The sequence below is a fragment of the Lytechinus variegatus genome, chromosome 2, assembly GCF_018143015.1.
Source record: "Lytechinus variegatus isolate NC3 chromosome 2, Lvar_3.0, whole genome shotgun sequence".
Classification (NCBI taxonomy): domain Eukaryota; kingdom Metazoa; phylum Echinodermata; class Echinoidea; order Temnopleuroida; family Toxopneustidae; genus Lytechinus; species Lytechinus variegatus.
In genome coordinates, this window is record NC_054741.1 from 29,967,802 (window position 1) to 30,036,423 (window position 68,622).

At 36.4% G+C, this 68,622-nt stretch overlaps 1 protein-coding gene across 2 annotated transcripts; it reads left to right on the top strand.

Moving 5' to 3' along the window:
• The first annotated feature begins 3,173 nt into the window (after positions 1-3,173).
• LOC121407800 (granule associated Rac and RHOG effector protein 1-like) lies at positions 3,174-43,180 on the top strand. Of its 2 annotated transcripts, none has more exons than XM_041599007.1 (14): positions 3,174-3,290; positions 11,872-12,926; positions 23,385-23,558; positions 25,545-25,679; positions 29,810-29,981; positions 32,046-32,206; positions 32,859-33,017; positions 35,720-36,003; positions 36,603-37,062; positions 37,491-37,635; positions 39,679-40,291; positions 40,969-41,124; positions 41,578-41,668; positions 42,211-43,180. In XM_041599007.1, exons 2-14 carry the CDS (start codon positions 12,591-12,593, stop codon positions 42,598-42,600), a joined length of 3,276 nt encoding a protein of 1,091 aa, XP_041454941.1. In that variant the 5' UTR covers positions 3,174-3,290; positions 11,872-12,590; the 3' UTR covers positions 42,601-43,180. The 2 variants fall into 2 exon arrangements, with proteins under 2 accessions (XP_041454941.1, XP_041454942.1); XM_041599008.1 differs by having other exon boundaries at positions 41,581-41,668.
• The last annotated feature ends 25,442 nt before the right edge of the window (positions 43,181-68,622 follow it).

Below are 68,622 nucleotides of genomic sequence, written 5' to 3' on the forward strand. Positions count from 1 at the left end.
TGCCACCCTGGCCACCGACCCCTAGTTATTACGCCGCTGCTGGTAGAACGTCAGGATCACCAGGGTGGTGCTGTGCAAACCCTTCACTCGAGTTAATGGTCTGAATGTGCAGCCTACTCATCCCTTGTGTACTGAAGGCCTTCTCGCTCAAACAGCAAGTTTTGTATGTGCTTGTCTTTGCGTGGAGACATGCACATGCACTTGCTGATCAAAATTTCAATCAGGGTCTGTGCCTGCACACTAGGTGGTGATCGGCCCAAAAATGAGGCTTAAAAAGGCCTAGATCTTTAGGCCTTTAATAGTATCTTGATCTTTCTTTGTTGACAGATCGGGGGAATTAGAAGAAATTAACGTTGAATAATACATGCCCCATATACACCCCCTTCCAATCCCAGATTCACATTGCACAGGAATAACAGAAAAAAAAAATCCCAATGCAAATATTAACTATGCCAAGTCAAAGTTCCGCTTTGTCCAGTGTAGGTCTACTTAATTTCGATAGGCCAAAAATGTAAGTGAAAAAAATAGTGTTGTTAGCCACTGATCTATTTTATGACCAGCACTAAATAGGCCTTTTTTCCATAAATTTTTTCCTTCTTCTCCCTGCAATGAACTGTTTTATGCACCGTTTAACATAGAGGAAATTTGTGAAGAGGATCGAGACATTCTAATGTAATCATTGACAAGAGTACCTCACTAAACAATGAATAATAATACCGGTAATAATAATAATATGCAACATTTATATAGCGCTCAATACAAATGTTTCTAAGCACTGCACACTATTACCCCGGCTTTACTGCTTTAGCACGGCGGGCACATCGAGCATTCAAAGAATTCGTTCCTACCAGGTACCCATTTACTGCACCTGGGTAGAGGGTGGCAAATGTACACTCTTAAAACAGATCAGTCAAATTGACTAGACCAGTAGTCAGCTGGGAGCAACTGATATGGCAATCACTAATCACATTTCTGACATAATTATATTCTAGTCAGAAATAACTGTTCTAGTAGAAAATAATCAAATATCACTAGAATAACAGTTGCACCCAGCTGACCCTATTTACTAGTCATTTTTTAATTTTTTTTATAGAGTGTATATAGATAAACGCTTTGCCAAAGGACTCTAGTGCTGCGGTGGGATTTGAACCCTGGACCTTGTGGTTCAAAGTCCAAACACAATCCACTAAGCCACAACATCTCCGAATGCAAAAGCTCGAGCTAGATAATTATATATGACCTGAAAAGTGGACATTTCAATGACTATTTAAATTCCTGAAAAGGATAAGTATTTCACTAATCAAGTAGTGCGCATGTACTGGGAAGGGGGGGGCATAGCGGGGGGGGGGGCGTGTCCCCCCTAAATTTGAGTTGGGGGGACGATCCCCCTAAATTTGTAGCTGAAGACCTTTTTTTTTTTTTTTTTTTGCTTGTCAATTTTTTTGCCTGTGTCCCCCCTCAATTTTTTTTTGGCTTGTCCAAAAATTGTGGTGGTGCTTGGGGGGGGGGCGTGTATTATTCTCCACATTATAGGCAGCACCCACTGGAATTCTGGTTGTTTGGTGTTTAAATAGAGAAATGTAACGAAAGTGGCCTACATTTTGTAGTGAAACATTTTTCAAATATTATTTATTTATTTTTTGCTTGTCAAATTTACATGAACACCCCCATGCAGTAAAAAAAGAATCATTACCAGGGCCCTGGTAGTGCGAGCGAGAAGAGCGATTTTTTTTACCTCTGAATGATTTAAAGTTAAATGCTCATGTAACCGAAATGATGAAAAAGAGCAATAAAAAGTTATACATGCTCAGAAGATTGAAAGCTTACAATACCAGAATGTGATTTGTTAACAGTATATATAGGGTATGTAAGACCAGTCCTAGAGTATTGTGTACCTCTTTTCGCGGCTTCTATTCTCTTACTTTGAAACAGATAAAAGTTATTGAAACTGTCCAGAAAAGAGCATGCAAGATAATATTGGGAACCTGCATGTATGTATTATGACATGGCTCTAAATACCTTAAATTTGACGTCACTTGAAAGTGGAAGAGTAAAACTGGGTTTCGCTTTAAAATTAGAAATTAATGTACAGAAACTGGTTACCTCCACTGAAAACGCCACCAATTTACGACATAAATTTATGGAGATTCCATGAAAAACAAAAAGATTTCAGAACAGTGCTCTTCCAAGTCTGACAAGATTATTAAATAAGTATCACGGTAAATAAGTTTGTAATTTGTGTATATATTGAATGTGCAATATTGTGTTATTTATTTTTTTAAATCCATTTTAACTCCATTTTTAACTGCACATATGTTGTTAATCTTAATAATTTTGATTATTTTTTTTTATATATTGGCATTGTGTAAACATATACAATTAAAGGTTTGTAACTGCCAATCATGTTTTTTGCAACAAACCTGAACTTGAATTGAAATTGAATTAGCACTGTGTTGTAATCATATACTTATCGTATCTCGCTAAAACAAAACTGAAAACTCGCATCACGAGTATAGAGTAATTTGTGCATATTGACTTGAAAACAGAACATTGCCTAATGCTATCCTTTTGAGATTTTTCTATTTTTCAATCATTCCCATTCCTTGTTTCATTCACCCTTCTTCCTCCTCTCTTTCTTCTTTTTCTTTCTTTCAATTTCTTTTTTTTTTTAATTCAGATCAGTGGTGTAATGAGCCAAAAATTTAGGAGGGCAGATTTAAAAAAAAAAAATTGTAAGCGAGCGACCAAAAATTTCAACATTTTTTTATTACAAAATCAAATTTTGTGATAGATTTTGATATCATATTCAAAATATATACTGTCATGATTCACTCTTCTCTCTTTTCTTTCTCTCTTTCCTTATTCTCTTTCCCCCCCCCTGGTCGAAATTGATTTTTTTTTTTTTTTTGGGGGGGGGGCGAAACTAACCCATCTGTATGCCACTGATTCAGATCTTCAATAGGCCTACTGGTACTATTAAATATTATATTTCGTAAAATAGGCCCTATATCTTGTCTTAAATTTCTTTTGAATATTTTTGAAAAGAGAAGTAAATCAAATGATCATATTTTATATAAAAAAAAACACGTGAAAAGAAATTGTATCAAATTTTCTTATGTAGTCTTCGAAGGTTTTGCATTAGCGCCATCTTGTGGACTAAAAAAGACAACTGTGTAATTTGATCAAGTGCTGCTTGGAAAATATATTCTCCGAAAGTCACGAGAGCCCGAGTCGAACTGAAAAATGCCGTCTTTCTCAGCTGGTTTCTGAGAAAAGTCCGTGTCTTAAAGGTAAATAGTGGATCATATTTTCCTCCTATTATTGAATAATAAACTTTTGATCAATTAGGCTGTTATAAAATTATTCATGCCAATGCAATGTCGTGTCTCGAGCGGGTCATCATGTCTGTGATTGTGTGAATCTGACTGAGTTGTGGCCGGTGGACGTGGGCGTCTTTTTTCCCCCACAACCCAGCCGGCTGTACGTACGTGTACCTAGCCAGGAGGCTCGTAGAGTCCTACCTAGAGAGTAAAAGTCATTCACTATCGTGTGTTTACTATCCATGGAACCAGGGATTGCGTCCCATTCATGTACGTGTACCGCGAAAAAACTGAAATTTTCGCCCCCAAGATTTAGTTAGACTAGATAAATCAGATTCTGGTAGGATCTGTGACTGTGTATGATCAGAAGAGGCGCACGGCAAATATGGGAGACTCTCTCCAATAAGGGAGACAATCTCCCATATTGGAGACTTGCTTTGCAAAAGAACAAAAGAAACAACACCAACAAAAGTATGATTTTTTCCATCCAAACTTTTGTCCCACCGAGGTCAGAAGCCCATTTGTTTTGTGTGTGGATGACAACAAATATCCTTATAAAAACAAAAATAGACGGTGAAAAGGGGTATAGTGAGTGATTGTATTACCGACCAGCCTTGTATTACCGAACGCGCGCATCATATGCGTCAGAAAATAATCAAATACGCTCAAACCTTTGCAACTTCCTTCCAAAGGGAACTTAAATAGAAAAATGATGAAAAATTATCAAAAACACAATTTCGAAGTCTTTATATCCTCAAAACAATAAAAAATTGTCAAAATAGCTCATAAGTGACTCTGTTGTTTTCCCAACTTTTCCCATAGAAAACACACGTTCGGTAATACGATACCCTTTCAAGTGACCAAAATTTTTCACTTGCGAAGAGGGGTCCGATTGGAAGCTGATGTCGTAAAAATGAAAAACAATTTCGGCAAAATTTCTGCATATTTATCATGTTTATATTTTGTAGGTATTTGTGTATTTATGGTGAATTTTATTGGAATAATGTGTTTGATATGATCAAATTCATGAAAAGTGTTCGGTAATACGATCCACTACCATAATATTTCATGAGGAATCTGCTTATCACATTTTTATTTGCCGCCAAGGTAATCCGTTTTTAAGCAAATGTAAACAAAGAAAATTGGTCTCCAAAACTGGAGACTGTCTCTGAAATTGGATACCAAAATTCTTTATGAAAGTCTCTGATATTGGAGATAATCTCTCTCAAGGGAGACAGTCTCCAATATTGGCCGTGTGCCTCTCCTGATGATAGGGTGTCCAAACTGTCTTCACAGACTTTCCAAAAATATTCACCAGGCTTCAATAAGTTCAATTTGTTCACAAAATATTCATAATTTATACAAAACCAATTCAAGAAATAGTTACCACATTGACGGCAAGATCCTAAACTAAAATCATGGACGAAAATGTATAGGGGTTTCGCGATTTCAAAATTCTATTCCGATCGGCGAATGCGTGCCACGCTGGAAAACCGTTTTGAAAAAGTGTGACCTAAGTTTTTGTGGAGATTTATACAAAGACTCAAGCTCAAAAAGTGACATAATTTATATATCAGATTGATTCAAAATGCTATAGAATCGGTTAGTATCACATTTAACTCACATTTTTGATGATTTCTGCTTGTAAAATGGTGATATCGTAATGCTTGTTGAGAATATCAGATTTCTTCAAAACGGGCGCTAACGGTGACAAATTTGCTGATCTTTTGTCAATATTTTCATGAATACTTAACTCATCCTAAAGAAACTAGTTACACCAAAGGGTAATTTTAGGTCGCTTTTCATGTTGATGTCGAATTTTAAAGATATCGGCTAGTTTTTGAGAACTGTCCGCGAAGTATGGACACGCGCGAAGTTTGGACTCACTGCCATACTGGTACCCGCTAGAATTCGTACGGTACTCCTTTTCAGTAAAGGTCGCATAAAATATATTTATGGTGTTTCTGGCTTACATTGTTGGGGCTTGCGATGTAGCAGAAATTCTAAGCTTTCCGTAGGTGCCGTTCGATTTGGATTTTCTGGGGAAATTTTTGGGTAGGCCTAGTGCGACGATTATTGAAGGCTTCAAGCCTGCTAGAATTCGTACATAAACTGTATGCCAGAATTCTAACACTAGATGGCACAGTCAATACAATTTGCCTGTTGATGACTGTGATAAGTGAATGATTAGTTCGTTGGTAATTTGTTAATTGACTTAATTCATCTCTATCTATTTTCATGTAGGTATTGATTGTAGGGTGAGTGGACACAGAGCAACATTTTTTGCCCTTTTTACCGCATTCACACAGCCAAAAACGCTCATGGTTTTGAGGGGATAATCAAAGTTCCAGGCATTTCTGACATATGATCCTGTTATTCAAATTTAATGATTTTGGTATCAAATTAAAGAGAATGAAATAAATATACCATATTTTTGTAAGCCAGCGGGTTTTTGTAGTATTGATAATGGCAAATCCAATGGAAATACATATTTTTCTCCTTTTCTCAAGTTATGATTAAGTGTCAGAATTTCTTTTATACCCTAGTCACACTAGAGGTGGAGTGAGCCGGAATGCCGTCGGAATGAAAATTCTTGGCACATTCCTGGATATTCGAAGTGCATTCTAAAAATTCTGACTGCATTCTGAGTGCATTTCAAATATTCGAGTCCATTCTTGTGTCCGGCCCAAATGTTTTGCTCATGTTCAAAACTTTCGAGGTGCATTCGAACTGGAAAAATATCGAACGGCATTCAAAGTGCAGTCCAACAGCACTCGGACTGCATTTAGCCAGGAGGCTTCTAGAGAGTAAAAATCATTTACTAACGTAACTTACTCATACGAAGCCAGGACTTCAATTCTATACATGTGTGTGTACCACCAAAAAACCTGAAACTTTCGCCCCTGAGATTTCTTTTAATGAATTCTTGTCTAAAAATAAAATCCATAGCATAGAAATGTCGGAAATGAAGTTGTATCCCATGTACATGATTTAGGGCTAGATCTTTTAGAGAGAAAGTAGAAATCTCGGGGACGAAAGTTTCAGGTTTTTGGGTGGTACACACACATGTATAGAAAAGAAGCCCTGGCTTCGTATAAGAGTAAGTTACGTTAGTAAATGATTTTTTCTCTCTAGAAGCCTCCTGGCTAACTGCATTCAAAATATTCTGACGACATTTCAACAATATTCGAAGTATTCCAATCGCATTCGTGGGAGAATGGAATCGCATGAAGCACGGCTAGCTGTTGCTGCAACGTCAGTCAGCACCGAGGAGTCACTGACTGCATTCCAAATATTCTGACGACATTTCAACAATATTCAAAATATTCTTGCATTTTTGAGAGAATCGCCCTCCCTAAAAATTTAGTAAATGAATATATTATAACACAAGAAAAAGCTATTGGTCAAAAAATAAAAGAAAAACAAATTGATATCAAAAGAAAACAGATCATAATTAATGCTTGATAAAGACTAGTCTATCAATAATTAATTACAAAGTGTTGAAATGCAAATAAATCAGGGTGTTCGAGTTCTAGCATGAAAAAATTGTCATGTTGGTGTCATTTTTTCCCCCTTCTGAAACCAAAATTATCCGTAATTACGAGATGTCCTGATGAACACCGAGCTGACGTAAGAAGCACTTTCAGAATATTGTATACTTTTTGGTCAACTTCTTCCAATTTAATTTAAAAAGGTGAAATTTCCATATAAATAGTGATTACGGGTACTCCGTAAAAAAGATTGCTAATAAGATCAACCGCTACTCAAATTGTGAAGTAAAATGACTAGTTTTATCAAGTTTAATTGTCGTTTTTTATGCTTATCACACATGTTTGCGAAGGCACGACTGGCCAACCCGGTAGTAGCCCCGTTGTGTATTGACATTCTCCGATCCACGTTTGCGCTGGCAATGCAAGGCGCACTGATGCAGTTCAGCCAGGTGTACGAGTTCTAGCGGGTATGTGGTAAATCATATGGGATAGCAGAAATAGCAGAAAAGTCATTGTTAGCGCTCTACCTACTGCATTTCTTCTCTGATCATCTTTAAATATGGCATGGAGGTCCATTATGTTAAAGCCTAACTGCCTAATGATTTTGGTGTGGTCGGAGACATTGATGCCATGGTAACAAGAGTTTTTGTGGAATAGCAGAGATGTCATTGTGAGCGCTCTACCATCTGCATTTCTTCTCTGATCATCTTCAAATGTGGCTTGGAGGTCCATTACTGTAAAAGTGTAATTCGCGGTGTGGAAATTTTCGCGGATTTCGCAGCAAGATCAGCGAGCGCGAATTCAAAAACAAACACGAGCATATATTTTAATGCAAGTTTTGAACTGTGGTTCAATTGCCTGTATTGTTTTGGCAAAGAGACTGCATAATTTGACCTACAGAGGGTGACATTTAATGCCCCCATCTCACTAGGACGGCGATCATGGCTACCATGGCGATCTGTCTAAATCCCGCAAAGCGTAGCAGAATCGTCCTCGAATTCTATTTTTAGCCTGTGAGGCGATTGCCTACTACTTCACTGCGACGGACCTGCGCTCAAGGCGATGGTAATACGCTGAAAGTACGACACTGCCACTCTCTTGCCACGATTTGAGGCAGATGGGATGCGCTATTTCTGCGATCAAAGCGACCGTACAACGAGGTTCATACGCTAATTAGGACCTCGGTACGGTGGTGCTACGAATGGAGCGATTGTGTTACGTTCATGATGGGCTCTTGAAACAATTTCAAGCAATCGGCATATTAATCACGGCACATGAGAATTTTTCAGTCGATTGCCAGCCTCCGACCAAGATGGATGTCCAGAATTTGGTTGGACTTATACATCTTAGCATTATACAACAACATCAGTTAGAAGTTGAATACGAGGACCTGATATGAGGACAGGAGGAGGAGGCCAAAAAGATACTGGGTCCAATCCTAGCTGTCACTTAAGTCATAATATACAACATATATTAAAATTTAATTCAAAAGATGTCGATGAGCCCAATGTTTAATATAAGGGATGCATCCAGAATTTCATAAAACATCATAGAAATCTTTGATATTCTGTTTATTTTTTTCCACAAAAGTTTGTCACTCAAAATTGTTAGGTAAATTCCTTTCAAATTTGCTTACAAGAAGTAGTCTACAGATGTGAGAGGACTGAGAGCACTCATAAGGGGGGGGGGGGCACAATGCCAAAATCCCCATAAAGTGTACTTTCCCAACCAATACATCAGTGATCGAATCATTAACAAAATTTCAATATTGTCTACTGTCACTGTAGTAAGAATTCATTCTATTTTTAAAACAAAGTCAATTTATATATTTTTGCGGAGGTAATCCATTTCGTCATCAAGACGTGAGTGTCTTTTTTTCTCTCTTTCAAGCTGGCTCAGCAGTTAGATTTTCATCCTCCTCCTGTACCCCCTTCTCCTCCTCTACCACCACCATAACCTCTTGTTCTTCCTCTTGGACCGCCGGCATAAGCTTGGGCAGCCTCCCCTTTTTGGTCCTTTTTCTGGGAGGTATATTTAAAAACGTCGTGGTGTCGCCTCGTAATCTGTTGAAAATGTGATAATCCGCCACCATCGGCATGGTGTTTTATAGCAGCGCGGACGGTCGCTGCTCAATCGCTGCCCAGTCATCAGCGGCACAGCAAAAGTGCAACGCGAATGCCTGCAGCGGGCTGAGAACGTGTGCCACATGCCACCCAAAGGGAAAGCGTCGCGGTGGAAACGGTGTGAAGCGTGTCGAGCGCAAGGCAGTCGCTTTGTAAACGGAAGCAGCGTAGCAGAATTGTCTTGGGAACGGGCCTGAAAACCACCGGCAATCAATGCCGCTTTTAATGTGCTTCTACTACGCTTTATGCGTTGGAGCTCCGTTACAGCTACGAATACGTCGTTTGTAATACGTTCTTGACTCGATTATAATGCGCTTTAGCACCTCCGCGATCTCGCTACGTAAGTTTTGAACATGTTCAAAATTTTGTGGCAACCAGGAAGATGGTGGCGATCCTTGCCGCTTCAGAAAAGATCAAGGTACGACGGAGAAGATTGAAAAGATCAAGCCACGTTCAAGCTACGATATAACACGCTTTGTTGATTTTTCACGATCGCAGCGGAATCGCCATCTAGTGAGATGGGGGTATAAGCAAGCAAGCTTCAGCTTCCAAATCATATGCATTGCGAGAATTTGTTCCAATGCGATCATTTTTCTTTACAGACGCAGATCAGTATATAGTTTTAAATTATGATTTTGCTTGAAAATGAAATATAAGTTGCTTCTGCTGTTTGATCGGTGAGTGTTTAGATCTGTTTAGTTTTTAAGAAGGCGTATTGTCAATCGAACTTAATCAGTTCACAAATAAAAGATTAAACCTTTATGCTCATGAATAGGTATCTGTTTAGGCATTTTGATGTTCATCAATATTCATTTTGATGTTCGGCATTATATATCATATATATTCATGGTAGTAAAGTATTCACTTTTATCATCAAAATATATATTGCTGAATCATAAAATGCCTAAACAGATACCTATTCATGAGCATAAAGGTTTAATCTTTTATTTGTAAACTGATTAAGCTCAATTTCTTTTCATGTGTTTGCATGCTGTAACTTAAGATTGGAAGAAATCATGGTAAACTGGTAAACACTTTACTAACATGAATATCAGTGTGTGGGACTAGAGTGAAATTTCATGGTATCTTTGGAAGAGTTTTTAAAGGTGAAGAAATGAAATATCATTGATTTTAACATATTTTGTCAATATCATACCAATAATTAACATACACGAAAATCAAGTTAAAAAATTATTTGTCCGGGGGTCAAACTCAAGGTCAAATTTAAGGTCAAAGGTCATGACCTTATAAATTGCTCCAATACATTATTTGATGCATGTTTTGGATTCCTCTCTGAATTTCCTATAAAATGGTACCAGTTTCATGAAAATTGGTCAACACGTAACGACGCAGTGGCCATTGAAAGTTGAAGGTCATGTCCATTTTTTGTCAAAACAAGGAGAAAAGGGCGTGCCGTAGCGCGAGAACCGACGGACCAATTGGACTAATTTTTTTGTTTTGTGCTTGGGCCATGGTGAATTTCATGTATACCAAATTACAACGAATTCTGAGACGGTCGGGTGCAAAATTGCACATTCATTGGGTGAATTGGCATGGAATGACCCTAAGGACTTGCACCTGTTGTAACTTTGCCAATATGGCAACTACCATGGAAACGGGGCTCAGCAGCCAATCAAAATCAAGGTTGCCATGGTAGTTGCCATAATGACAAAGTTGCAACAGTTGTAACTCTTTATGAAATGGGCCCCTGTTCAGTTCAGTTCAATTTATTCATTTTTTCAGCATAAAACAACGAAATGTGTATAGGAACATTTGACGAATAATATCAGAAAAAATGGAAACTACAAAATTTGTACTACAGGAAATTATTTTGCTTACCAAATTCATTCTGCATTTTTTTGTCAGAAGAGAAAAGATCTCAAATGTTCTGCACAGTTTTTTGCAAAAATATGCTATGCAAAAGTCTTTTGGGTGCAGCAGTCTATAAATGTTTAGCAAATTGCAATGCAATACAGAGAAATTTATTCCATTTACTTCATTTTGAATAGATGTAAATAACAATTTCATAGACATTAGATAATAATAAATACTACATTTATAAAATGTAATGTAGGGTGCTACATACATGTAAGCACTTGCCCGATTGCCTGGGACAAGTAACAGTTGGAGTCGGGCAAGTGTTTTGAAGTAAGACCAAAACTACTTGCCTGAATTTGGCAAGCGAAATTCTCACAGTAGAATGACCAAAATTAGGGTCGATATGATATCATGTTGACCCTAATTTTGGTCATGGCAGGCAAGATAAAATCACTTTGGAAAAGCAATGCAATAACAAGGTAGATCACTTCATGTCAAAAGAGAGAAAAGGTCAATGGTTAATAAAAAAAACGTGAAACTTTCTTTTGAAGAGGTGAAAAAAATTTTCAAGGATTTTTGGGGCAAGTGAAATAGATTTTTGGGCAAGTATATTTCAACTATTTGAAAATTTACTTGCCCGACTGGGCAAGTGCTTCTTAAAAGTTATATTGATATTGATTTCTGTCTATTGTGTTTGATGAAATAATTTGTATTGCCGAGTCTCTATAAAAATGATCTTGTCCAAAAACTTGTTATTTCAAATTAGATTTCACAGACTTATGCGATACACACTACATTTCTGAAGATTTTTTGTGGGTCCATTGAAGAATTAAAAATACAAAAATTATAACGTTCCTAAGGAACTGATTTAAATGAATGATTTTTTGCAAAAGAAAAATCATAGTGATTTAAATGTGATTTTATTAACAATTTAAATATTAAATGTGATTTAACGTTTACTTTGAAAATCATCAGAAGTGGGCAGTACCTTTAAGGGTTGTCCTTCTGGATTTTGAGTATTACCATCTAAGTTGGGGTTTTTCCCCCATGTGTAATTCACACCCCCACGTTTGCATTTGAATTGCATTTTTCCCTTTACCTTTTTTTTTTTTACCACAGATCAGCATTGGCGCATCTCTGAAAACCACCTAGTATCGGCCGTGAGAAGAGCTTAGATTTCTGATACTTCAAGAGGAATGCTTCAAGAGAAGTTGATTGCAGACTGTAATCATTATCTTCTTCAACGACTGCAAGTAGTATATACCATGCATCTCAGCATCATAGATTGCTGCTTGATTTGAAAGACTTCCGATCAAGGGAGAATGTAACGGTTTGATATTGTACTTCTTATACCCTATCAGACGTTGAGTCTGGTTTTTTATCCAATATATCTTTGATTTAATGAGGAGAGGAAATGCGAAGCAAAAACGGAGGTTTAAGAAAAAAAAATCCTTTATGTACTTCCATCACTGTATTAAAATAGCCTTTGCCTTTGTGAGTGACAGTGAATGGCAAAGACCGCTCTGAATGTGTGCAGTTTTCATGAAGGAGTGAATTGAAGTCGGGTCAGGATGTATACCGTGGCTTTCTATTCATCTACCGCAGAGTGACAGCCCACCTCAATCCTGAAAAAAACTGAGAGCTTGAGTTTGCGACTGTCAAATATGTATCATGCAGCAAAGAGATACATGTATTAGAAGTCGAGGACTTGGTGGTGGAGGTGTGCCAAATCAGATCATATCCAAGTTGTAAGGAAAACATTTTCCAAGGAAGTTACAACTTGGTGATTTGTCCGAGCTTTTACTTTGTCTCCGCCCTTGGATCAAAGCACAGTGACTATGTCTTCGGGGGACCGGAGCAAGAGCCGCTCACAGTTCCACAGAAGCCTTCCCAACACCTTTGCGGCCAATCTTGAAGACTTGCAGACCTACAGCAAACAATGTATAACTGCGATGAACTCCATGTGTCAGGCCAGCGGGCACCTGGCCGAGACATTTGCTGCCCTCTTCCATGACACCTCTCTGGCAGAGGCGGCTCTTAGGATGCAGGAGGTGACTCACGACCTTGGTTCACGGACGCAGGACGCCAGCACCCAGGTTGAAGAAGATGTAACGGGTATGATGAATAGGGTCATCAACAAGGGGAGCAGTGAGAAGTCGGAAGAAGCTGTCCAGGTAAGGTTTATTTTGATACTATTGACTACTATTCTGTTATTTTTAAATTTTTAGTTTTTTTTGTCTTGAATGATTCTCCGCTTTTTATGGCATAGGCCTACATGTAAAACTACGTTAAGAGCATTCAGAAGTGCAGTCTAGCACTACTGGTAATTGATAGCGCTGTCAATTGTTAATGGTGGTCACGTCTGAAAGTGGGGCTTGTCATCTTATTCTCCTTGATTTCATCATGTGAACAGGGTCTAAGAAAGGTTTGGCAGTTCTTAAATTGTGCATGATAATTTCAGTGTCTAGTAACTTTAGTAAGCATACATGTAGGCCTTCAGTCTCTTGAAACAAACTTTTAAATGTGGTCTGAATTTTAAGCCTACTGGGGGCTGAGGTATAAAATGTTTGCTTTGTACATCTTCACAAAATTTGTAACTTGTGCTAGGATTTTTTCAAGACTCGCTTGTAGATTAAAAAGTGCCGGTCAGAGTTTGTGCCTGCATGCTACACAACAATCTCTGCCTACATGTAGGCCTATTACAGTATCTCCTAGACAAGGATCCTTTTTGCATAAAAGTTCCTGTTATCAAGGAGCTTCATAATGCCAGTGAAATCCTTGATTTTAAATGGCTGTTGAACATTGTTACCCTATAATACCCCTTTCATAAACCTATCCTCCAATTAGCCGCCTAATAGTAATGCCGATAATTCAATAAAAAATTGCATTCGCAAACTCCGAAAATAAGCCGCATTATTTTTACGAGCGCCCGTCCTGAAAAAGGTGGATAATCGTCATGACAGCTGGACACGCCCCCTCCGATGCGGTTGTGTTGGAAAAGGGTGACCTTGTGACCGCACCATGGCAATTATCGGCATTATTTGGAAATGCGTTCATAAACTCAAAATCTTGTCCCGATGCTGCTATTATGCGGATAATAGCAGCATCAAAATAATGCGGATAACTCTGGTCCTCCAATTTTACGACCAAATGATGCTGCTATTAGCCGCATAATTGGGTTTATGAAAGGGGTATTGGTGACCATTGAATGGTAAGTACAGGGTCTACGTGCAACAAAGCTCAGCAGTATTCGTGTGCAAAGTCAGCTGGATCTATAAGTGTAAATAATGCTCACATGTTTTGCATATTAATATGGTCTGAAAAATTGCCTTCAGGAGCAACTTTAGCTGACTCTTTGTCTCACGTGGAATGTCCGCTTTATGAAGACCCTACTTGTATATAAAATAAACTCTCATTTTCCAGATGCATTTTGAAATGCATTTTGAAAATGCCATCGTGTATCATCCAAACTGGTATCCAGTCAATGTACTTGGGTACATTCATACACTAAAACTGTATACCTGTAATTCTTACTGGTCAGAATTTGTGCCGGTTTTTTACAGTAAATTGTAAAGAACACTCATTTTCTCTCTTAAGACAAATCTAAGTTATATGTATCCTTGACTCCTTGTAAAATTGTACATGGAATATTATTCTTGAAAAAAAAATTGTGTTGATTTTTTTTATGCATGGAAAAAATTTATGATGCATGCAATTAGAGTACTTATTATAATACTACCCATATTGTCTTAAAATTCCCATTTTTTATCTTTTTTTTGTCCCCCACTCTATTGTATTCTCTTTTCTTTTTTTACGAGGATTCAATATTGTAAATACTTATGCATATATAATTTTAATATGCTGTCAAAATAGATCTTTCACAATTCAAAGAAAGGAAATATTTTGTTTTTATTTCTCGTATCACTGTGGCAACGTACAGTATGTATTGTGTTTGGCATCTTCCCTCTGTCTTTCTTTCTCTGCTACATGTTATATACCAAATGTGTAGTTTCTCTTGAAAACAAACACACATATTTCCTTTCTTGTACATGAATATCATTCTTGTTATCTGTGTCCATCTCCCTTTGACCACTTTTCTGTTCAGTCACCTCCGGATGACCCTGCCCTACATCCTCCTATCTCCGCCTCCCTGTCTTTGAGTTGGTTACTGTATTTCTATCTAAATTCCCTCATTTTAGTATCTCATCCTACCAACCGACCCTGTCTGCTTGCTAGCTAGCTAGCTAGCTAGCCATCCAGCCTGCATGGACGCACTCTCATCTCCATTCCTTCCCTTTTAATCAGGTACAAGCGTACTCGTTTTCTCCTGACCCCAAATCTGTTTTTTTCTTCTTCTGTGTCTTGCTATCAAATATGCCTGGCGATGAGAGGCTGGGAGAGCGGTGCCATTGTTAATCGCATGCATTCACATCTTGCATCCTTCTCCTCCAGGGGGAAAGCTCGCTTCCTCTTTCTCTATCAATACAATTTTACTCGGGTTTTAAAGAAGATATGAAGAGTAAGCACATTGACATGATGGAGACAAAGGCAGGAAAATAGGTCATATGTCCGCCTTTGCCTTGGTATAAAAAAAAAGCCTAAACCGTACCGGTAGTAAGATTTCTGTGTCAACCTTATGATTATGTCATGAGTATAACAGCCAAGATTTGCCCTTACTCTATATTAGATTGAGAAATATTTTGCATTTCCACTTACTTGGAGTTTGGAGCCGGAAGTGGATCTGTTCTGTTTGATACTGTTGGAATAAATTCTGAAGTGTGTTACGACAAAAAGTACATTTCAAGCTTCTTATACCTTGAAATTGTTACCACAAAAAATTACTATTAATGAAAAATGTATTTTTTTTTAATTCTATGTATAGGTATGTACATGTAGTTTTAGGCCTAAGTGTTCTATAAAGCCACATAAACAATGTGATTTGAGAACCAGAAACAAGATTCCTGCTGGTGATAAGACTACCAGTGTAGTAAGCAACATGTATGACATTGACCTTTGGGGTCTATTTTCAACCTTTCTCATGGCCTTTGGGTAATGTTTTGACTCCCAATGACATCATCTCTGTATATGGAGAGATTCTGACATGTTTGCTATTCCCAACGCTCCCTTTTTTATTCTATTTTCAATACACTGTTTACTTATTAAAATATCACTGTCAGTCACCCCCATTTGAAAGAGAATATAGAGAACCAAATTCTGATTTTCTGATTCTGAATATTTTTAAATAATCAGGCAGATCTGTCGACTGTGCCATTCCCACCCCCCCCCCCCATCTCAGTGCAAGAAAGAAAACAGCACCCTCATATATTTTATTCATATTGATTTATAGCCATATCATTCAGTTTTAAACAAGAATGAATTACATACACCCCTGTATGTAAATGTACATGTACCACTTCCATGATAATGGTGGTGAATTTTTTTTTTTACCAGTACGGGGAGTACTTGGAATGGTGCAATTAGTACTTTGTATTTGTATGCTGACTGGTTGATCTGCATGCTTACGCAATCAGCTTTGCTTCTCTCAAAATAAGAGGTCATTAGTGAAATGAACCCAATTATCTTTTTTTTTTAATAAATGGGTCCTGTTTTGTACTGTAGACCCTATAATTCTTCATCAATTGTATACTACATACTGTAGATCTGATTTAGCTGGTTTGTTGCTTATATTTAGCTCATTTCATTATTCATTTGTTATTTTATTTATGTATTTTTATATTTATTTTTTAAATTATTGTTTATATGTTTAATTATTTTGCTGTTTTGTATTTTTTAAAATTTATCTAATTGCCCTGTCTAATTGTCTTTTTTATCCATCTTTTATATTCTGCTTTACGTTGTAGTTAGTCACCGATGTATCATGGAAATTTCCCCAGTTGGAACCACTCTCTGAATCCTTTAATTTGTAGATTGTCTTGGGGTTCTGATTTTTATGTCAAGTCTTCAATAAAAAATGATCATCTGTAATTATGCAATAAATCTGAACGTTGGGTTTAGGCCTATATTTTATAATATGTGTAGGAAAAATTAGAAATATCATTTTGATACATGTATTTTTACTTTTGAATAAATTAGCATTCAGTAATAGTCACTAGTACATAGTATGAATCATTAAACATACAAATTTTAATTTCAAAGATTTTTGTTTTTCATCATTATCTATGATTGCAAGCTATATTGTAGGTTATTTTTTCATCATTAGCACTTACATTTAGATACTTAGTTTTTTTAAGGTCAAGTCCACTCCAGAAAAATGTTGATTTGAATAAATAGAGCAAAATCAAACTAGAATCATGCTGAAAATTTCATCAAAATTGGATGTAAAATAAGAAAGTTATATGACATTTTAAAGTTACATGTAGGCTTATTTTTCACAAGACAGTGGTATGCCCAACTCAGTGACACGCAATTAAGAGAGTCGATGATGTCCTTCACTTGCTATTTCATTTGTTTTTTTATTGTTTGAATTATATATTATTTGATATTTTACAGATTTGACATTTTACAGATTTGACAATAAGGGCCAACTTGACTGAACCATGTAGTATCATACGATGCTAATTCCACATGTTCAGGGAGGAATTAATCGTCATTTTATTTGACAATGAGGAGAAAATTATAATATTTCATATAGTAAAATACGAAAGAAATAGTAAGTGGATGACGTCATCAGTCTCCTCATTTGCATACTGACCAGGATGTGCAGCTAGTTTGTGAAATTAAACAAAACTATGAAATGTCTTAACTTTGCTATTTTACATCCGATTTTGATGAAATTTTCAGTGTTATGGTTGTTGAATTTTTCTCTTTTTATTAAAATCAACTTTTTGTTGGGGTGGACTTGTCCTTTAACAAACTGTAGGATTCTTGATTCAAAAGGTTATCCAAAGAATGGGCTGTTTACATTTAAATGTACATAGGCCCTACATGTACATGTCGATGAGAGATTCAAGAAGCTCTGTTTTGGAATATGTGTAGGCTTTCATTCATGCAACGGTCTCCTACATGTGTATAGCCAACTATCACGTTGGGAGGAGTGCCTTATCAGCCCAACAGTGTATGATATGATTATATTTGGGGTCAATATAGGGTCATACATGTCAGCCCACATGTCCTTCCTATTTATTTCATGGTCAGACCATGTACTGTAGGCCTGTGTGAGCAACCAGAGGTATATCATCAGAAGTTTGCTTGTCAAAGTCAATGCTATAAAGGCCAGCCAATGTACCAATTTCCAATTATACTGTTCATGTATGTTGTACATTTAGGACTGATGTGGTCATTTCATATTGCTATTAGAGTTTTCTGTGATTTGGATGGCGCGGTATTTAGTGAATGATAAATACTAAATGTTGCTATGTCAGGTAGATATCTATCTAGTCAAGCCCATGTTTCTATGGGGACAACTGCTATACTGAAAATGTGTATAAAGTACAATGTAGAACCTACCCGCATTTCCAGTTGAGTTAGGCACTGAAGAGTCAGAATTGCAGTAGGCCTATATGAATCTTGCAGCACAAATGGAAATGGTATTCCTTTTACTTTCTTTTTCTTTTCCATTGTTTGTCTCTTATTAAGCCACCAATGCAAGCCATGTCCTCTGCAGAACTGTTACAATGTATGCAAAATTTCACCAGACTATTGTCAAATGAGTAAGAAAATATTCATGGAAACTTTGGAAAGCAATCCAGATCTCATCAGTAATGATAATCATTTTATCCCGGTACGCTGTTAAATTGCTTACCTACCTGTAGGTTTACCTAGGAATACCTACCAAGAAAAAGATTCAAGAAAAAAAAAATTAAAAGAGAAAATGAAAAAAGTACATGATTAATATTTCTTACACATTTAAATTGCAAAGCACCATAGTCTCAGCACAGAGTGTATACATGTATGTACATCTGAGAGGCCATAATGCTGGGTCAACAAACTTTCTACAAAGATGTTTTGCCATGGTGTTCTCTTTCTCCATAGATATGAATTCCTTGTGCATCAAACATTCTCTCCAGATATTTTTGTAAAATGCAGTGCCACTGTTGATGACTCAAGAATTGAATTTATGCTTTATCATTTGTTTACACAAGATTGCATTGTGTAATGTGTGTGAAAATCTGCATACATATACATGTACTGTAGATTAAGATAGCAATCAGTTGACTTAATGTTTATATTTTACTAACATTTTCAACTATATTTCAGCTATTGAGGAAGTAAATCATGCAAAAGATACATTTTATTTCACATGGGAAGAAGGAAATTCCCTTTGTCACATAAATACAAAAGCCTTTTGTTTTGACTAGTGAATTCTCAGAGCTTGACTCAAGGCATGCATGTACATACAGTAATACTAGTAAAAAGATATTTCAAATGCAATATAAATTATACATGTAGGGAAAACAAATTTATTAGAAAATCTAAAACAAATTTCACTTGTGTTTCCTATATTTCAAATGATATTTTTCAATGCTCTAATGATAATGAATTATATTCATGTACATTTCTATAAACATGAATGCTTACTTTATAATATAATGCTCCATGAAACTCAAAATACCGGTAGACAGTGTACTGTACACTACTTATTGTACATGTACATGTAGCTGACTACAGTGCATTGGTTGCATAGCCTCTGGCTTGCTGATGAGGAATCAGTAATGTTTACAAGGAATTGGCTTTCCTAGAATCATGACACTGTCCGTTCAAAGAAACACTGTCATACGCAAGAGGCCAGGTTGTCATGAGCATATCTCTTGTGTACTACATACATTTCAGATTCAGTGCTCAATTATGTATAAGATGACAGCATTAATATGATTATAATGACATTGAAGCAATTTTTGTGATAAGGAATAGGCCTACAGGATAAGTAAGGACTTGGGAACTTGTATTGGTACATGTATCGGGGGGGGGGGGGGGGTGAGCCTGAGTAGGAAGTCTTGGTCGGTCACCGGTGCCCGACTAATGTTCCCTGTCATGGGTTTTCAATTTTCCTTGGACCGGTGGACGCCAAAATAAAACAATGCACTGGACATTCAGAAATTCACAGTAAAAGACATTGATAGATGTCATTTTCAAATATTTGCTCATTGGTTTAAAAATAATAATCCTGGATGTAGTATGGGTTTATCATGATGTGCCTTTCAGATTGGAATTTTGACTTCATATACATGGAGCCTAAATCATGTACAGCTTGTGTTTTCAAGTTATATCCATTAAATTGTGTGATTGTACAATTATTCATTATTATTATAATGCTATTGATTAGAATAGAATTGGATCTGAATAAGCAATTTAAGCTTTAAACAGTGAATATGAAAGGAATATATCTTATGAAGCTACGTGTGCATGTAGAAACAAAGCTCATTTTTACCTTCAATCCTCTTCCAAGAATGCAAAGCAACCACAATGTATTTCCAAATCCTAAACAGGGAACTATTTTAAAATCATTTATGGTATGCATGAGAGTATCGATTGTTCATGGCAAAGTGATTATAAACAGTGACATTTCTCGAAATAGTGAAGACTGCATTTAAAAACACTTTTGCTTCACTGCCCTTTATTGTTCCCCATGAAGAATTCAATAGAAATGAAAGTAAGGAGAATACATGTATCAAAAATGTATTCTGATGAAAACTAATAGGGATCCATGATATATATAGTATTATTAATGGCTGAACACATACATGTATGCAGGTATGTGAATAATGAAATCCTACCCTGAAGAAATGTTAATGACAGTTTGAGAAAAGTGATATTTGAAAATAATTGCTTTCAATGATACCCTAATTAATATGGGTCAAGCTAAATACATTTTGCAAGGATTATGATTTTTTTTCAGGGGGGGATCAGTTTGAATAGTTTTATACAGATATTGACTAATGGGGTGTGTAATATAAACATTCTTTGGACCGCCGGATTTATATTTTCCCGAGGGGTTATATTTTCCTGAAGCGCGCAGCGCTGAGGGAAAATATTAATCTTTAAGGCGGTCCAAAGAATGTTTTTTTTACACATCCCATCAGTCAATATCTGTTATATTAGATAGCCTTTAATGATGTAGATAAAAATGGCCTAACGATGCGTGCAGCCTGTTGTTTACGATAGTCACAGTGATTGATGGAACTGGTATAGATCTAGATGTAACTTTAGTCTACTACTACTCTAATGCAGTGAATGGCCCTTTTCTAATCAAATCAAGTTTGTTTTAGGCCTAGCCCTAGATCTAAGTTAGAGTCCAGTTCAGATACTTTAGTCTCACATATTTTATTTCCGTTTAGTTGGTAACATCTAATCCACAAGAGGGCGCCATACACGTAGAAAAATATATTCATCGAAGGTGGACAGGCTGGGAAAATACACGGATTTCGATCATATCACGTGACGCGCAATTGACCAATCGCGCTTGGCTATCTGTCTTGGTTATCTAATATTATTTATTTTTAGCAGAGTGTCCTTTAATAGCATTGTATACACAAACCAAATATGACTTTAGTGGAACTGATAAATAACGTTTCAAGCACTGCGCTTTTCTAATCAGTGGAAGCTTCACACTCAAAAGAACGGCTTGTTACAAAATGCTGTAAAGTTAAAGTTGTGAATAACTTTTGGATAAATTTCTATGGGCAGCCTTAAGGGTCAAAATTAAACTGCCGGGTAAGCGGAGTTTAAGCTAGCCAGCTTTTTTGTATGGTTTCTTTCAAAGTTCAAAGATACCACAAAATTACACATTGATAGAGATCCATAAAAAAGAAGATACTGTAATATTGAAACAGATTTTTTGAATCAGAGTAAGATCAGATACTCCATTCAACAAGAGTTACATTCTTTTTACTTAAACTTAAAGGACAAGTCCACAAAAAGTTGATTTGATTCTTTTGAATAAAAGAGTAAAATGCAACTAGCATAACCTGAAGTTTTCTTTAAAATCGGATGTGAATTAAGAAAGTTGTGACATTTTTACGTTTCACTTAATTTTACAAAACAGTTACCCCCATGTATGCACATCCTGGTTGTTATCAAATGAGGAGACTGATGATGTCATCCACTCACTATTTTTTTTTTATTTTATCTTAAGAAATATGAAATATTCTGAATTTTTCCTCTATCTTGTAAAACAAAGTGTTATTTCTCCCTCAAATGTGGAATTACCATTTAATAACATTTTATGGTTCAATCGAATTGGCCCTTATTGTCAAATCTGTAAAAATTGAAATATTGTACAATTCAAACAAAAACAAAAGAAATAGTGAGTGGAGACATCAACGACTCATGGCCCTGTGCATGAGGAAAAAAGCTTACATTTCGATATATTCATTGCATTAGAGATGATTGCCTTCGAGTTTCAAGAGTTATTTGGTGAGAAGATCCATTAATAATAAAAGGGAAAATCCTGTATTTTTTTGTAATGAGAATTTCCTAATAGAAAGTGTTAAGGACCATTGTTGTAGTTTCAGTCTCTTGGTCATCCTTTGATCCTGTGGCTTTGTTATGTGCATGCGAGACAGACTTCACTCAAGATTTCAATTTCAACAGACCTGGTTTTATTTTTCTATTGTATTCTGGAGTTTTAATGAATATTGATGAACACTCGCTGCCAAAGAAACAACCCTGGATATTATTTTACTTGTATAATTTGAAATATGTGGATATTGTTCTACATGTAGTTGAATCATTGAGTCTGTTTTATATTTTAAGTAAAAAATGTAATCCTATTATGTTGACAGTGTGACATATTTTATTCTTTTTACATGTTAAAATTTAATTCAATTTGTAACAATTTTGAATTGAGTAACACTTTGGAAAGAAAGAATAATTTTTGAAATAGGAATGGCAAGTGGCACTTACTACAATAACATTGCTAATGTCAAAAGTAGAATTGATATCATTTAATTTTTTTCTTATGTACATTTTTAAAGAGAAGGATTGCAGTTATATTTTGAATTGGATGTAAATGGACCTCATAGTTGTTCATTCAAACCAGAAATAAGCTGAGTTTACATGTTTGTACACGTTTCTTTATGCTGGTAAAATGTGGTAATGGTTGTCTTGTGATGTGTTCAAATTACAATTTTTTTTACCCTACAGTGTGCATGTAGAATGTGGATCTGTAGTCTCATTTGAGCTTGTTGTTGGTCATAAAAATGTAATATTTATTGTAAAGCTGGAAAGGTTTCGTATTGTAAAATGTGTCATTACTCAGTTGGAGCAGGGGTGATTTTGTATTCTGGGGACCCGGGTTCCTTTCATATTAGGTTTACTAGTACCCTTTAGTAGGCATTAATCATCATTATGCTTCGTCATTAGAATAATTACCTACATTTGTTACCTTTAGAACTTGTTATAATGTGCATTATACCATTATGGTAACTTTGCTATCCAATGGTAACTTTCTGAAATCCTTGATTCTGATTGGCTGTTCAGCATTGTAACCATATACATGTAGTTACCATTGGATGGCAAAGTTACCATAATAGTAACTTTATGCAACAGGATCCAGGAGGCCCTTGAATGAATCTTCAACCAGTCTTGGAATCATCCTTCATTTTAGTGTATAAGTCTAGTAAATTAAATTATCTTATTTTTCCCTCTTCAAAATCCCCCCTTTTTCCATCCAGACTTTGGCCCGTTGTTTCTTGCTGATGCTGCAGACCCAGTATCATTTCTTCCAGACTGCGGCTGACCTTCATGCACCTCTGAGTCGTTATCAAGAACTAGAAGATCTCTTCATTGGTGAAGAGTGTCAACCAGAAGTCAGGGATGCTTGTTCGTCATGGATGTCTGCTGCACAGGTACAATGCTGAGTTCTAATCTTAAACCATGGTTTAAAAATCAGTAATGGACTAATAACTATGGGTAGCCAATTGTGATATAAATCTTTTATGATATATGTTTGATTTATCTACCTTTTGAGGGAGGGGCACTTTGTACCTTTGGTACTGTGTCTTTTGACAATTACAATGAGACTGGGAAGCTAGTAAACACAAGGGAACATGTCATGTAGGTTTGTATTCATCTGGTCTAATGCCGATTCGTCCAGTTGCCAACTCTTCTGCTATCACTTGGTCTACCATCAGTTTGTCCAATATCCACACAGTCTAACTGCCATCTCATCCACTCACCATTTCATCTAAAACTAGTTGGTCCAATAGCCATTTAGTCCATATACCATTTGGTCTAATTAGACTAAGTGTGAATTGGGCAAAATGAATGAAAATAAAATGGATATTAGATCAAATGGTTATAAGACGAAATGGTCTTAGACAAACTGGTAATTTGACAAAGTGATGATTGGACCAAATGGTTGTTAGAAGAAATGCTGATGGCATTAGAAATGAAGGTAGACCATGGGGTGAGTTGACGAGTTGACGAATTGGCAATTTGTCATCATTTAGGCTACTTTAAGGTACATGTAGCTCTCCGTAGTCACAAAGACATTTAACAAAAAAATTACCAAAAGTTTAGATTTATGACCCTTCTATGGGTAGCCAGATCCCAGATGTAATTGGGTTTTCAAACTTTTTAAAGAGGTATGAGAGAATATCTGAGTTTTAGAACATTTTTTATAATCTAAAGCATATTGACATGTACTCTTGAAGATACTGTATCATATAAATACCAAATATTGTTATTTTTTGTTTGTTCAAGTGCAACTTATTTTGTTTTTTAAAAATCGTTAGAATTTTTCACTGACCTGTTTTCCACATTTTTCTATTTATGAAATCAATTCCACAATGATATCTGAGTGAACTCTCCCTTAGTTTCTTGTTGAAGACTTTCCTATTCTAATCAGACACTCCTTTTATTTAGAGGAATAAGGAAATTGAGTGGTTAGTTGGTTAACCACAACCCTCCTTGTGTAGTGGAGACCAAACATGCCCAACTAAGATACAGCTACATGCATACATATTTTATGTTATATTCGATACAGTTAGAATGTCTTATGGTTGGTAAAGGGTATTTAAAGGGGGAGTGAATTGTGTGTAGTCTCTCATTGACTGTGTGTTATAACATACAGTTTTAAAATATATATATGTATTCAGATATCTACTAACGATACTACAGAGAATAAATTGACCTTTAATTGTATTTGTATAGAAACTAAAATCGTTGGAGAGGAAAAGTAATTGTTTTGCTGCTTGGTAACATAATTATTGCAGTATAAAAACATTGAGTAGTTAATTAGCATATTATCATTCAGGTGGGTCTATATTACTAGACTGCACTAGCATTATGGGTATGGAAACTGGCCAGGTTATGAGTAGTCGAGGACTCGAGATGGCGCTATTGGTTTGTATCTGCCTAATTAATGCATCATAAAATAGACTCCATGAATCTGCACTTAAGTTTATTAGAAAAAGGAAGTGGTCAGTTAGTGAACCATAGCCCTCCTTGTGTAGACCAAATATGACCTACTTAAATTCAGTCATGTTTTACTTATGATAGCTTCCCCGAGAATATTAACATGAAAAGGAAATGAGCTTGATAGTCGTATGACTTACAGTTTTGGAAATTAAACCACTTTCCTACTATTAAAGCTCCCATTCAGTATATGTGATTATTTTCCAAGCAGTATATTTTAGTCACAATATATCATCAATATTTGGGTGCTACATTGGAGAATGAAACAAAATCATGACCCTATCGCGTGCAAACTTGCTCTACCCATTTGCACTATACAGGGAGCTTTCAGCATGAGCATGTACATTACTAATGATAAAGAAAATAAAGATTACAATATTACTGGCCTTTTTTAAAATCTTATGTTTTGTTTGTAGCTGACGAGATCACTCCGACGCGGTGATAGCTTGACATCAGATGAAGTCAATCTCCTGGAGACTGAGAGAGGGAAGTCCAGTCAGGATGATCCTAAGCTAATGGAAGCTAGGAGAAAACTAGAATCACAATCAATGGTTTGTAGGATTCCATGACATCTACTCTGCCTTAACTTAAAGTCAAAGTTTGGGAAAGTGAAAATTGTTGTATTTTGAGCTTTTATGTTTCGGAAAATACCATATTCAAGTACCAAAATGCTTTTGTTGGTAGAAAACTGAAATCACGATCACATGGTCTGCTAAAGCTGATTTTTTTTTTTTTTTTTTTTTTTTTACAATTAATGAATAATAGCAATACCAAACATTGAAATTGGTAATTCTCAAACCAACGCATGAGTTGAAAATTTTACTCAGATAACTTTTGCAAACATATTGTGTGGGAATGCTTGAAACCCAGCAATTTTTTTTTTCTTTTTTATTTCATGGGATGGATAAAATTTTTCATCAGATAAGAAATGACAAAATATTATTTCAATGATCATTATTCTCCAGGAAATGTCATCCAGTCATTAAGAGCTTACTTTCCTAATTTCGAATAAAAATTTGACAATTTTCATGCTATGAGATCCATGCCATAGAGCTTTGAGCATAGATGCAACTAAATGTAAATGAAACATAAGCCTGAGAGCGATTTAGGTCTTTGCAATTGATTTGATGGTTTTTGTGCAACTGACCACTGTTCTTTTCTGGTAAAAATTTACTTTTCTAAAAATACACACATAAAATCATTGTTTCTTTTATTGAAAATTTAGTGCCGTCTGATAACATTCCTTTTGTACGGATTTCCATGTGTACATTTGGTGAATGTTTTGGTGTATATTTTGGTGAATGTTTTGGAATTTCAACAGTTCCTCTTGTAATGCATGATGGATTTGATTTCAAAAGCATACATAAGTGGTATGTGTTGAAATATCTCCCATCCATATGGCATGTCAAGTGTTATGCAGTGCTGTATGGATGTTACCAGGTGCCTTTTTCATAATAATAATAATAATAGGCATTTGTATAGCACCATCTATCTAGAAATATTCTATTCCGAGGCGCGTTGTTATTATTACCCCGGCTTTAGCTCGAGCTGCCTTTCAGCGCTCATGCATTCAAGGAATGAATCCTGCCGGGTACCCATTCACCTCACCTGGGTTGAGTGCAGCACAATGTGGATAAATTTCTTGCTGAAGGAAATTACACCATGGATGGGATTCGAACCCACGACCCTATGCTTCAAAGTCAGAAGACTTATCCACTGGGTCACAACGCTCCACATTCTTCTCTGAATGATAACCGTCGTGTTTAGGCACGAGTCTAGCCGGATTAGACACGATAGTTTTGAGAGGCCAAATATAGTGCAAAAACAGTATAGCCCCTGAAATGATATTGTGTCGATCTTGGCTAGATTTGGCTCTGTTCATGTTATCCTTTATGTTAATTGGAAGCTAAACCTTGTTACCATGATAATATAGTATCCATACATCTGTGGAGTTTGTTTTTTTTTTCCTTTTTTTTAACAGGCCCCATGCCTCCTCTTCATAAAACAATACATTACACATAAATTTGTTTTATGGACAAAACTATGTGGAGGAGCTGTGGTGTAGTGGTTCTGGCTCTCGCCTTGTAAATGGGTACCCGGTAGGATGTGAAAGTCATTGTAGCTTGTCCAGTACTTTGTGCGCCTCACTGGCGACTGACTGGAATACTCCCCAGGGAGTGGGGGATGTGCACACATTGTGTGCAGGAACGGCTGCTTGAATCCAATGACCGGGTAATAATATATCTGTAAAGTGCTTTAGACACGTCGTTCCATATTAAGCACTATATAAAAGCGGATTATTATTATAACTATTTTAAGATATTTGTGAAAGGCTTGTTGTGATACATAAAGAGTTGGTGTATTCCATATAAAGGTTTTAGAATTTGTGAGATAATGGTTAATAAATGAATATAAGGGACTACACATAAATTCATTACCCAGCTGTATTGCATCTTATTATGAGTATACAGAAATTTGGGGACTAATCCTTCATCTGAAACTCTATGTTATCTATTAATATTGTGAAAAAAAATGAAAAAATCTTTCAGTGATTATGTGAAACATTTTCCAAAACCACCCTTATCTTTATCTGGTGAACTTGTCATGCGAAGTTCAGAAAGAAACATGATTGGAGAATGTATTGATTATTGAGCTATGTTGCCATCATTGTTGCATTATTGGTAGAGTGACTATTATTAGTGCGTCAGAGACTAGAATTAGTCAAACTATGCAATTTTCAAAAGAATGGGTCATTATGTATATTTTGGTTACCTTTATGAATTTTAGGAGTTAATTCAAGTCTGGTTGACATCTCTACACATATTTCCAAGTTTGAAAGCCAATTTGTTGTTTAAAATTACCTGGTTTTATAGTTGATGGGTTTCAATTACATCAGGAATTGGATTTTGATAAGGTCATATTGAATCAGTACAGGTAGGAACACAGAAATATAGAGAGTTCATAAAGTCTGTATGTAAACACAAACTAAAGACCAAATAAAATGCCTGATATACCCAATTTAGATATAATGAAGTTAGTTAAGGGTTTGGGTGCTGAGTATAAATGCATGCCAGCTATGGTTAAACAAGAGATGATATTGAGTCATTGAGTGTCATTAATGAGAATGATATTCCATCGATGTACTGCTGAATAACTGTATTTCATTGTTCTTATAGCAATTCAGAGGGGATATTTTTTTTTTACATTTTGGGGTGACTAGCCCTTTGACCCTTTGTATATTTGTGTTATTATTTTTTTTCTCTTTCAACGAGTGATAATCCTCACATCCGAAAGTAAGGATAGAATAACTCCAATGAATGTAGAATGGTATTTGGTTTAAAATTGCTGGATGTGGATTATTGTCTTGTCAAATGAGGGAAGTGCATGATGTATATCAACAATTAAGATGTGTTGCTCTCATCACACTGAATGTGCAGGTTATGAAAGACACACATCAAGTAGAGCAATTATTGCAGGCATAAATCCAGGTTGCGAAAGATATTCTAGATTACACTAATCCAACTTCAAATATTAGGGATAAAGTTTGGCATGTGGGTGGTTTTGAAATCAGGAAGCTTTTTTAATGAGTTTGATGTTTCAAATGGGTTGAAGTCAATTAAGCCAGATGAAGAAAAGAAATTAATTTTAGGAAGTCATGTCTACTGCCCTCTAAACAAAGATGTATAAAGTATATAACTTCATTTTTTATAACTGATTAGTTCAGCCTTCATTTTTGAAAATAAATTATCTGTTGATTTATTTCAAGTGGGCAGTCCATCTCTACACATGTCTCGAAGTTCGAAAGCCAATTTTCCAAACTGTTTGTTGTTGACAAATACCCGTTTTTAAAGTTCATTGGTTTCATTACATCAGGAATTGGATTTTGATAAGGTCATATTGAATCTGTACAGGTAGGAGCACAGAAATATAGAGAGTTCATGAAGTCTGTATGTAAACACAAACTAAAGACCAAATAATATGCCTGATATACATGTACCCAATTTAGATATAATGAAGTTTAAGGGTTCGGGTGCTGAGTATAAATGCATGCCAGCTATGGTTAAAGAAGAGATGATATTGAGCCATTAAGTGTTATTAATGAGAATGATATTCCATCAATGTACTGCAGAATAAATTTATTTCAAATTCTTGTAGCAATTTAGAGGGGTTTTTATAACTGATTAGTACAGCCTCCATTTTTGAAAATAAATTATGTGTTGATTTATTTCAAGTGGGCAGTCAATTTTTTCTTTGAAAAATCACAGATGAAACTACTTCCTCACTTTTTTGCCCAATACTCATGAGGCTAAGCACACACAGTGGTCTTGAGGTGAAGAAAGGCAAGACACATTGGGTCAGTACTGCGTTGTGATGGTAAAACCTAAAACATAATCCATGAAAAATTTTGTGGAGCAAACTACTTCCAAGGTTTTTGCCCAATGGTAATGAGACATGATACACACATTAGCGTTGGGGTGAAGACATGCACGACATATTTTTATTGTGTTGGGTACTGTGTTGTCATGGCAACAACATGATGTAGCAATGAATAGAAAGCAATGCTATTTTCATTTCATGATAGGGCAGAGAATATTAATCACCTTCATTAATATTTCTAGACGCTATTGTGTACCACTATTAAAGTATCTATGTTTTCTCTCTATTCCAATTGACTTGACAGATCTACAAACATGAGATTGCCATCTTGCCCCAGACGAGCTTTGCTCTACTTGGTGGGTTTCACCTGCACCTGCAATGCCTTTCGATGCTCCTTCGCTCATGCTGTATGCCTAGTGAAGCACAGGACATCATTAATAGACATGGGAGCAGCCAATTAGCCGCTATGGCCATGGGTAAAAATCAATTTAAATCAGCTATGGATTTATTATCAAATGAAACAGTCCATTAAAGAGTTATAAAAACTATGGTAACTTTGCAATTATTGCAACTACCATGGAAACCGTGATTATGATTGGCTACTGAGCCCTGTTACCATGGTAGTTGCCATAATGGCAATGTTACAACAGTTGTAAGTCCTTTATGAAATGGGCCTCAGGGCCCTATTTCATAAAAAATGTTAATATGATAGCACCTCTTGCTAGAATATCAACTTTCATTGGAAGAGCCAATCAAGATGCAGAGTTTTTCACTGTTGTTGTAGTAGTTGACATTCCAGCAAGACTTGCCATCATATCAACTTTTTACGAAATTTGCGTCTCAGAGAGTTGAATTACCTTTAGGCATATAATGCAATCAATCTTACAATCAGGATCAATCTTAGTCCATGTTAGTCCTTGGTCTTGTAACACGAACGTTAGCAATTAATCGTATCCCTTATTTTCACGATCGATTGTGCATCGTAATCAATGCAATCAGTCATAAAAATATGTTCTGGGGTCATTGCAAAGCTTTGTGTTATGGGCCCCAGGTAATGAAGGGCTTTGCTTTATCATAAAATTTATTATATCTTCTTAAAGTACATTATCGCAGATGTAAAATTCATAGACATGCATCAACGTTAAAGAAATGAGTCACATTACCCCTATCCAAGTTTCATCTTTAATAAAAAGGGAATTTTAGTCTTTTACAATCAAATGTCTTCATATTTATGTCAATTTGATTCTATCTATAGTTCATTCAATGCAAACTGAATTACCTTTCCTTTTGTTTCCCTTGTCAAGATTTACACATTAAATCACAAGAACATTTAGCCATCTAATCAACTTGTTTTGTTAGGAAGAGAAAGTTGAGAAAGGATGGTCATTTACCCAAGATAAAAAGAATTTGGATAGATAAACAAGCTAAAGTGATTAAGGCTTCTTGATACTCACAAGTAATAAACACTCAACTATCACCTCCAGAATTAGGTTTTATTTAGGCCGTGTTTATGCTTCCACTTTTCAGGCCAGAATCAGCGTTTCCAAACGCGATTAGTCCAAAACATGGTTGCGTCCATGCTTACTTTCATTTAAACGCTGTTTCAAAACGCTGATCGTAAACTCACAAAAAGGTGCATTTGTAAACGTCGTTTGACCAGAATCAGGCTTTCTGGGGAAGTATAAACAGAACCACGATCGTAAACGTGTTTAAATGACGTCATTTGGTACATGCGTCCGGTGAGATGAAAATCCGCGGGCAAATACAGTCGTATTGCTCCATGTTATCTCCACGTAATAACAACAATCGGAAAAAAAAACTTTCGAAAAAAGGCGCGCCCAATTTGACCTCGCTTTACGATGCGAAGCCAGCTGGAGATCATGATTTGCTCTGAAAAGTTAAACATAAACAGCACTCCCAGAACCACATTTACGATCGGCGTTATGAATCAACGTTTGAAATCGCTGATTCTGTCCTCGCAATGGAAGCATAAACACACCCTTAATCTGGTGTGGGAAGAAATCATACCTTGGATTTTTTCTAAAAAACTTAATCTTCCCACACTATTCAGGTTTATTCAGATTTAGCCGCGTGAATGTATTTTGTTTTCATAATCTCAAATCTCTGAATTATATTTTGGTTTGATTTTTGTAGTTTCTTCAATACTCATTAGATTACTTTTGTTTCATAAAAAAAAACTGTTAAATTTTGAGTTGGTACTTATTGTTAATCTCCACTTTTCATTTTCTTTCTCTTTCTTTCTGTTAATATCTGTGTCCTGTTTCTCTCTTTTTTGTCTTTTCTCCTCTTATTCCTCCTTTTCTTTCTTCATAATTTCCTTGATTTCTCTCCAAATACCTGATTTTCTTCCCCTCTCTATCCGTCTATCTGTCTCTCTCGCGTGCGCTCCCTATCTTTCTCCCTCCTCCCTTTCTCACCCATGCCCCCCTCCCTCTTCTCTTCCCCACCCTCTTTTCCCTTCTCTGTCTTTTTCTTTCTTCCCCCTCTCTCTCCACCTCTCTTTCTCTCTCTCTTCCTAGGCATAGGTAACCAGACTACAGTAGGTCAGACAGAGCCTCAAGTTAACCAGCAGGAATGGTTTGAGGCAGTGTGTAGGGAGCTCAAGACTACAACCCTTCAGGTCGATGGGACGCTTTGCAGGCAGACGTCCAACGTCGAGGAGGACTTCAACATCAAAATGGTATAACAAACTTCGGCCTTTATTCCAATAAATGTTACAAACGAGTCTATAAAGGAATTTCATACATTGACAATCTCTATAATTATATGCATACCTTTTCACCAGTTTTCAGTATAAATAATGATTTTGTAAGGACCCTAGCTTCGAGTTTATGTTGCAAGACCTGTGTATTTCTATTAATGAGAGATTTTGTGATATTTTTTTGAATGTAATATTGTCTTCATATAATAATTTTGTATCATTGTATTCTCATGTATGTGATTGTAAATGATGTGGGTACACATGAAAAAATAATAACTAAATAAATGACATTAAAGAGCTTTAAAGGTTGATTCTTGAAATGATATATCTTGAACAGGTCACATGACTATTTTTTTCAGTCAAAATGTATTTTTAAAATCACTTGGCAGTCATGATTAAGCCCATTCAATTTGTCCAGATTGACTCTAGATTGTTTTTTTTTTCTCTCTATTATTGTAAAATGTAAAATATTAAAGAGTTGTCTGGTTTGGAATTGAGTACATATTCTTAGCAGATGATTTTTACAAACTAATCAAAGCATGATTGAATCATTAGATCCATGTTTTGATATTAAATACAAAGGAAATCTCTACATCCATGTGTGTGTATTTTCTGCTCTTTTTGTCTGTAGAAAACCATCAAGAACCTTGTGAAAGAGCTTGCAACCCACCTAGGTTTAATGGTAGATGTCCAGTCTATTACAGCACAGATTGTTAGTCATGCATGTTCATCATTAGCTTATCTTCATAGTCAGACAGCAGTTCAACTTCTCTTTGGAAGAGCGTATGTGGTAAGTACCAGTCAGTAGGAATCTATGAATCAAATTTGTGATATAAAGAGAAATGCCAGTAGTTGCAGTAAACACTGATTTCATGAGAAAGTCTGTAAAACCAGGCTTAATTGTCAGTATATCATCGAGGATCTAGATCTGGTACAGTTACATAAACTGAACTTTGTGAAATCTTGAAATCTACATGGAAAAATGTTCACACTGAAGATCACCAACACAGATAGGCACACGTGGGACAGTGTATTATTATTGCTGGAATAAAGACCCGATGGAAGTGACCGAATCCGCGCTTATTTTGCTTTTTTCTCAGCAATTACACAATTTCTTCCAGAATCCTTTGGCACATATTTCTTATTCATACAAACAGACACTTGGGTGGTCATTATATTAGATTCTTTGAAAAGTCATTTTGAGATCATTACCAGAACTGGAATTTATCTTTAAGGACATCCAATTCTTCCCAATAAGCCAGTTCATAGTTCCATTCTGTGCATGATCAGAAGATTCAGCGCATGATCAGAGGAAGGTCATAGGTACTAAAGTGACATGGTGCTTTAAAATTTAATGAGATAAGCACCAACGTTGATGTCTTGATTATTCATATATTCTTTTGAATTGTGTTTTTCATCTACATCCACAAAAGACAACAGTACGTCCATGAACGACTGGTATTTCACAGTTTGCCAAGTACATTGTACAGCATGCTATAATATGCATTCAAAGTAGAATTGCAACAAATGCTTTCATATAGTCTTCATTGGTGTGCTATTCTAGTCAACTGGTCGATTTATTTTCTTCATCCTGCTTCATAATGCATGCTTGTAATATCTTGCTAGAACTCTGCCTATCATAATGAAAGAAATGAAAGGTCATTTGACCAAAATTGTCCATGAAGTAACTACGAACTGGTCTATTTCACAACAGGTGGTAGAATGGGAATGAGATGACGGAGGCAATCATTTTGACTGCTTGCAGATTAGAAAGCATCTTATTTTTTGGGGAAAATCAGGAGTGATAAGGCTTTCCAACTATACTTTTTGCTCTTTAGCATATTCAAAGTATATTTGATTTGTAGTTACCAAAGATTAGATTACTTTCATTAGATTCCACTCTCGTGATTGTGTATACTTTTAATGTTCTGTTGATTGTGTCACTTCTGTTTTTGTCTCGCCCACCAGAGGTGAAGGCGAGACTTAGGGATCCAAATGTCGTCCGTTCGCCGTCCGTCTGTCGTCCGTTCGTTGTCCGTCCGTCACAAACCTGTAATAACACATAACTCCACAACCGTAAGTCGCTTTTCAACCAAACTTGGATGGTAGATGGACTTGGGGGACCTGCATGTTATGCTGCTGTCTGAGGTCACATGGTAAGGTCAAAGGTCATTTTCAGGTCAACATTAAAGTTTACATGCAAGACTCTCTTATGACACCTAACTCTGCAACCGTAAGTCGCTTTTCAACCAAACTTGGATGGTAGATGGACTTAGGGGACGTGCATGTTATGCTGCAGTCAGAGGTCACATGGTAAGGTCAAAGGTCATTTCAGGTCAACATTAAAGTTTACATGCAAGACTCTCTTATGACACCCAACTCCGCAACCGTAAGTCACTTTTCAACCAAACTTGGATGGTAGATGGACTTGGGGGACCTGCATGTTATGCTGCAGTTGGAGGTCACATGGTTAGGTCAAAGGTCATTTTGAGGTCAACGTTAAAGTTTACATGCAAGACTCTCTTATGACACCTAACTCCGCAACCGTAAGTTACCGTTATGCTGCAGTCGGAGGTCACATGGTAAGGTCAAAGGTCATTTTCAGGTCAACATTAAAGTTTATGTGCAAGGCTCTTATGACAAGTGTTATTCCATCCCAGTCATTTCACAATGAAGTTTCAACATAATTCTCTTGTGTGCCCTCGCAAATCACAATATTTCTGGTTATTTTCATAAGTGGGCGAGACACAAAATTGCTTTTGCCTTGTTTAAGTTACCAATATGTATTCCTTACCAAATGTTTGGATTCCGTGAAATGATCACATTGTCAGGCTTTTAAAGACCCTGTCAGGAATTCAATTGAAATAGACATTCAGAAATTATAGGTGATATACTACAATTGAATGGGGGGTAGCATTGTGTATAATAGTAGTATTATGAGAAAGAGTCATTGTACAGTGCCTACTTAGCTTGTTGTACGCGAGCAAATGGGAGGCTGAATGTCAAACGTTCGTACCGTTGCACACAATCGACGTACCATCCAAAATGTACCGTTGCACGGCTTTAGGAGGTGATGTCACAATACGATTTAATTCATTGCGCTCAGTGAAAATGAAGATGCAAAATGCGTTTAAGCCTGCTGGCTAAATGTGCAATGCTGCCCAAGGCCATGTGCGCTTTTGTGATTTTGCTTTTTGGTTTCAATATTTTTGCTCCCTTTTCATAGATTGCTCCAGGGAAAAACTCATGTTTTTTTCATATTTTCGATAAATTCCGAGGTGTTGTACAACACAAAGAGCAAATATTCTTATTCGTGCAATGGTGCAAGATTTTGCATTCGGTGAAAGAAAGAGACTCTCTATTCAACCGGGCTAACGCCTTGTTGAATAGAGCATCTTTCTTTCACCTCATGCGAAATCTCACACCATCGCACTCATGCCTATTCGCTATTTGTGTATTAATCGATGCTTTGCATTGCCTTCACGATCCTAGGTTACAGCCCGTGCAGCTGAGGTGGCTGAGCCGTACAAGAGGTATGCTCAGGTCACTTCACAGGAAGGAGCAATTGTAATAGAGGTACCATCGTTATGGGACTTGGTGATGGTGGGCGGAGCTGGTCTCCAAGGGGTGAGTCCTGATGTACAGGACAATAACAATACTGGATCAAGTCAGCAGGCTGAGCGACAGAAGCAGCAGCAGCAGTCACAGTCTGGGCTTGGAGCGTGTGAAGTGGTCTATTCAGCCAAGATTGATCTATTAGATGTGGTAGAGAGAAGGTAGGTCTCTTGATGCCTTGGCTAATCATCCTACACTCGAAATTGACTATGTGATGAAAACAGCAAAATCACTTGGCTGTTGACAATTTCTTGTAATTTTTTCTCTTATGATTCATCTTTCTTCAAGTATGAAAATGAATAAAAACTCAATTAATGATAGTTGCCCCATTAAGGAGGAAAAGGAAATCCATCTTGACCTTAAGATAGGTGTATTCCTCATTTGGTTAACCTATTAAGCCCTATGCTCGAGATATCTCAGGCTAAGATCTTTCGAAAATGTGTATTATACTGAAATGAATTTGAACTAAACAGGCTAAGGGCCATATTAATCATTGTAAAAGACAGTTTATCGTCACTATTCCTTAAATGGAGTTTAATGATCATTGTCACCAAATTTAGTGCTTTAAAAACATTTCATACATATCCTAAATGCAGCTCCGACAATAGTATCTGAAGGTCGCTTTAAAAACTGCTAAAGTATGTGATGTCAATTTTTGAGCATTTTCTGCTCGAGAAGACAATGTCTTATAAGTTTTTCTTGAAAGTTTTGAATGTTTGATTTGACAAAAGTGTTACATATTCTCATCAATTTTCTGCAGAAGAATATCCTTACCCATCATCCAAGTGAAGTTGGTCAAGAAGGACATCACCATCACGGTGACCGGTCCGCACACCAGCATGTCCAGCACCTCGATGACCTCTACCACCCAATCCGACAGCCTCTCCTCACCTTGCGGGATGAAGCGCACCATCGAGAAGCTGGTTTCAAAGTTCCGTCAGAGAGTGCCCATCAGCAAGGCCACGCCCGCGTCATCCTCCCCTCCCTCCGCCACCACCGCCCACGCCTCACGGTCGGCATTCTACCTCCCTATCAGCCAGCTGGAAGTCCAGGCAGCGGTCGTTGGAGGAGGGGTCAGCCCGGGGAACGCCAGCCACACGGCATGCAGCAGCTTGCTGTCTTCACCATCAATATCGAGTGGGTCATCCACGATGTCGTCTAACAGCAGTCTGTACGAGAGAGAGACTCCTGATTCTGATGGACCAAAGAATATCAAGATGGTGAGTAGTAATGCTTAAACATGTCAAAGGGATGCTATACATATACAAAATCATCTCCATATTAATAAATGTCAACATTTTTTTTTCCTACAGTATATACTATTACTTTTGAGAATTAAAGACATACTATTCTTACATTTTTTATTGGTGCTAGTTTTGACTACTGAAAGATTATCGATGCTAGTTAGAATGAACAAGAGGATTGATGGCTCAAAGTCTTCTCTGATACACCTGGTACTTTTGATTATTTCCTTCCAAATGATTCTAGAATTATATTTGATTGATTTATCAAGGAAATATTCTTGTAAATAATGTCTAATGCTGACATTTTAATGTAAGAAATAGTGAGATGGAGGCAAATATTTTATGGATCATTTATATCCTGTCGTTCATTCAAGATTTAAGATATCAATTTCATTTTTTTTTAGGTGCCTGGTGAGAAAGTTATCAAGTCTGACCCCAAGGACTATGATGGTAAGAGCCCAATGCTAGGACCAACGGTGACCATCACATCAGAACCTAGTCCTGTAGATGAGAAAAACCATTGGGAGACATCCATTATGAGACAACATGGTGAGATTGGTTCTAGGCCCCGTAGAGAGATTAAATCCTGTATAGTGATTGGTTCAAATATCATCATGTGACCAACATATTTTAACTATGATGTTGTGTGATGTCAGACCTCAATATTTTGCTTTACCAATATTCTGACGTCATTATTTCAGAAAACTGGATATTTAGCCGAACTCTCGTGCACACCGGTCAGCGAGCTGTCTCTCCTGGGCATGTCTTGTGATGTGTCGGTGCAGGCACTAATTCCGCGTTTAGCTGAGCGCGGTGGCTTAGGGAAAAGTAGGTCATTCAACTCAAGTAACCGGACTCTGCAAGCTCAGCACATAGATTTTGGTTATTAAAAGTAGGATAGAAAACAAATATATCAGGCATTTCCTTCAAAAGCGTAGTGGGAATTATTAATTTTCGGTTGGACCGCCAAAACTACTATAGTAATTGCCAGACCACCCTTGGATGAATAATTCCATTATACTTTCTCAAAGCGCGATATATTTGTTTATTTTAACTTTTCCATTCAGTGGTAAATTCCACAGAATCCATGATTTTGATTGGATGGTGAGCATGGCTACCATACCATTGGATGGCAAATAAGCCACAATAGTGATTTTATGCAACAGGGCCCATAATGTAGTTTTAATATGAGTTGCTTTGTGGTCCTGTCATGTAAAGGGTCACATATTGACTGTAATCAATTTCAACCATTTGTAATGTTGTTATTACTTAATGCGCGTACAGACTGGCTCCTTTAACAGTAGTTTTTTTCTTGTCGCATTATGTCACATATGGTAAGGGTGGGGATAGAGATTGCGGTTCAGATTGATGTCAGGATAATGACTATTTATCATAGTTATTTTTACTCACCCTGAATCTTGATACTGAAATAATCATTTGCGATGCTGTTTAATATATACAGAGATGCCAACCCTCCCGATTTCATCGGGAGGCTCCCGAAAATTCATCCCAACTCCCGCCCTTACGATTACCATCCTTATCCTCCCGAAATTACAATTTTTTTGCATTGATCAAATTGGATTGGAAGGACATACTATCGTCTGCTAACTTTAGCATGTAGTAACTCCATTACGTTCGCTGCTACTAAATTCTGTGTGAAAAGTAGACAAATAAGGAGCAGCGAAAAGCTGGTGCATGTGATATGCCCAACGGGAATCCACTGTGCACCAGGCCGGTAGGCCCGGCTAGCTTCGCGAGGCGTGTGCGCTCGCGGCCACTGGATTTGTCGAGTCGTGCGGTGGAATATCGGTGTGTGATTTCGGCGTATTGATGGGTTGATATTGACACGAAATGGCGGAAAATCAACAAAAGAAGACCAAGAAATGGTCTCAGAAGTATGAGATTGAATACAGTCTCCAGTACCTGTGTGTTCGGAAGTCGGAAAGAGGAATTTACCATACATTTTGCGCAATTTGCAGCGTGGACATTTCAGTTTAGCAGGGAGGTCGTGATGATAATTCGGAAGCACTTTCGTTCGGGAGCAAACGGCATAGGCCTACCATGGATAGCTCTATGGGCCTATGGACATTGCGATGACAAGATCTTCATGATCTTCGAGCTCCACTAGTACCCTGTTGTCTTTATTTCACCAAGCAAGGGACCAGCGCTGAGCTTTTCTTTACTGGATTTATAGTGGAACATAACCTGCCTATAGCCGATAGTGATAATTCATCCTTGTTGATTATTGTTGTTGGACAGGTACTTATCGTACTTATGACTTTTTTTTTGTCCCTTCATTTTTTATTTACATGTGAAAATGCATATTTGATATTTTTAATGTTAAAAAAGTGGGAACAATGTTTATTTCAAAACATGTGAAATGCCTCAAAATAAGGGTCAGATTGCACCAGAGAGCATCTAGAAACCCAGAGCTTCCAGGGCCCTAAGGCGGGCCCTGGACCCTGGCTGCAAGGGTCGAGCGCACCGCGCTCGAGATGTGCGCTTGGTGGCGGTTGCAAATCCTCCCTAATTCTGATTTCCAAAAGTTGGCATCTCTGTATATTACCTTAACCCTATTTTTTCTGTTCATAGATTTGACAAGGACAAAGAAGGGTCTAGCCTCCGACTCTGTTCTGGCTGACCTTGTTAATCTTCTGTCTGGAGTTAGAGCCAGATCCTCCTCCCACCTGGAACCAGGAACCCAAGGCAACAAGCCCTTTCATGACAGCGTCACCCGGACCTCAAGCTCTAGTAGTACCAGCAGCCAAGGTGGGAGCGGATGGGGTGGACGCAGCGATGCCAACGACAACGGCAACCGCTTCGGGAACTACAACCCATCCTTCCAAGAGGGTGATCTGATAGATCGCATCCAGGATCAGCACTCCAGCATGTGGCCCGTGAAGGCTTTCCCCCACCAAGCCTCCCCTCACCAGGCCCAGCAGGACCAGGTGCCGCTACGCAGGATGTCTTTCGATAACAACAACGAAGCAGATTTTGCCAACTACGTGGCCATGAACCAGCTGGGGAAGCGGTCGAAGCGCTACGGGGACAACCTGAACGTTGCCCAACAGCAGCATCCTGGGCATTCACCTCAGCTCTCTCCAAGGCCTATTGGGAAAACACAGCAGCAATGGAGCGTTGGTAGCGTCAAAGAGGAAGGCCCTATGAGCAAGACTTGGCCATCATCAGATATGGGTCCTGAAAGGTGAAAAACATCAGTGTAGTCATTGCACGTTACTCTTTATCATCTTTGAGTTGCTGTGGAATGCAAGTTTGAGTTTATATTTGGATTTTTGTTTTCAAAATATTTATTTTTCAGCCTCTTACTATCAATACTATCAATACTGACTTGCATTCCTGTTCACTGTATATTTTGCATTTTCTATTTGAACTATGTAAGTACCAAACTTGGTATGAGGCATTTCTTCTAAACCTAAGTGTGACTTACCATCTGTGATTTATGCACAAGTTAGGAGAAGGTACCTATTAAAAAGGAAATGTCAACAGACTGTTCTAGCATTAAGTTCTACAACAGGCCTTGTCCTGATCTTCGTCCATATAGATCAAAGCTCACAGCTTGATTGAATGTTGGCATTAAGGTTCGAAAAAACAACCTTGGACAGTTTTATGAAGATTTATGTTACACATAACGACTTATGACTTATTCTTGTGCTAAATGATTTGTCCCAGTGTAGCTGTGTTCACTGTTCCAGTGGTGTCTAGAGTCACGCATAACTTGCGAACACCTTTATGAAACAATGCAAAGTTGCTAAAGCTCAACTGATGTAGCTCTTTAACACCCCTACATTGTTGACTGCTCTCTTATCAGAAATCCACTTTTTTGACAATCTTGCATTATTGCCTCCTGTATCTTGTCATCAGGAATGAGAATCTAAACAACACATGGTCCAACCCAGCTCATGACTCTGGTAGTTCTAGTGATGAAGCATCTAACAGTGGAGAGAACCCCAATACTCTCATGTCCATGGTGCACAGCTCACCTGCAGGCTCGGGTCTACTTACTCCTGTATCAAGAAGGTAAAGAAATCATGTCATGTATCAGGGCCCCGTCTCTCAAATTTTTACGATTAATCAAATCAATCTCAGCATGAAAAACTGATGACACAACTTTTTAATATGAGGCGCTTGTAATATTTGTATTATCCACCTATGAACTTTGCTGTAAGCTCTTTAAATTTTTTTTTGGGAGGGGTGATTGAAAAATATCATATTTGCAGATAATATGTAAATTCTGTTTCGAATTCATACTTTCTTTTTGATAAGTAATGAATAATATGAATCATAAATGATCAATGAATGGAACCATTTATTGATCTGTTGGCAAGAAATTATGAAAATTTTGCCTGAAGTTTTAAATTTAAATCTTTAATGTCATTTGTAAATTTAGAAAAGATATTTCCATTGTGTATCCTGCTTGTATCTCCTACCTACCCTAACCTTATAAACCCTGTTGCCCTACCTTACAATCAGAAGACACAGCAGCGGAGAAGATACCTTACACGGCAAACCATTCTGTCCAAGCCCTGAACCTAGTATGCACTATCTGGATGTTATTCCAACGGTAAGTCGATTTCTGATAGATACTCTCGATTTTCAATTCTGTAGAATTCTAGATAAAGTTTGATGATATTCATGTTGTGGATGACTTTTGTTGCTGCAAGATAATGTGAGCTTTGTATCAATTTTGCAATGAAAACCAAAACAAGGAGAGTGCTGACATTTTTAAGATAACATTTGAATCATAGCTTTATATCAGTTATATTTTGCATTTTTCAGACTGATGATTTTACATTTGATCCCATTCCAACATTCAAGCTATGCCCCATATTGCAAAGATTAAAATGCAGTTCAGCAGATATATGCAGTTAAGGAGTAATATATTTCATTTTATATTAAACTCATTCTTGGCTTGCTCCCAGTAAATTTTGACTAAGTGCTAACAAGAATGGGGTGCCAGCCAAAATGTCTTTCCAACATACAATTCACTCTTTTCAGGAAACTCTTCAACTTGATCCAAGTTACAAATTTAATTCTTTCGTCAATTTGTGCAACGATTTGTTTCCCCATAGTAAGCAGATTCCTTTTCCTTCCTAATCTCACCAGGACAAGACAGGCACCAAGACGTGGCCACCCAAGATGGTTTGGCAGAGACCCAACTCTCCTCAACCCCCATCCCTCGGGACAGGCGCACCACCAGGAGGGGGCGCTGGGGGTGGTCTCGGAAGCAGCACCAACCAACTCTGGCACCACCAGTCACCATCCAGAGAACATCTCAATGTCCATGCCCCTCTCACACCCCAGTGGAGTGATCCTCTCTCCTTGAGGGCACCGTCGGTTTGGGCACCTAGCTCCACGCCGGTCTCTCCCTCTGGATCCATGAACACCATAGCTACTTCCTCTACCGCTACCAGTCATAGTCAAGGTGCATCGCCCAACCTCTCCATTAGAGGACATCCCAAGCTTGATAGGCGCTATGCATACACCTATCATTGAGGGGTGCATCTTCAATCACAGGTCTACTGTACTTTGAGGGTTATCTTCGGGGGCAGCCCAAGCTCTCAGGAGGGCATGGCATTATTCTTTAAATATTGTCTTCATGTGTTGGTAATATGGGAATTTCAAGGGCAGCAAAGCATTTGAGGTGAGCACCTCCTTGCCTTGTGTTAAGTCACGCTCTGAATTTGATTTTTTTTTTCTTTTATAGGATTCTAAGGCTACAGTGATCCATAGTGAACTTCAAATTTGGCAACAAAACTGTTATTTGCACTGCATTGTTTTTGCAAATTTTGATGATACAACAATGATTTGGAATATAAATTCCTTTGCCAAATTGTTTTTCTGGCATCAGTGACTGTCAAGAAATAGTAGGTGGAGATATTTTCCCTCTATTCTCTTTATCTTGGAGTTGATAGCTGTTCAGCTGAATCAAAAAATCATTGTTGCAAAATGATTTTTAAAAGATGTGATTTCCGATTATATATGTCCCATGCCTACAGGTTTGCACATTGTAATGAAGTACCTACATTGTAGAGACTTACAAAACATATCTTATGATTGTATTGTACTTTGCCTAGTTGCACTCAAATCTTGAAAATATCACTTCATGATTCTTTCCATTTAAAAAAATCAAAATAAAAGGTTTCACAAAAAAAATTGACTCTTTCTTATTTCCTTGTTTTGGAAATTGCACCAAAATGAGCATAAATCAGTCAATTTTGCTCACCTGAAGTACTTGTTATTAAATCAAGTACAGTGTGCACACATACTTAAAAAATGTTCTCTGTGAATTTCAGCCTTAAACTCAATCTTCCAACTGAATTATTGTAAAGGTACACATGCACGATGGATTTCAATATTTGATATATATGAGGCTCTTCATTCTCCTTTTGTGTAGTAATACATGAGTACAACTCATCATAACACTTATTACAGTCATCCCTACAAACAGTAAAATGTCATTGTGATCATACCATAGACCTGGGCCCCGTCTTGCAAAGAGTTGCAATTGATCTGATCAACCACAACTATGGATGGACAGCAACGTCAACATCTAAAATGCAAATTTGTTCAAAATATTTTCCAGATATGATTGTATATTCATACATTCATCGTTCCCTTGAAGATTCAGTGAGATTCTCTTTGTTTACCAAGAAGATCGTGCAAATGTCCTGTAGAAAATTGTATGGTATGGATGGTTTTCCCTACAGTTGAGTTTGATTGGATCAGTCGTAACACTTTGTAAGATGGGACCCAATTGTAGCTTGATGTTAGAGTTACCACTAACCAAGCAGTCGATCAGCTTTGTATAAAACAAAACCATTTAGACTTAATATCTGTCAGTAACAAGATGAAAATATGGTTCTTTTTGTCTGAGTGTCGGCCTGCAATTCTTGAGCAACTTCATTTACGTTATTTTAATGCATACAGGTGTGAAGAGCTTTTAATTTGGTTCCCCTCATATGAATTTCCACAGAAATGAATAGGAGACTCTGTATACAAGTAACTGAATTGCTCCATTAATAAATCTCCTCAGGTTAATGCTTCTATATATCATAACAGTACTAAACAACAACATGGAATGGGGAGTCTCAGCATGCTGCATACTTAATCATCAAAAACTCTTTGTTCTTTAAATAACCATTGAGATTGTTGATATGTAGATGTGCTAATAATGCATTTCAGTCCAACATAAGTTGATATGAATTACATTGGAAAGGTAGGGGTTTTGTAAAAAGAACATTTTCAAATGTGCGAATCATGTTGCTTACAGTTGACTTGTATTTTGATGCATCTCAATCTGTTGTTTGAAATGGGCAAACTAGTCAGTTTTGACTATCGTTGCCTTGCTAAACGGCTTTCCCTTTTCACTGTAATTTATTTGTAGTATATTTAAATATTTGCATCCAATGTATTATATTACAGAAGACTATGTGATTGTAACTTGCTGAATGGATCTCTGTGAGGGAAGCTTTGCTGGAAGATAATTACTTAAGATGTTGAATTGAATCAGTGAAGTGATGTTAGTTCGCTGCTTTAGTGTACAAACAAAATGCAATATACTGTATATATACCATTCAAATCATATCATTAGTTTTATGCTTTACTATACTGTGTTACTCTTCTCTCATTAACTTTTGAATTTTTACTCCCTAATTGAACGTTGCATAGTTCTCTCAAACTTCTCAGACCCTGTCTACTCCTTTTCACTTGTTGTTTTACTTACAGGTCATCACCGGCAAGCGTTATGTACGATGTATGTTTTCACGATACTCGGTCAGATTTTTACTTCTATTTCTTTTTTATTCCCTGTTTTTTCTTCCTCTCAGTCTTTGATTTCTCATTGCCGTATTTGCAAATATTTCTTTTTCCTCCTCTTTTCTCTCTCCCTTTCTCTTTCCTCTTCTCTCTCTCCCTTTCTCTCTCCCAACATCCATTTTCTTCTCTATTATCTTCCCTCACATCCTGTTTTTCTTGTTCTTTTTCTTTTCTCTCTAAATATGATGTTGGCTTTGAAGAAGGTCGTTTATACTGCTATTGATAATACATAGCACTTGTAGGCTTCCTAATAGATATCTATGACAAAGCTCGTATAATTAATGGTAAAAGTAAAGGTAGATAACTAGTCAATACCATTATATATAAATCAAAAAGTTATTTCTACAGAATCATGTAAGTAAACGAGAGTGCTGTACCAAAGAATACTTAGAAGCGCTTATGAATTGACATTTTTACTTGTTAACATCAACATGCAAATTCATAACTACGCTTTTTTTGTTGTCATCTTATTGTTTTGATACAAGAGAGCACTGGTATGCTCAAGGTTTTTATAAAAAGCAAAAAGCTAATTAGTATTTTACTACATGTAGATCATTTTCATGAAAGGTAGTTTTTGAGCCCTTTGTTGATTCGAAGGTGCCTCAAAGATAAAATGGTTGACCCTGACTTTAAATTCATTATTTTTGTATTACTTGAGCGTTTGCTTTATTTATCATAACATTTTTTGCAGGAAAAAAAATCAAATTTTTGTTGTTTCTGTAGAAAATGTAACCATTGATTGCAGATGGAGAAGACAACTGAGCAACTGGTTTGCTTGAAATCTATTTCTTCCGTGGATGTCTGAGTAACTAGATTGAACATGAGGGCTGATTTATCTTAGTGTTGCAATGTGTTGATCATAACAGTTCATGGCTTGACCATTTACAGAATGCAAAAAAAAATGAGAAACTTATGTAAATGTTAACTTACTGTTAGGATGTATTGTCAGATTTTGCCAATGCATGGTTAATTCTTCCTCTTATTCCTTTTAACCTGAAGTTATAATTTCAATTTTTTTTAATAGAAATTTAATGACAATTTATTCATATGAACAAAAATGAATTAATTTGTCTTGTGATCTGCTCTGCTGCATAGAAAACGGGATTTGATTTTAATACAGTTAAATGGTCTGCATGTATTTGTAATTATGTCTCTTCAGACACCAAAGGCTAAACTATTATGTGAGTTCATTTGATTGTCACATTACAGGTTACAAGTTCTAAAATTAAAGAGTCAATTTTGGAGGAATTTCATTAAAAAAATCACCTAACTTTTAAGATAAATCAACTTAACTTTGTGTTAAATATATTCATTGCAAAACAAGTTTGATATTTAAAAAATGAGATAGTAATGGAGAATTTGTATCTTAAAAATCTTATTACAATTTAAAATGAACAAAAAGAAGCATTTTAGACACCTTGTCAATATATAGGTATTTGAATACTGTATGTATATGTTTGAACAATGTTATGAAAGTCAAATAAGGATGTTGTTTCTCCAACCAATTTTGGTTTAATTTCTTGAAATACCATTGAACTATGTGCAGATTAATAATTTTTTTTGTACTATGAGATATTCATGAACTTAGACTTGCGGCTTTTAAAGAAACTAACCTGAGAGGCATTTTTATTGGAGGTACAGTTGCATTTGGAGTTTCATTTTCATGATAATCTATAAATTTATTGATAAAATTAAATGAACAGTTTATGTCGTTCTGGTCATGTTCTACCCTAGTACTCATGTGTTGCATTATAACACAACTTGGAACTCAGGTTGATAATGCACACTTCCGATCGATTGAAATTCAATATTGAATATTTGAAGTGCTGACTACATGTAGTTGCCTATTCAATGTTGCTTACATGTATATGTATATTATTTGACTTTAGCTCCAGCTGCTATTCAAGGCGCGTGGTACATTCAAGGGATTGTTCCTGCTTTGTACCTATTTGCCTCACCTGGGTTGAGTGCAGTACAATGTGGGTGAATTTCTTGCTGAAAGAAATTTCACCATTGCTGCGATTTGAAACCATGGCCCTTGTGTTTCAAAGGCTTGGGTCAGAACCTCCAGACCACAGTCTAATTGATTGGTTTTAATTGATCTTGGAGTTTCATTCAATCACAGTCCTTTGTGCATCTTGGACCTGATCCCTGTCTCTCTCTCTCCCTCTTCCCATACTCTCACCCTTGGCTCTTGTTTTCTCTCTCTCCCTCTCTCTCTCATTCTCTCTCAAGAAGCTCATTTAACTACGTGTCATAACAAATTTGTTTCAATCCCTGCTTTCACATCACACCTTCATTGTTCCACTTCCTTTCAGGGGACCCACTAAAGGTCCATGCCTCTAAGCCATTGCTACAGTTTCTATTCAATACCCCCGATCCTTTGTAGAGCCATAGAAGCATTTATAAGACCCATTCAGCAGCATTTGAACCTCTATTGTTTGCTTCTGGTAGCTTTGGGTATTGGAGTAGACTCTTACCAGGTATTGGCTTACTGTCGGTATTTAAGACCGCAAAAACTATGAAGGTGTTAACCAGTGAATAATTCCCTGGTAGTGTTTTTGGAGAAAAAAGTCTTTGTGGAGCGGGTGGTGGTTTTGTTTCGTTTTGTGTTAGGATTTACAGTTCGGTCATTCAACCTTTTCACTCAGATCAGTCTTGACATACAGACATTCAATTCATCGTGAAAGCAGCTTACATAGGTTAGGAGCTTTTATGAATATCGATTGAAAAGTGTAATTCCCCCTTTATCCACTCTTTCAGGTGTGATAACAGATTGTTTTCCAGATAGTTTTCTCTTCTTGTAGAAAACCATTAAGCCTTATTCAGACTACATACACATATATGTACACACTGCACATACATGTATTATGATATAGCTAATAAGCATTCATCGAAATATGTTAAAGATGTAATGAATTATATTTCTCATTCTTTCAATATCGGTGCCATTATATGCATCACTGAGGTCTGTTTTTACTTTTCTTTCTTGCAAATGTGTCATTTTCTTACCACCAACAAAATAAAATAGATAATAAAAAAAGATGGAGCACATTTTCTGATTTACAATACAACTGTAGGCCTTTATTTATTAATACAGACTTAATATGATAAATAAATTACACAAGACATATTATGTTGTGTTTTTATCATTGAGATAAAAATTGAACACTTTCTTTTTCTTTTTTTTCAATATGGTGCAGTGTTCATAACAAATATCAACACCTATTAAATGTTAATTTTGTGCAATCACTGTGGTACTCTATACACTATGGTATACTCTTATAAAGTTGAGGCTTCGATAGGAGCACCATTTATCATAATTACTAAGAATAATTTGAAAACAGCTACATGTACAATTAATCACCTTCTCGATGTGTTTATGATGCAGTCCAATTGTTTGGATGTTTATCATCCTTTGCTATTCTTGTGTTGATATTCATTCCAACAATAACGGAGCATTTCATGGGATGCTGTTGGTTTAGTCTCCTGACTGAGCAATGATGCAACAGTTCCTGTCTAAATTGTTATTCAAAGGGATAGTTTCAGACTGTTTTTCTCCATTCCATCCAGATTGCCATAGCAGTTGTTGGGATTCTTATTCGTGAAAGAAGAAATTGGCGTCAAGAACAGACAACCCCTTCCCTTCTCTACTTTGGTGTTTGAGAGAAGATTTGCCAACAGGATTGTGGCTATGGTACATTGTGGAACTTTATTGCAGAAAAAAAATATACTTTGTTTCTCAGAAATCTAGTTTTAAGATAGCTTTGGAAAATAGGCTGGGGCTTCATGATAATATCTATGTTCCGGTACCTCATAACCATTTTAACAAATTGAAAGTGTTAGAACTAAAAAGGGGAAAAGTTCTTAATATGTGAGGAAACTATTTTTTAAAAGATAGCCTTTGCGAAGATTATGCTCATCCTTTCTCTTCCCTTTTCCCTTTGAGATAATCACCATATTTTTTTGAGACATTGAAGAACTTGTGACCTCCACTTGTTTACTGTTTTTTATGTACTGGTAACTGCTAAAGCAGCCTTTCCAAGTAGCTCAAAAAGAGCACATAGGTGTTACCTATGTTAATTTGGTCTAAGTAGTTGTGTCTTCGTCAGCCTGATTCAGCTCCATTGTGAGATTTTAGTTTGATAAACCCACGTGAAGATTAATCTCCAGAAAAGAAATAATGTTTCCAACAGAGAGATTTGAGAATTCTTGCTTGAACATAGAGTGTGACCTCGGGGGATGTGGAGCATGCGTTGTTCTGCCCCCTTTGTTACATTTTCAAGCTTTATATGATGAGGATAATTTGCCAATTTGGATTATGTGAAAATTTAGGCTGATGGATGCAGGGCTAGTGCATACAGTCCTACTGGGATTCTTATTCAATTTTCATTGTGAATTTTTGTTTGTACCATGATGAGTATCTTTCCATTGAAACTAGTCTCCGTCGTCACTAGTAAGAAACTGTAGAACTTAGAGGAGTATATTTAGTCCAAGATGTCATCAAGTATTTAATTTGATATTGATTCATATTCGTGTGATTTTCTTCCTTTTCTTGACAGAAAGATACATTGTTACTCCAGAAATCGACCTGGCTGGTCCAGCGATTAAAGCTTAGATTAGGGATAAAAGTTTGTACGACTCATGGTTTTGTATTGAGTATTGATGACTACTGAAAAAAACAAAAATGCGTCCATAACGATCTTTCAGTCTTCTTGAATTTTTTATACCAGGAAAAAAAAAAAAATTCTATGCATCAAAGAGAAAAGTCTTTTACAAAGTGGGATTGACAAGGCATTTATCCAAGATAAACTTAGAGTAGAACTTCGAGGTTTTCATGTTCCTTCCCTTGCTTTATTAATCATTACATTGTATTCAGATCTAAGAAATGGTCTGTCAAATTTGTTTTAAGATCATATCATTTTTTTTGGTTGCTTTGTGAAACAGCGTAACTCTGATCATAGTGTCATATTGATTATAATCTTTCTCTTTCCTAATATGTGTTGATTTCTTGTACAATTACAAAGTACAATTTCTTTCAGTCTATTTTTTGATTAATGGGAATTAATTCAGAATTATGCAAGATATTTAGTGTAACAGTCTAGCTTGAATATATCTCATCCCTTTTTATATTTTATCCCTTCTTCACAATATATGAAGTACTCAGCATCATTCATGTTGATTGTGAATCTTCAGAAATTCAACATAGATTCTGTTTTCAATTTGTATAAGCAGTTTTGTATTATTATTCCCTCTAAAATGTATACTGTATTTTACTAATTATCAATGATAATTTCCTCCTGGACTTTCAATCGCTCTTTCTCTGTCTCTCCCTCTTCTCTCTCTCTCTTATCCTGTTAATCTTTCTGGATAAGTTAAGGGCCTACCAGGTGTATGCCTATTTGAAAAAAAATGAAAATATGTGAATTGAATGCAGTCATATTTTTGTGCCCTTCTTTCTTCATAATAGTAAAGTGAGTAAATAAGTCGATTTTGCACCAACCTTAGTTTGTAAATAAGTGTAAAAAGGTGACTAAAGATGATTTGTTTGCACAGGTTTGCAATCATGTATCAGTTGAGTTCCATCATGCTGTGTTAGTTAGTATAACTGATATTTTTGTATCAGTGATGGTATAGTTTGAGTATGAAATACGATTCTTCAAGTTGATTCTTGCGTTGGTTCTTTCCTTTTCACATGTAAATATGTTCATTCAATTCATTGATGATACACTACTCCACAAGAGTAACCTGTTGACCTAGCTGATAGATGGTCAAATATTTCACTATGGAGTAGTGTATGTTATATATATGTACATGTACTTACCAGATTTATCTGTAGTGTTTATTGTCGTGCATGAATGAAGGTTGTAAAAATGTTTACAAATCAATGCTCATTTATTCAATAGTACTATCATATAGGCATTTGCACTGATATTTTTCTCCCTTTTCAAATTGAATATTCAAAAGTACTTTCATTTTCAGTACAAGATCTTCGAACACAGAAATGTGTCGGATATTTGGGCATGGCTTTTGCATATGTGATGTACCATTCAAAGCTGTATGATATGATATTTTGTCTAAATGTCAAGTATACAATCTTAAAAAAGACTAACGGTTTACATGATGAAATTTTTTTTTTTGAAAGACTGGATTTGGTTTTGTTTTCTCCTCCACTGGGAGATATTGGGCTTGCAGGCAAGCACAGTGGGGGAAGGGACAAATCTACAGAACATGTACATACTGAATTGAGCATGGTGTGCGTAGCAATCCATAGCTTACAGTCTGCCTCAAACAGGCATGCATGAATAGAATAGGTAGGAATGCTTGTTAAGAATTATCTAGACCATTGCCCTTTAAAGTTAGAAAAGACGCATTGTTCATCGAGGTCGAGATGTGGTTGTAATTTTGTCCGTCATGTCATTTTCCTCTGCGTACAGTATGTTCCATGTTGAATCTTTGATTCAAGATGGGGATTCTTGTTCACATTATCCTTCTTTTTGGCTAATCCTAAACAATTATGATAGATATTTCCTCGTTGGTTCCTTGTGATCTTAATTTTTGTAGTGAAGTTAGTGTCTACCAAATTTTCTGTACTCGTCATATTCCGCCGTAATTTGGCAAAAGGAAGCTAGTTACAAAAGTATCATTTGTTGTAAATGAGCAATGTGTGTTCTTCATTTACATAGGCACCAATGCAATTTAACAGCATATTTTCTTCAATATCTTTCCATAGAACGATCATTTCTTCCCCAAATTTTGCCTGAACGTGCAACATATGAAGGGTGTTTCAGAAACAACAATAGCTCATATTTGACTGATGTGTAACTTGCTTCCTTTTGCCAAAGTGTGGCGGTATAGGCATCATGCAACTTTTGAAAAGTGATGTCAACAAGTGTTGTTGCTTGATTTTTTTCTCAATCGTAATGTATGTTATGATCTAGGTCCCGTTACGTATATGTTAGCGACTAATCGTACACTTTATTTTTATGATTAATTGTAGACACTACAATTAATTGTTAAAAATGTTCTACAATGATCGCTAGGCTTCGTGTTATAGGCCCCTGTTCGGTTTTTCACAAAGATTTAAGTGGGATGACAAAATTTGTATAAGATGCATCATGCCTTTGGTCAGATCATGCACGGGGGAAACGATATGCTGCTGCGTATTCACCAATAGGGATTGCACATTAGATACCATGTAAGTGATTGCACTTCAGCATGACTTCGCTTTGTGAAAGACCATCCCATACTGTATCATTCATTCTCATCAGAGTTTCACATTGTGTTGTACTAAGTGTCATGTGACTTTAAGTAAGTGTCAGGTGACTTATCATAGTCCTTGTGATGAACCGTACTGTACTCTTGAGTTATTGTCAGAGATTCTTTTCATTTCTTTTCTCTATCACCAATTGTAAAAATGAAAAATGGTGTATTTTGCTATTCACATTCACCTGAAAGTCTATGAAGATGAATTAAGATGTGAAATTTGGTTTAGATGTTTGATCATCGGAGGTATGTGTTGAACATTTTGTTTCCTGTGATGGTACATATGTAAGCAGTGAACCTGTACAACCCAAATATAGTCACATTGTATAAGTATGTACTTCTGTTCTCTTGAGCTGTAATGTAGGTGCATTGATGCTACTTTCATATTCGTCATCTCTTGTTAAACATACAGGTATATGTTTGTGTATATTCAGAGATGCTCGTTCTTGTTGTTTTTGCTATTCAATTAGATTGCAAATGGATAGAACGCAGATTTGATGTCTGTACAATGCAAATAGAATGCCAATTTTTGTTTTGGCAAGTCTTGACCAATTTAAGTTGGCGTTTGTGGCATCCATATTTTGTAAACCAGTGGTTTTGTCATTGATTTTTTGTGTTGATACACACACATGACAGCTATTATGTTTGTTGTATATGAATGATGATGATATTTAATGTTATGTAACTCTGTGATCGCAAATGCTGATGGTTGTCGTATTTTTCAGTTCTAGTTTGCATCAGGTTGCTGTAGGAGAACTATTGTTTACGCTTTTTTAATGTAAACGAAAAGTGATATTTAAAATCATGAAATGATGTTTTGTACATGGAAATGTGTTGCAGTGCAACAGCATGTTCAACTTTTGTCAAGAACAATTGTAGCTTTTTTTGTAGATAAATCTCTTTTTTGTTTCTTATTTATCAAACACTAATTAATCTTGACTGATTCTGTACCACAATTCAACTGGTGTCACTACCGATTCAGTATATTGTCTGATATTTATCATTTTGTTTTAAACAAAAGCATTGGCAGTGCCATGCTGTAACTATGTATACTCGTAATTGTATATGCACTTTCTTAACCGCTCTTATAAATTTCTTTTATAGCTTTGTTATCTATGTTATGTTGTATTGGGAGGGGGTGTCATATTTTAACATCAACCCCCCCTCTCTCTCTCTCTGCCTCTAAATTATTTTAAATATTTTTTTTACCAAGCCAGCAGTCTTATTCGGTCAAAGTTTTTTAAAGTTATTTTGTTAAAATGATCATAGTATAGAAACTGTATGGAACATTTTCCATTGGTTGTAACAAATGCACCAAAAAAAAAGAGATAATTCTGATTCTAATCATTTTGCTGCTTAGCGATATGTCACAATGAATTTTATCAAGTTGAACAAATAACTCAGTGATTTGGAGTTCGTTTTAATCATTCTTTCTACTTTGGAATGTCGATGTCTTTAAAAAAAATGTTCCACACGATGCATTGCCCTGCACAGAAAACTATTGTTCATGATGTATTTGTATTAATATACTCAAGAATGTATTTAATGGAAATATCACTTTCTACTTATTCTTGCTTTCAAGTAAATAGATATAACACTGTAACTATTACCATCACAGCACAGTGCATTTGCCAAGTGAATCAAAATTATTTTTATGACAATTTTGTTGTTGCCAATTTGCCATTTCTGAATGCTGCTATTGATGGCTATATTCTCTTAATACATTAATGGTTTCTTGCCGTGTCAAGTATATTCTTCGCCTATGATTTGAAATTTGAGGTAAACATTGAAAACAAAAAAATGTTCAGTTCCACAAAATGTTAAAATGGTCCGAGTTAAGAAATAGTTGAATGATTTGATTTGCACTTAACCTTATTCTTATGCAAAAATTAGAAGAGATTAAAACATACGTTTAAATGAACAAACAATATGAACTTTTTTAACTCTGATTGTCAGAGTGGAAAACCTGGGCTAAATTTAAGTCCCTTATATTGGAGAAGTCGCAAAAATAACGTGAGCCTGATCTCTGCATAGAATAGAGTTTGCTCATTTTATTTATATCACTATGCAGACATTGAAGTGGGAGTTCACCCTGACAAAAAGTTTATTGTAAAAATAGCAGGAAATTTCTATTAAATATTTGTAAAGGTTTGAAGGAAATCCATCAAAGAATTAAAAGGTTATTAGAATTCAATTTCTTTAGTTTTAACGTCATATGCTAGCAGCTTCCCGTCAATTTTGAAGAAAAAAAATCATTGAAATGTAATTTTCTTGTAAAAAATAAAAAATTGTTTTTATTGTACCTTCAGTATATCATCAGACAAATTATTTCACACCTGTTCCTGAAAAAAAATTCATCATGAACCATTCAAAAATTTAATTTATGCATTTATATTACATAAAATACTTTTTGTCTGGGCGAACTTCCCCTTAAAAAGTATGTGCATATGGTCATATTATTTTAGGATTTTCTGATATAACTTAAACGCGAAATGAACCTACCTTTGCCATTTAGAATCCTAATGCTGTTTATTTCTTTTGCTTTCATTTTCTATTTAAGATTTTGTCTTATGTTTTTCTTGCATTTACTCTCAACAATTACAAGTGAAAAAGATTTGTGCCACTTTTACGTTCAAGGATTACCAAATGCTCTGTTTCTAATTTTGTCTATTAGTTGGAAACAAGTATGATAGCAAATGAAATACGTGCAGACAAAGACGAAAACTCATAATTATTTTCTGGGGGAATCTCCATTTTCCAAGCAGAGATAAATCTACATTCAAAGAAATTAATTTATGTACGACATTTGCTTTGAAGTAAAGTATTTCTTAGAAATAAAGGATAATGAAAAAAAAGGGTTTTAAAATTTAAACTACGATAAAATCTAATTTTATACATTCATATTTGATAGTTATATGAATATTTTATTGTTCGAAATAGAAATCTGAGAATAGAAATATTCCAAAAATTTCTTTGCTGAATTGATCACGGGCCCAGCAGCCACTGTGTAGCGCCAGATCAATGAGGCTCTATCCCTTAATGTTGAACGCCAAACAGGGTAGCAGCGACACTCATCTTTTTACGTCTTTTGGTTTGAACCAATAATTTAATGAAGTTATATTGAGTAAAATTAAACAAATAATTTTGATGGAATTTGTAATTTCAGGAATCAATTATTCTTGGGAAGAAAGCCGTTGTGTGAGATTTAGAGGCAAATTTGCTGACTACAATGGGAAACTACTAGTATTTTGGGATAAGAATATATTTTGTCTTGATTTATTTTCAGATACAAATCGATTCATGGAAGAGATTAAAGCAGTTGTGTCAGGAATACATCTCCTTATATTTGGGAAGAATTTGGAAGATTTATACTAATACTGAAAGTGGGAAAGCTTTATATTTAATTAATCTTTCAATGTGTTTTATACCAGATAATATGTTTTCTATAAGACCTTATAGCATGCAATTCCCACTAATACTAAACTCAAAATCTGAATTTTTTTTTACTTAATGCAAATCCATACCGAGTATGAGCAAACTGGGGTTTGTCATTGCGAGCTTTATCTGAAATGTTCTATTTTGTATTTCTATAACTGCAGTTGGACATAATTGAAACTGTTTTATGTAAAATAACTTATTCAGGTAAATTGAATTAGAGCCTGTGTACTGGTACACAGGCTAATACCTCATATTCTCTAGGTTTTCTCCCTTTTTGTGCTATCCCTTAGATTAAATAAAAAATCATGATTTTGTTATCAGGTGGTCAAAATGTTATCAGTTATGAAGGTGCTGTTTATAAACTGCATTCTTCATAATGATCCTATTTGTGTTCGCTTTGTCCAATTTTCGTGCTGCAATACTTTATTCTCATACTGATGAAAACATTGTTGTTTGTTGATTATTTTCTGTCATCTGTTGTTTTGCATGTATTTTTATGATTATGATCATTCAATTCATTTTGCCTCTTTCTTTTGATTTCGGTTTCTTGATGGACCTCTTGAATTTGTTCTTACTTTGACCTTGACATGTAACACGCATTAAAAAAAACCTCTGTGAGGACAAAATAACAGAGCTTCTGTGGATTCGTATTTTTGACTTCACAATACTTTAAAGTAGTGATTAATAAGATGATTGTGAAAGTGATGGCAATGACGATGAGGATGGTAGTGGTGGTGGTTATGATGATGATGATGATGGTGGTGGTGGTGAAGGTCATGATGATGATGGTGATGATGATGATGGTGGTGAAGGTGATGATAATGATGATGATGGTGGTGGTGATGGTGATGCCCATGGTAAAGGTGGTGATGTTGGTAGTGATGTCTGAAATTAAAAATGATTATTGACGATAAACTCAAGTCACTGATTCCTGACATCCATACCTCGATCTAACGCCAAAGACGACTCTGTTTTGAATAACCAGATACATGTAATCAAATAATAATCCATCTAATAGTGCAATAATTTTCACCATCATTTTCTTAATCAACTTTCCTCATGTTAGACCCGGGGCCACACCCCTCATCACAACCAATATCCTTTCCATTATGAAACAATTTCACCCTCAACCCCGAGACTTGCACATTATAACATTCACTGAACTTCACGAGCTTGGACGATACATCACCCCCGGTGCATTACTCAGCCCCTCAAAAATTACAGGACAATTTACAGCAAATTAGGCCATTTGGAGTCGACTGCACTTTTCTCTAACTGCCCAGCGCCAGCATTCGGTTGGAGGATTCATTTTAACAACTGATTTCCTGAACTTGGAGGGTGCATACGTGCTGTAAAGGGGGTAGAAAATTCAGAAGATTTATCTGGGGGTTTAGACGAGGAGGGGAAAGCGGAAGGAAGGGGGAGACGATGCCCGGGTCATTAAGGTCTTAAGATGGCGAGACATCAATTGGGCATGATGAGAAATCAATTTATGATACCTCTCAGATACGAGGATATTGCGAGAAACTCATATGCATTCGATTGCAATTCCCTCTTGCAATTACAAATTTACAATAATTGACAGGACAAATTATTAATAATTACAAATCAATATGTTGTGTCTGTCTGTAACGAGAAGCAGTCAAGCAGATCGACCACCAATTAGATGTAAATCGCAAGTTATTATTGATTGAGATTGAGTTGCAAGTTTCTTGCAACGTCCCTAAATTCATCATCTTTGTGAAAGGTAGGCATATTGTGGCATAGGGGACATAGATGGTCGGTTGTGCTATGTAACTTCCTGCTCAATGAGCGACATGCAAATCGAAATCTAGAAACTAATTCAACATCATAAGATGAGGGGAACATGAAACTGAAAGGTTAGAGACTTTTGAATAAGGAATGTACAAAGACAGAGAATAAGTCTCCATGTCGAGGGGAGGGGGCATTGGCGTCACAGCAGGTGACTACCTTTTGTATTTGGGGGAGTGGGGAGGACGCAACAATAGATGCCCCCCCCCCATGTAAGGATAATCTTCTGCGCTGACGCCCATGGGAGGGGGCAACATACCAGGGAGGGGCAGGGTCGGGGCTAGTCTGCTATGCAGACTCTGAATGGCTAGTGAGGTGGGATCTCAGTGCACGAAGCGCGCTGCTGTTGGTTTTCGAGGCAAACCAGCTTGAAAGGGCGAGCGAAGCGAGCTATTCCACAATCAGTAGCCACAGTAGACTAAGTCTTCTATGCAGACTCCTTGAATCAGCTGTGATACACACACTGCAGATGTGGGTCTACATTTGTAGACTATATAGGGCAGGATGGTGCAAGGGAGTCTCTCGCAGTAATTTGTACATGGGGGGGGGGGGGGGTCAGGAGGGGCAACGAATTATGAATGGTAGGGTACGTGGTACAGCGCCGGAATGTCAGAAAAAGTTTTTGTCTCGACTGTCTGTGGGAGGAGGAGGGGGGGGGGGTAAAGAAGCACCAACCAATCAGCTCGGGGAGGGGGCAGGGGTGGTAAAGCGTATAAGGAAGTCTGTCGAAAGGTGATTTTGACATTGTTATGGCATCTTGTCAAGACTGATGACACGAGGATATATTTAGTGAGTGACTAGGGACCACATGTCATTTTTATGGATGAGAGTGATGAAGAACATGTATGTTAAACTGTCTGGGGAGAGGGATCTACGGATGAAATGTCAAAAGTTTAAGATGGAACACGGGAGTTATCATTTAAAAATAAAACACATCCGTACCGTAGATAGCTTTACCTGGAAAGGATTGGTGTCTAAACTATATCTAAGTGACTGCTATTTTTTATAGGACTACATTATTGGCGGCATGATGGGCGGGGGTCGGGGGGGGTGTGCCTCCCTCAAATTTCTAATTTTTGTATAGCGGCCTATGGGAAAAAAGCCGCCCCCCCCCCTTCCTCCCCGAGGGACCAAACATCTCACGACACCGCCGCGCATGATGGCGACATAGATGAATAATGAGGAGGAATCGATGATGACGAGGAGACATCCATGACGACTACGTTGCAATGAGCGATGATGATACATACTTGTAATGCCATTGCGGTTTATTGAAAAGGTTTGCCAAAATATAAATTGAGTTGAACTAATGGAATTGGATATTTGAAAATAATACTCTTGAATCACGGATGTAATTCTTGAAGAGAGGTGCCACATCGCATATTCATTTATTGACTTAATTAACAATACCTATAAATGGGCAAAAGGTGTCTCATTTGAATCCCGATATAAATAAAATTGATGAACAAAAGAATATCATTCGTGGATATATCAAAAGGGATTTTGGTGATAGATTTGAGTGTAAAGAAAAGAATTGGGGAAAGGAAATTTGACCCCCCCCCAAAAAAAAAAAGAAAGAATAAAATTTAGAAAAATAACTAAATAATAATAGGAAAGGTGACTTGAAGACAAACTATATAATGTCTCTCATTTTTTAAAGACTACTTAAATAATCGAAGGCAATATGTCAATTTTAACAGTTTCGACTCTGATTCTCTTTTAGTTCGATGTGGTGTCCCTCAAGGTTCCATTTTAGGCCCACTTTTATTTTTACTCTATATTAACGACATCATTAGAACCTCCTCTATTTTATCCTTCGTTTTATTTGCCGACGACACCAATATATTTTATTCGCATAGAGACCTTAATTCATTAAACAATATCGTAAATTGTGAAATTGATAAAGTATCAAACTGGTTCAAAGCCAATAAACTCTCTCTTAATACAAAAAAGACACATTTTATGTACTTCAGACACCATTCCCATAACATTAACACACCGATTTACATTAATATTGACGGCACCCCTCTAGAACAGAAAAAACAATCTAAATTTTTAGGTATAATTATAGATGAATCTTTGACTTGGAATCAACACATACACCACGTTACGATGTCCGTTTCCAAAAGTATTGGGATAATTTCCAAGTTAAAATTCACTCTTCCTGACAGTACTTTATTCTTGTTATACAATTCGTTAGTCCTCCCTTATATAACATATTGTAATATCGTCTGGGCAAATTGTGGTTCTTTTAAACTCAATTCTATCTTTAAATTACAAAAAAGAGCAATCCGTATATGCACAGGGTCACATTACCTGGCTCATTCTGACCCATTGTTTCATAAACTCAAAACTTTAAAAATATTTGATATCAATACAATTCAAGTAGCCATCTTTATGTTCAAATACTTTAATAATCAACTTCCTCCGTCCTTTAATAATATGTTTAGGTTTAACAGGTCTGTTCATTCCTACCCAACCCGCTCATCAGGAAACCTTCATCTCACCAACCCTAAGTTATTAATAACTCATAAATCAATTCGACATTATGGTCCTGATATTTGGAACAACTTTCCAGACAATATTAAGTCATGCTCAACAATATACTCATTCAAAGCCACTATTAAAAGAAAAACCATTGAATCATATGCATCCCCCTCTCCAAGTTAATTATTCAACTGCCCTTTACTGCACCCGCACCTGCACCTGCATTGCACCCACTTGATCAATGAAGAAAGAAATTTATGTACCATTTTACGAGGCCGCCATCATTTTCAAGCTTAACCGCTCACGATGGCGGTCTCCTGCATTCATTTAAACTGTTATTTTTTTTTTCTCGATTGAATATTGCTTCTAGTCTATATTTATTTTTCATTGCTTTATTATGACTATTGCTTTATTACTTTGTGAAACTGAATTGTATCACCTTATTGTTATGTTGCATATATTATCTTGAATGCAGAAATAAATAAAATCAAATCAAAATCAAATCAAAATCAAAATAATCGCCTGGTCCTCTGATATAGATTATTCTTCTACTTGTATACAAAATTAGCAACTATCAACTCTGATAGTTGATTTCTTGTAAATTTCACTTCTCATGTTATCTAAAAGGCCCTTTCATTGCTCCCATACCTCTTGTGATAATTTCATCTCAGTCACTGGCGTAATGAGCTCAAAAAAAAATGAGGGGGCTAGATATGGAGTGTGACGCAAACTTAATATGTTGCGAGCTAGTGGAGCGAGCAAGAATTTTAAAAACATTTTTATTACAAAAAATCAGATTTGTGATAGATTTTGACATAATATCTTTTATCTGGACATGTGCACGCGCGCATAATATGTAGTTATCTTTTTTTTCTCTTTTTTTTTCAAACCGTCTTGTTATTTCAACACTTGACTCATTTTCATTTCTTCTTCACCCATTTCACATTTCAGCCTCTGGCGTTTAAGGTCTTATGATTTAACAAGTTATTATGAACATGTGGTACATTAGTCAATAACGAATGAAGACCATTTCGCTGAAATCAAATAAATTTCAGTTTATAGCCATCATGGTGGGCATATCAGAATGTGTCTTTTTCCCTTCCTCGTAAATGTTTCCCACTTTCATGACAGTTGTTTATACGTGTCTCTTTTTTTCGTCTGATACGGAAGGGCTGATCCCAGAATCATTCACAATAAATGTTCAATACGATTAGATCTCTCGCCCATCTTTTAACCTTTCAATCGCATCAACACATGGCACAAACAAACAAGACAATGGGAGCCGCCCTCCCCCAAACGGGGCACTTTTGTAAACATTCGCAGATTTTGGAATGCTTCTACTTTGTCAAGTATAATTGCCGCTCATAACAAAAATAAAATAAGTAATTGCCGTGTATAGGCCTATACCTTTGGATTTATTTTTTTTGGAATTTTGGATGAAACATGGATACCACTTTTTCAGAAGTCTGAGAACAAGTTCTCATGATGATGTTCTTTCTTTCTTTCTTTCTCTTTCTCTTTTCAATCTTCTCCCTCTACCATTACCACCTTTAATTTATTTTCAAATCAAATACACCACCTATTATTCCATCTCGCCCGACCCCCTCTCTCTCACATTTACTTCTCGAGTTTCTTTAAAACAAAACAAGTGCATAGAAGAAAATACTCTTAAGACTTTGAGGCCCCTTCTCCCTTCGCGCGTCGACTTCGCCAGTATCCCCCAACATCCACAGAGGAAACGCATCATTTTTTTTTCAAACTTCCCGAAGTAGTAAGAGATTTGTCAAGTTTATCAAATCATTAGCAATAAATCGAATTCGTCAGTGTAATTTGTTGCTATTAGCATCACACCCACTGTCTTAAAACAACATACATGTATCGACGTCATCACTGAACATGCTGCAGATGAGGATGAAGAGGCGTAAAGTTAAAGCATATGTCTTGGCAAATGGACAGATAGTGTCTCCTTTCGGTTTTTTTTTAATTTCTGGTAAGTTTTACAACCATGCCTGCAAAATCCATAAATCGCCAATAATTTGGACATGGGAGGACCCATTAAAAGTGTATTTACTATCAATATGCATACTTGAGAAATTGTTGTGATTGCAATGGATACTTTCAGTTAAAACAAGACGAAGAATGTAGAAAAGAGGGGGAAGGTGAAACAAGGATGTTTCAAGGATTGCGATGAAGGGTGCGGGGGAGGTGTACATTTTTTCTCGATATCGGAAAAAAATATCGATCTTTCGGAAAGGTGTTGTACTCAAGACAAATATGACAAAATGATTATCTTGTCCGGAAGTTCATAACGATATCAGTCATAATTTCTTCGTACAACCGCAAAGATATTTCCGAACAGGTTGGTTTCTGATCCTAAATTAAGGCATAATTGTGGCATGCAAAGCGGAGGAAACTGGCACACTGCATGTGCCGCAACTTTCATGATGTTTGATCACTGTTCTCATGTTCCAAATGCAATCACATTTCATCACTCTTTGCTTGCAGGAGATATGGAAGGGCAGATGGTTTTGATTTTAGAGGAATAATGGGTCTAACTCTACAGGAATTGTTTTCCTTATCACGCAGCTCTTCTGAAGGCGGTTAAGAGAGACAAGGGGGTATGAAAGGAATGCGAATCTATCATCATACTTCTATCACTTTCAGTTTCAAACATGCCAATCTTGTTTTCTGATAATCATATTCCTTATTTCCCGATGATATGAATGGATTACAGCTGACTTTATTCTTATTGTCATAAAGAGAACTATTTTTGTCCTACCTCTCTCATTTTGGTTCAATGTCGATGTCATAATTAGATATTGAATAATTGCAGCACTAGCTGGATTTGATTCTAGGAGGGGGGGGGGGCGTGTTCATCACAAAGAGAACCACTGCATTATGGATATATTTTATAGCATATTTACTTAGATTAGAACCTCAGAAGCTCAGTTTATGCTCCTTTTGTGTGTGTGTGTGGGGGGGGGGGGCTCTGCTTGTGTGTGCGTTTTTTCAATGTCAGTGAACGAGATGCATGTTTCGTAACATTTTCAAATATACGATGACTTTAATTTACAAAGGTTCTTGGTAATCTAGAAAGTTTGTCAAATTTTGTCTCCTATAGCATCATGTGATAATGGACTAAAAAATGTAGTTTATAAAATCTTGTTGTTTGGTTCCCAGGAAAGGTATAATTATGTACAGGGCTTACTGGGAGACCAGCAAAAATGTGCCAATAGAGCTGAAATGGCTACCTTGGGTAAATAAGTATTATTATCATCATAAATATTGTAGGCTTTTTCATATTCATGTTGAATCACCTAGTAAACAGGTCTGTACTGGGTGAATTTTTGGACATTAGAAATTTTATCATATAGGTGATTTTGAAAGAGAGCAGCAATAGACATTCTACTTTGATCCATGAACAGGCTTATTCCTACAACATCGTTGGATTAAACTAAAGTTATTTGAGGTTTAGGTCCACTACACCATGGACCTATTACGGAATAGGTCCATGACTACGCTGTACTCGTAGGCTTCATTGCTTAGCATAATTTTAACCACATTGTTTATACATGATACTCCAGGGTATAAATCATGGATGAAGAACTGACTAAATGCTGCTAACTTGACCTTGTTTGATCTAGTTATTACCATCCCTTATCCAATCTTCCGAGCCAGAGGGTGGACTCACTTTCTCAGCTGTTAAATCCCATCTTAAGGGATGTGTTTTGAGGGGGGCATCATGGTATTGAACATGACACGGAGCAGCCCCCCATGTCCCCCTTCTTTTCCTTTCTGTACATGATTTGTCTGTGAATGCCAAGATTGCAGCCAGATATTGCGGGATGTTCTGTTCCCTCATTAGGGTACTAGACTGCTTGGAAACTTGCACATCCATTTCTAAAATTAGATGGGTAATAATTTAGGGGAACAGGCAAGAGTTTGTAATTTGAAAGAATGCTTTAATATTTGATGATAGAAATCTACATTGAGCCAAAACATACTATAACAAACATTTGTCACAAAGGATATTATCACAGAAGTAGAAGTAGTATTATCAGGGGCCCCCGTGTCATAAAACATGTTACAATAACAAATTTGCAATTACAGTTAAAAGCTACTGAAATCATTCCATTTGATTGGCTGATAGTAAACTTGTTTAGAACTTGAGCATTTGTTATTATAACAAGTCTTTACGAAACAGGACCTAGATTTTCATTCATGAGATTCAAATCTCTTCACCCATCACATCAAATCAATGTAAGTTTGCAAGTAGATATTTCCCTGATGCATAAGTAATATGCGGATAGAACTACTTTGATAATACACGACACTTTAGACACAAAATACAAGGAGAAAAGCAGCTGTTTTATCAAACATTCAAGAATGTTTAATTCACCGTTTAAGTTAACATGGTACTGTTTTGTACAAAAATACTGCATATCATACAATCCTTTAAGGGATACAATGATTGTAAAAAAAAAAAAAATGCATAGTTGATATCTTATCATAAAATGTTACATCAAAATTATATTTTCAGCATTATTTGCATATTGATATAACAATTATTTAAATGTACTATGTCACAGTGTAGGAAGATCAGAAGTAAAAGATCACAATTTTATATCAGAAGGATGCATGACCATAACCGAATTTCTGAAAAGCAAATTTGAGGTGAATTATAAATTATGAATTATAAATATTGTGAGGAATAAAAACTTCAATAAAATAAAACACTATTTTGCCCTAAAATCATTTATAAACAGTAACAGACCAAATCATAATTATAAGGATATCTTAGAGCTAATCCATTAATGAGAGACCCATTATTTCTGCACTTGAACAAAAATGCATTGTCATTACCAACACACCGATACAAAGTCACAGACCACATAATTAACATCATTATCACAGTGCTTCACCATGTGAAAAATATTACCAATATACTCAATGTGAAACATAATAGAGACACTCTGTTTCAAACAATAAGGTCCAAACTGCTAGGGGAGTGTCTGGTTGAGGTGCCTATAGTGGTGATGGGGAATCATCATTCCAAATGATAATCCACATATGTGTATACTTGCTACTTCTGGATTGTCCTGGGGCCCATCTTACAAAGAGCTGTGATTAATCGCAACTATGAAAAGCCAACATATAAAATGCATATTTGTTCAAAAAAAATTCTAGATATGAATGTATATTCATATGTTCACTGATTTCTTGACAATTTGGTGTGTTCTCCTTTGTTTACAAAGGACATTTTGCAAATTTCCTGTAGAAAAAAATTATGACACTGATGGATTTCCATAGAGTAACAATTGATCAATCGTAACTCTTTGTAAGACGGGACCCTGGTCTCGGTGCCCATAATGGCGATGGGGAATCATTAATTCCAAATGATTATCCACATCTGTATACTTGCTACTTCTGGATAGACCGGCAGGCATAAGCCACTGTATTTGATCATTTTTGTCCAGTATGGATTCATATGACCAGAGAATATATACAGCACTTCATTGCATACAGCCTCTAACACCCTCCCCCTTAAAAGCCTAGATCACCCTATCATATTTACAACCCGACCCCCTCTCCCAAACTAGTTCAGTTTCCATTGTCACAATGATGCCTAGTAACAAACTTCACAAAATTGTAAGATATATAAATGGGAATTCATTCAGATCTATCGCATGCAATTTCATAATAATTTGCCCCCCAACGCATAAGCGTTGATCACCCCTCCCCTAGGATCAATCATATCCCTCTTCCAACAGCAGAGAACCAAGCTGGTCACACCTTTCCTTATCAAATGAAGAATATTATTTCACTCAATGGAAAGCAAACTGGATTACGGTATATTTCTTTTTGTTGTCCCTTCCATACTAAAACCTTTATATCACCTCTAGCACGCGTAGAGAAACTTTCAGTTTATTATGCGCTATATAAGAGAAGTATTTTCATTATTTCCCAAACAGCCCTGCTCCATCCATCCCTTCCCGCAATACCCTGACTGATCACACCCTTTTACTATCTAGATCAAAGGGTTCTTTGAGTAGAGATGTAATGGTTCAGCCAGCCATATGCTCCTAATAAGAGCTGTCAACTTTAACTCTGTGATGGGAGGAAACTACGATAGTCCTCCTGGCATCCATGGCTGTTTGCGAGTATAAGGGGCGACCAGAGATGAGGAGTTCCTAGATATTCTGGAATCCATGTTCCATCCATCCTTTATTCCTCATATTTGGTTTTTACTGTCCTGCACTGCAAAAACTCCGGTGTTGATTTAACACCAGCCCGGAATCTATATCTGTCCACACCAGAGAAGTATTGAAATAACACCAGTTTGGAATCAAACCGATGCTGTTTTAATACTAATTGGTGTTATATAAAAACACATATCTGGTGTTATACCAAAACCAAACTGGTGTTGTTTAATACTTCTCTGGTGTGGACAGATATAGATTCCGGGCTGGTGTTAAATCAACACCGGACTTTTTGTAGTGTGGTGGGTGTTTCATATTGCTGTTTGTAAGTAATGAGCGACTTTACTAACGATTGGTGATCCTTTCTTGTGGTAAATGATACACACCAGACTTCCATTGGTGTTGGTTGATATAGTTCTTAAGAAATGGTCACCATTTGTCATCAAGCCACTCATAACTTTCATGAAACATCCACTAGGGCCCTGTAGTTGTGCATTTCTAGTTTTTGGTATACTCCTACCCGAGCAGAATTGGGGATGGGCTCATTTGCTGATCTCAATTGCGACACCCTGTGCTTGGAAAAAAAACCTGGGCCAGTAAACAGCTTTGGGACTGATCTAGGGACTGATTTTGTGATTGAATGCATCGTTTGTGTATGATCATTTAATATGATCAAAAATTAGTCCTACAATCAATTGGTTTTTACCTTTTAAGCTACATGGCAAAGTTTTTCTAGCGCAGAGTGTTGTAATTGAGATCAGCAAATGAAATTCCTATTCCTATTTTTCTAAAGTAGAGGCATATCAAAAACAGGACCTGATATTGTCCAACTCTGAAGGAGCAAAACAATTTTGAAGGGTGGAGGGGTTTAAAACTGGTGCCCACCAAAAGGAGCTCCGCATCAGTCTCAATACATGAACAAATCTGCTTTGAGCTCATGCATGCATCATTAGTGGCTACCCTCCCAGGCAAGTTGAGTTGGAAAGGAAAATAGTTTTCTTCGGAAATACGAGCAGGGGGCTTCCATGACTCCTTCCCTCCTCCCAATCAGTCACATCAACAAATGTGATTAAGAAAAAAAGTTACTTCTTTCCAACGAGGCATGAAAATGAATGTGGAGTATTACTATTAGAACAATACCATAATGATATTACATCACTAGCATTGACTGAATCAATCTGATGATTCAAATCTTATCACAAGAGATGCAGGATGTTGGATTCTTGATGACAGCAAATGAAAATGTTTCTACTGTTGAAATTTGAGAGCTTGATGGCTTCCTTGCAATCAATTACTACATTCTTCCCCCAGGTTCTCTCTGGATATCCTCTACATATGGGAATGGTTTGATCAAGAGATACTAGTATATCAGGCAAATGGTGTGGTCTACATACTACTCATGATCAGTGAAATGTGTGTGGAAAATAAACATGAATTACATATATCTCACTCCATTTAATTAAAAAAAAGTAAATTTAAAATGAAATGAAGAAGCCCTTATTTTTAAGGGAAATTTACCGGTTCAAGATCACAGAATCATTTCCAACAGAGAATTTCCATCCAGTAGTAGTTTGTCTGTAGATTTTCTACAGGTGGATAGCAGCACCCAGATAAGAAATCATCACCATCATTGATATCATGAATAAAACAAATATTTATGGATAATTTAATATTTTCATACAAATAATTTTACATTGGTAAGGCCCCATCCTTCTAATGTTATTCATCAAAACGACATATTTTTTTTAAGCATCAAAATAATATTGCCTGACTACTTACTACCATAGGAGTGGATGTCAAGTTGGGATGAGTTAGTGACAACTCAATATCTATGTCACATGGGAATGCATGCACAACCTCAATATTTCTCATATGACCATGAGTTTCGATAACAGTATTATTGCAAAGATACATGTACTAACCAGATAGGCATGTTTTACACCACGGGGAGTCATTTTCATACAATTTCAGTGTGCAACAAATCACCGATGTACTTTGTAGCATTTCTTCGTTGGACACATGACACATTGAATTGTTGCTCATCTAAAACACTAATAATATTGCCAACATTGCCAATAAAAATGGCCTTTATGAGGACTTTATAAGAAATGCCACACACAGAGATATGACTCCGAGTTAAGAAACATGAATCCTTGATTATCAAGTCACAATGGTATTGACCATCCTCAATGTATATGACTAAAAAGATACATTTATGAAGATATGTAACAGCATTAGGCTTTAAAAAGAAAAGAAATGGACAAAAAAATCAATCCTATAGAAGCACGTCTATTTCGTAGTAAGGCAATTTCCAGGAATTTTCTAGGATTAATGAATATATATAAATTATGTAACAAAATATTCAAGAACATTAATGGTTTGCATAAATAGCCTCCCCAATGAAACAACAAGAGTTTAAATTAGTACAAAAGTTATATTAGAAAGTTAATGATTCAGTGTTCTTAACAAGAAACCCCAAAATGGAATTTATATAAAA

Coding starts and splice junctions, on each gene's coding strand:
- LOC121407800 (XM_041599007.1), top strand. CDS start 12,591: ATGTCTTCGGGGGACCGGAGCAAGAGCCGCTCACAGTTCCACAGAAGC. Junction 29,982..32,045: donor ATTAGCCGCTATGGCCATGG/GTAAAAATCAAT, acceptor CTCTCTTCCTAG/GCATAGGTAACCAGACTACA. Junction 37,636..39,678: donor ATCCATTATGAGACAACATG/GTGAGATTGGTT, acceptor TTCTGTTCATAG/ATTTGACAAGGACAAAGAAG.